Raw genomic sequence first — 72,089 nt, forward strand, 5'->3', positions numbered from 1 at the left:
CCAGAAATTTGATAGAGTGTCTATGCATTGATTTTGTCATACTAGAAATCAATTCAACGTTAACTTTCCATGTATTATTCTTGGCTCTAGCATTTCAGCATTGTTTTCATTACATTGTGATATATTGAATATCTACTTTATCTCTTGTTTGTTGAATGTTGTCTCTTGTGTAAATTATCATTGGTAATTAATCTAAGCAAAGATTAGAATTATCTGCTACTTTCTACAACCCTAATTGATCATCTTATTAATCAAGAATTGGTTGTTAATGCAAAAATACTTCACCTTGCTTGTTCTTTTTAAGACAATATTATTGCACAGATGTTGTATGCAACTAGTTGTAGTAAAGACCTTTTATATTGTAGTAAGACAGAATATTTTTTTGGTAGATGAGTTTGCTTCACTTGTAATAAGACAAGCTTGTGTAACCTACTTACCAATCAGCAATTTCATGCTGTAAACGTAATAGTTTCTATGGATATGTGGATAGCATCTTCAATCAGAAATTTGGTAGGTAATCTATGCAGGGATTCCTGGCGCTGGCATTTACATTTGTTTTTGTTGTATTGAGACATATTCAATATCTATTTTATTTTTTGGTTATTTTATTTTTATTTTCTAATCATTTTTGTTTAGCTGTGATGATGAGGCAACCTAGCAGATTATTGATGATGAGCCAACTTAGCAAGTATTATTCTATTATCTTATACATCCAACAAAGACATTTTAAAGATTCTAACATTTCTTTAATCGCAAACGTTTGAATATTTGTTCACCATATATATTTTATTATATCTTTAACTTGATCACCGGATATATTTATAAAATAATTTTTTTTTTAATTTACTTTAAGTTTTCATTACGATTTGCATTTATATTCAAAGGGTTTTTTTTGCATTATGGTTGCTAACTATTTCATTACAACTTTGTCTTCAACAGATTGTTTGACATTTTATTCTTAGGATTTTTTATTAGTTGCTCAAGATGTTTTTTGATTGTCATTTATAATCATTCTTTAGCTTCTAATATTTTGCTATTTTTCGTGTACAGCTCTAATCAGGCATAATCATTTGAGAGTTTTTTGTAGGTTTGTTCCATATTACAATGTGTGGCTTAATGGATTTGTCTATTACGTATCTGCGTGCCTGGATGACTTTGTCACAGAACACTACCACCTTTGCATTTTTTTATTTTAAATTGGTTTGTTTTAAGAGATCAAGGGTTTCATCCAAAAACTAACATTAGATTTCATATTTCACTATGATTTGAATTTATATTCGAGCCTCTTTTAAGAATAGAATGTGTTCCTTTTATGGCTGATATCTGTATTTCCTTACAGCTCAGTCTACCAAGGATTGCCTTTATTTCTGAAGATTCTTTTTTATTAGGTCAGTTGCTCTCATCACAATCGGTATATTTCTTTCTTTCAAAGACCATGACTTTTTTAGATCCTTTTTTAAGTCTTGCTATTTTGTTATATTTTTGCATTCAGACCTTTTAAGGCCAAAGACTTTTGGGACTGTGCCATTGATAATGAGTGCAGTTCTTTCAGACTTGTCCCATATTACAATGTCTGACTTTACGAACTTTCATGTATCTGCCTGCTTGGATTTCTTTGTCATAGAACACTGTCATTTTTGTTTGATGTTATTGGTGGTAGTTCATGTTCCCAGCTGTTTGACAATCTTTCAAGATGCATCTCTCCACAGATCTTCAAATCGAGGTATTTAATACTTTGTTGAGGCATAAAGTTTAAAAAGCATCTGCCAATAAGATTGGGCATCCAGATATTAGGTGTGAGTTTTCATGTGTTTCACTAAATGCGATTTTTGAGAAAAAGAATATCCACACACTTTACAAGAATATGGCTTTTCCCCAGTATGAGTTCTCATATGTTTCACTAACGTTGATTTTTCAGAACAAGTATATTCACAGACTTGACAAGAATGTGGTTTTTCTCCAGTATGAGTTTTCATATGTCTCACTAACGTTGACTTCTCAGAACAAGAATATTCACAAAATTCACAAGAATGCGGCTTTTCCCCAGTGTGAGTTCTCATATGTGTCACTAAGTCTGACTTTCGAGAACAAGAATATCCACAAACTTCACAAGAATGTGGTTTTTCCCCAGTGTGAGTTTTCATATGTCTCATTAAGTCTGATTTTGTAGAAAAACAATATTGACAAACTGGACAAGAATGTGGCTTTTCCCCAGTATGAGTTCTTATATGTCTCACTAAGTCTGATTTCGTAGAAAAAGAATATTTACAAACTTGACAAGAATGTGGCTTTTCTCCAGTATGACTTCTTATATGTTGCACTAAATTTGATTTTTTAGAACAGGAATATCCACACACTTTACAAGTATGTGGCTTTTCCCCAGTGTGAATTTTCTTATGTGTGACTAACTTTGATATTGCAGAGCAGGAATATCCACACACTTCACAGGAATGTGGCATTTCTTCAGAGTGTGTTCTCTTATAATTCATTAAATATGAGTTTTAGAACAAGTATATTCACACATTTGTCAAGAATGTGACTTTTCTCCAGCGTGAGTTATCACTAAAGTTTATTTACAAAAACAAGAATATCCACAAACTTAACAAAGTGTGCCTTTTCCCCAGTATGAGTTCTCATATTATTCACTAAAGTTTAATTATTAAAACAAGAATATCAACACACTTTACAAGAATGTGTCTTTTTTTTTTAGTGTGAGTACCTATATGTTTTACTCAATCGTATCTGACAAAACGATTTTATCGACACACAATGTTCTTTTTATTTCAATTATCTTATTAGTTTGTTCAAGCTGAGGATGCGGTACTATACAGATGAAAAATATCTACTTAATATATTTTAACCAAGATATCTTTTTAAAATGCTATTTCAGAGAGTTTAGCGTTTATAAGTAGTTACTTTTCTATAAGATATTTTTAGTTGTATGGTTTCCAATATTTTCGTATCTATAGTTTCCGGCATTAAAGAAGATATGTCACATACTTTTGTGATTCCTTATATTTGAACATTACACACATTTTAACAAACATTTATATTATCTTCATGGTGTGTTATGTTTTCACCACTGTTTATCAAAATTCATTAAATAGTATTGTCCAGTATAATAAATTTTCTCACAGATGTCGCCGTAGTGTTCCAAATAAGGTAATAACTGTTTACAACTTAATATTCAGAAATCATGATCCTCCATTAAAATTGAAATAGGGTTCAATCAGGAACATCTGTAAAAAATAATGAAGTTCAACATTTTTAGTATTTGTATTCACATATTAGTATTTTGTTTATTTATTGTTGCCAATATTATTAGATTGAACACACAACATCTAGATTTATTTCATCTAAAAACATTCTCATCACAAACATGACACAAAGTCGATACAAGTGTTACTAAAGTTATTATCTAGTTGGAATAATATTGTTTTGATATGATTTTCATCACAGTGAGAAGTGATACATATATATATTTATATATACACTACTACAATATATATACATGTATATTAATGTAACAACTAAAGAAAATTACAATATGTTCATCCAAAAAGTATTTATTGCATACAGTTTTGCTTTCTTCAATCATGTACGTATAACTGATATATAAATATGAAAAATTATCAAAAATATTGAAATATTTTCTTAACAAGTAGCCCCTTTGCAGCCAGATGGCTGCATATCGTGAAAGAAAAGCGAGTAAGTACAGTGTATTTACACAATTTTTATTTAGATGAAAAAAACAACAGTGGAAACAATAACAGCAAGGAAGTGTGGTGCCTCCTGTCGCCTCGTATCAGCTGTGGCCTCCCGATTTCTTTGAAGCTTTTCGTCCCTGGTGTGTGGTGCCTCCTGTCGCCTCGTATCAGCTGTGGCCTCCCGATTTCTTTGAAGCTTTTCGTCCCTGGTGTGTGGTGTCTCCTGTCGCCTCGTATCAGCTGTGGCCTCCCGATTTCTTTGAAGCTTTTCGTCCCTGGTGTGTGGTGTCTCCTGTCGCCTCGTATAAGCTGCGGCCTCCCGATTTCTTTGAAGCCTTTCGTCCCTGGTGTGTGGTGCCTCCTGTCGCCTCGTATCAGCTGTGGCCTCCCGATTTCTTTGAAGCCTTTCGTCCCTGGTGTGTGGTGCCTCCTGTCGCCTCGTATCAGCTGTGGCCTCCCGATTTCTTTGAAGCTTTTCGTCCCTGGTGTGTGGTGCCTCCTGTCGCCTCGTATCAGCTGTGGCCTCCCGATTTCTTTGAAGCTTTTCGTCCCATGTGTGTGGTGCCTCCTGTCGCCTCGTATCGGCTGTGGCCTCCCGATTTCTTTGAAGCCTTTTGTCCCTGGTGTGTGGTGCCTCCTGTCGCCTCGTATCAGCTGTAGCCTCCCAATTTCTTGTAAGCCTGTCATCCCTGGTGTGTGGTGTCTCCTGTCACCTCATATCAGCTGTGGCTTGCCAATTTCTTTGAAGCCTTTCATCCCTGGTGTGTGATGACTCCTGTTGCCTCGCAACAGCTGTGGCTTGCCGATTTCTCTCAAGCCTTTTTTTTTGTACTCTAGAGACATTTGTCGTCTTCCCCTTGAGATTTCACAGCTTGATTCATTTTCCGACCCAACCAACTTTTCTGTCTTTTAGGCATAGTGTTTGTTGGAACAATGATACTATAGAATAAAATGATGTTGGTGTAATTGAATATTAGACATGGACAGATAGACAGACATACATAGACACATAGACACACAAAGATACATAAGACATTATAGGCATATAGATATATAAGACATTATAGGCATATAGATACATAAGACATTATAGGCATATAGATACATAAGACATTATAGGCATATAGATACATAAGACATTATAGGCATATAGATATATAGATACACAGAAAGGTATATAGACATAGACACAGATATATATAGCCTAGATATATAGACACATCGACACATATATATAAATATATAGGTATATAGATACACAAAGTTATACAGACACTTAGATACATAGGATATTATAAGCATATAGATATATAGATCACAGAAAGGTATATAGACATAGACACAGATCTATATGGTCCTGGATATGACCTTAAACTATATCTGATGGTGAGGCCCCAGCTTGCAAGCTTTGGAGAGTGTGGAGCCACCCTGTAATTGCCATTGCTCCCAGATCCACTCTGACCCGGACCTATTAGGGTCCCAACTATGGGTTAAATAGAAACCGACTTAAAAAAAGAAAAAATATATATATATATATATATATATATATATATATATATATATATATATATATATATATATATATATATATATATATATACTCTATTAAAAAATTGTTCTTCAAAATCACTGGATTCAGCATTAAATAACGTGAAGAGTTGCTATGCCGTAAAACAAAAACAACCAACCAACAGATTTATAGAAATATAGGCCTACCATATAGATACACAGAAAGTTCTGTTAGATACATATAGACACAGATATATAGATATATAGATACAGGATTGAAAACACACTAAAAATGTGACTTTTTTGCATTTTTGCATGCATTTCTTTTGCATTTCCCTACACCAAACATAGATATAAATATCAATAAAACATCCGCTGGGTCATAAGCTTCATTTCGGTACTTAACTTCCTGGGTGGATTGCCTGTAGGCTGAGATAAACCGCGTCACACACAGTAGGAAAATTTATATATAGATGTTTGGTTGTTTTGTACCCCAAAAGACAATAATTCAGTTGAAAAAAAGCTACAGTGATATTCTATATATTTCTAGTTTTATTCATTCATATGTTTTTCTTATATTTGTCAATCCTATTATTCCATCTACATTCGTTTGAGGAAATATAACCACTCACCTCTAATTCATCTGAACATAAAAATTATTTGTAACTACAATCGTTTAACTTATAAGTGTGTTAATGTTTCATCTGTGTTTAAATATTGGTATGGACAAATTTTTAGTTTACTAATTGTAGAATTCATTAGCAAATAATTTCAGAACATTAGAAAGACTTTTGAAAAGAATATGAGTTTTCGCAACCTTGCTGGAAAATTACTTTAAACTGAATGAGGGTTTTCTCAAATTTCTCCTGGGCGTCTACATTTGCATATGCGTTGATTATTGAACAACATATAACATTGATTAATTAAATAGTAAATTGTTTATATAGAAGTCACTAGAGACTAGTCTAAATAAAGTCTACTTTATATAAGAAGTATAAACAAAAACTAAACATGATAGAAGCACAAGTCGTTAAAAAACAGATGAACCGGACAACAAGATACAAAGAGAAAATCTCTTTCTATCAATAACTGGTAAATATAGATTTTTCTGAATTATATTTGACCAAAGACATTTATACCTCAAAACATTATTATAAAAACAATTACTATAATCAAAAGGGAGATAACTAGAAAAAAGAGAGTTATTCCGCTTTGCACTGTTACGATTGTAAAAAGCTTGCTAGCAATAAGTTTTCTTTCTACTTTGTTTTTCTTTTTTTTTTTGTAATAAAATTTATTTTTCAAATTATCTTTTTTTCATTCTTTTTATTTTTATTTAATATGTTTGTGGCGTTCCGTTACCCCTAGACAAGGACACAAAAACCATAACAAGAGTATTAACTATGATAGAACACAAAGGCAGCAAAGTATCAGAAGTTTTGTAGGAATTTTTGACACCCCTAACACGAAACTGCGAATACAATATAAAAATCTCGGAATTTCTCTGTTAAAAGTGGGTTATTTATTTTCTTTATGGATTATACTTCCAAAATGAACTATTATAGTTGTTTTAAAAGTAATAGAAATATTTTTTTTTAAACAGTAATGAATTTTCCGAACTCAATATTTTTCAATCTTTAAACTTTAAAAATCTATCAAAATTTTTCTATTGATTCTATTTTTACGATATTTTCAGGGTCAGTGTGAAATTTTATGTTCTTTCCAATAAATCGAATATAATATTTTAGACAAACGTTTTTTTTTTAAATTCACGACCCCCCCATCCCAATTTTTAAGTGTCTATTAAAAAGTAAATACTTAATTTAGTAACCCGAAAGTAAATAATTAATTTACTCACAAATTGAAGAGAAAAGGTCAATACATAATATATTCAAATTTAAAAAAAAAAGACATCGTGTTCTTTTAGAATTTTACCTGTAAAGTTTGAAGTTTAAAACCTTTTTTTTTAACCACGTTATTTGTTTTTTCTTTTTTCTTTTTTTTTATGGAACCTTGGTCCTTGCTCCTTTAATTGAAAAAAAAATTAGGGCTTGAATTACATTTTTCGAGGAGTTATAAGCTTGGAAAGACAGGGGGTCGAATAATTCACGCCTCCCATTTTGTAAATGTCTAATAATAATTAATTTAGACCCGCATAAGTACGTAATTATTTACTCACAAATTGAAGAGAAAAGGTCAATACATAATATATTCAAATTTAAAACAAAAAGAACATATTGTTCTCGTAGAATTTTACCTGTAAAGTCCGAAGTTTAAAACCTTTTTAAAAAAAAACACGTTTTTTTTTGTTTTTGTTTTTTTTAATGAAATCTTGGTCCTTGCTCCTTTAATTGAAAAAAAAATTAGGGCTTGAATTGCATTTTTCGAGGAGTTATAAGCTTGGAAAGATGGGGTGGAATTATTCGCTATTTTCACGAAATTTCTGACACTGCTAAGGCAGCATATATTTATTTACCTTAATCTGGAAGAGAAATAGTAAAAATTGCCTATTGTTTAGAGATGATGATGTATTATAACAAGATAACAGAAGAGTGAATTGAGGAATACAATAAGATCAAAAATAATCCTAATCTGACAGGAATAGTTTTGACAACATGGTCTTTTGGGTCCCATCAACAATTGTTTAGGTGTTTTATTAAGACTATTGTATGAAGACTATTTCCTCTTCACGTAATAAGAATACACTATAAAGTGTGCATTAGATTAGACAAGGTTCCCTAACAGTTTTGAGCTGAAACAATTTTGTTTGTGATTTATGAGGCTTTGATAACTCTAATCTGACAGGAACAGTTTTGACAATTTGGTTTTTGTGTTCCATCAACGCTCGTTTAGGCCTTGTGTCAAGACTGTTTTCTTCATGTAATAAGAATACACTATGAAGCGTCCATTAGATTAGACAAGTTGACTTAAAAACAGAAAAAGAAAAATATGGACAGATTCGACTCTTTCTTAATACCCTACTTTTATGAACCACCTGTCATCGAATGGGTTGAAAAGGCTGAGAAAATCTGTAAACTGTGAAAACTTAAAGAACTAGCCACAGTCATTCCTTTGAGGTTTACCATAGGGGCCTATGCAATCTCCCACCAACTCGAGGATAAACCAGACTGTGGTGAAATCAAGTAGAGCCTGTATACAGCGTTTGGTACGGATCCATGTGTTGCATGACAACAGTTCACGAGCCGGCGACTTTACCCCAAGGAAACGGTTGACATCTACCTAGCCGATTTACGGAAGTTATCTCTACCATTTAGTAGGGTCAATGACCAGATATTAAGCTGTGCCTTTTTAGTAGGCTTATCTAAGGATATCAGTAAATTATTGCGGGCATTGTTACGAATTGATGAATTGACAAGAAACGAGTTATTGGCCCGAGCTCAAAACGTCTGTAAGGAAGATGAAGCAATTGCAACTAGTTTTTGACATGCAGCATTTAAACAGCTTGGAGGTAATGTGGATTCTCTCCCAAGTAGAGCCTGTATACAGCGTTTGGTACGGATCTATGTGTTGCATGACAACAGTTCACGAGCCGGCGACTTCACCCCAAGGAAACGTTTGTGATTTATAAGGCTTCGTAGGTATGAACAGAATTCTACAAGTTTTGAAAAAGAAGGTACTAGACTATTATGATGTCTTATAATGAGATAACTGAACTAGTCCTGACAGGAACAGTTTCGACATAAACAAATGTTTAGGTGTTGTATCAAAGCTATTCATTATGTTTTTTCCTTTTATATATTCCTGCATATCTGCTCCTGTTTACAATTTATTTACTTCTGTGATGTTACTTAACCGTTGATTGTTTAACTATGAATTAAAAATATGCATCAATTTTATACTGCTTTAAAACTTGCAAACAGGTTTGTCCTAATCTATGAAAAACATTTTTAGTCTGAAGCTTCAATTCTCTATCATTATGACCAAACTAATTATTTACGTGCTGTTCTAAAAGTATTTTAGAATTTTAGAAATTAAAAAAAAACAGTTGTCGATACGTCACTATAAAAAGTAATACCAGCATAAAATTATACCAAATAAAAATTGTTCATTAAAAATACGCCTTTCCCACATACATGAAATGTTTCCGTTATACAAAAATCGAAAAAAAACAACAATATCTTGATAAAGCATTATTATCTAATCCAGCATAGTTAAAAATGTTTTGTTTTTTTTTCAAGCTTTTATATTTTAACAGCCTTAAAATATATGTAATGACTGAATTAAAAAATAATAAATATTTTAGATTTTAGAGTAGGAGATCACTTAGCGGTCAACCTGACACGTAATTAGTCAGTTTCCAATTTTTGTAGCAATTACTGAGGAGAGGGCTAATATATTTTTCTGCTTTCTTATATTTCTTAAGGGATGAAAGCACACGTGTTGTTAACTATTCCTGTCTGGAGTGTTCCTTTAAACAGATTCCAGCTTCCCCAAGGATGATTAAAAAAGCTCCCAGAAACAAACAGCAGAAAGAGGTATGTTGTCATGTATATGCTACGTGTATTATGTCCTGACATGCACACATATACACCTAGACGAGTCAAGGGTCAAAAGATAGATATTAAGGATATGAGGACAACAGTCCGTTATACAAAACAATGTACAAGATACATTTTTATGACTCATAAAGTAACAGGAAAATGTAAGCATGACATAGATCACAACAAGACAACATATTTTCTTTTACATAGGCATCACCACTTACCAAGGCCAAGAGGCCACTCGAGGATAAGAGTTAAAGAGTCTACAGTAGAAATTGGACAATATAGTAATCGTTAGTAATGGAAATTCGGTAAATTTGTTAACTTATATGGAACGACTCATAAAAAACTTGTTTATGTTAGACTTGAATGCAACCATATTCTAGTCAGCTGGAAAGCAGGTAAACAGAAGACAATTCAATGGGCGTGCAGTTCTAAGAAAGAAGCTTTGTTCATGGAATCTTTGTTTAGGTTTAGGCACAGATAAAGTGTAGGGGAAATTAGTGATAGTGTTTTCTGCTAGACCGGTGTTTCTTGTGAAAGTTTGGCGAGGGGGGACCATAGATTGGAGCTCAGCCAAGCACTTGCCATGAAAATAACGATAAAGCAGAGACAAACTCGCAACATCTCTTCTGTGAGAAAGAGGTTGCAGGGAAGAGAAAAGGGCATCCCCTACGAGGCTACGGTCTATTTTGAACTCTATCAAGGCAGGATAAGTCCTTTCTAGCAGTTCCTGCCCAAATGTGGCAACAGTACTCAATCCTTGGACTACCTGGCTCTTATATAGATAGAGAATTGCATCAGCAGTGAGATATCTACTGATCAATAGAAGGATCCCACCATTTTTCCGCCGGCCTTGGCAACGGATATCATGTATGTGCTCCATTTAAGATCAGGAGTAAAGGTCAAGACCAGAAGCTTGTCAAAACATGAGGCCTCCCCAAGACGAGATGCGAGATGGGGATCAGAGCGTTGATGATGTAAAGATAAAAGCTTGGTTTTAGATGCATTAAAAGTAACAAGCCACCTCTTTCCCCATTGAACCACTTGCTCAAGATCAGAGAAGAGAGAATCAGAGAATTTGGTCGTTTATGGTCTTAGATGTGCTACCATAGATAGTAGTGTCATCAGCATAAATGTCTACAAATGATGTAAGGATGTGATTTGAAAGATCATTAATGTAGATCAGGAAGAGAGTTGGGCCCAGAATGGACCCCTGAGAGACTCCAGCATTAATACTAACAAATTTAATTCGGTGCTGTTCAACAATGCAAATACATCACAAACACAAATGTACTATTTAGGCTTTTATATTTCAACAGTCCTTAAAATGTACGTAATAAAGGAATTTAAAAAATAAATATGAATATGTTAGACTGTAGAAGATGGCTTTCCTATGTAAATTAAACATAAATAAGCACCTACTTCATGGCTAGTTAGTGATCAACCTGGCATGTAATTGGTTGTAATTTCCAAGTTTTGAAAAAACTAGTATGGGAGGGGGGGGCTAAAATATATTTCTGCTTTCTTACTTTTCTTAAAGAGTCATAAAAGTCGACGCGTTGTTAACTATTCGACATTTTCAGCAACTAATTTAATAAACAAAATATACCATAAAAATAGTGTTGATGGCTTTCTTAAATGTTTATATTCAAATTGATTTTTTTATATTTTCAAAAAGGTGCCACCCTATTCGTTTATCTTTTTTTACATTTTAAATTCAGAGAGGAGACATTTTTTTTACTTACACATTCTAATTTTTAAGGACACCTCCACTTATTAAAAATAATTATATTATTAAGAAAGCTAATCTTAACATGAGAAAGGGGGTCCTTGATAACTACTTTGTACTTTCAGCTAACAATTCAAAAAATTAAATGGCCATTTTAGACAAGAAAAAACGCAAAAGTGGTAAAAAATCAAATATATAACAAATGATTAAAGTTAACATAAGTAACTCTTCTACCTACTTGGAAAAACTTGGTTTGTGTTTTAACTTATTTTGAAGCGTTTATTTACTTTAAAAAATTAGTACCAAGCCTTATGTTAGAATTAGAAAAAATTAGCTGATACAAAACAGTCATATAGGAAGTCCCAATAATCATTCAAAAATTAAACAAAAAACTGTTAGAAAACAACCAAATAAATGTAACGATGATACTTTTTGCAGTTTTGTTATGCCCAACGATTTTTTACAGTATCTTTGGTTTATAAAATTGTTAAGTGGAAGTACAGAATAGTTAATAACACATAGGATCTAATCCCATCGGGGGGAAAAAAAACGAAGAAAACAAAAATTGATATGAAAATTTTTTTTGTTTTTAATTTAAATGTCAGATTAAAAAATATATAATTTTAGGAGATTTTTGGTGCTTGCTTAAGATAGAGTCGATAGATCGATTTTTAAAGATATGTCGTTTTATGCAAAAACATTACGAACTTAACTGTAATCTCGAAAATAGTAATATTTTTTTTTTAATTATGAAAATTCATTAAGTAGTAAGTTATTTATAGGTAAAAGTAACTTTTTCAGAAAATTGGGTAAAATTGCATTTTTCTTAGATGTCATAGGGTAAACAATGTAGATTTAACACTAGGTACGGACAAAGATGGGCAGCCAGAAATAGGGGCACCTAGTTTTGAAAGCGGAGTTCTCATAATTGTTTTGTATGTTTCCGACTACTTTTCTTGGCCTTCGGAACAAGATCAAAGTGTAGTATCTGTTCTTCAGATTCTGCACTTCTATTTCTTGTTCTCTTTCGGTGGAGGAGAAATCCTTCACGACTGAGACAATTTTTATTTTTGTACCTTTTCTCCACGTTAAAAAACGACCCTGGTGTCTAACTCTTCCCGTGGGGAGGCATAGTAAATAGGTACTTTTTGATTGTATTTGAAAGATTAGAGACTAAAGTGTAGTTCCTAAAGGAAAAAAAAAATTGTACACGTGAAAAAAAAGTCATGAAAAATGTTTTCATGGCGAGCTAACGAATTCAGCTAAATTTTGAAGTTAAATAAATTCATTGTAAAAATCCTTTAAAAGATAAATATTAGTTTTCTGGGCCTATTTCAGAGATAATTAGTAAAGTAAAGTCCTAAGATATTGAATTAAATGTAAAAAAAAAAAAAAAAAAACACCTTGTTAGTGCAAAAAAAACAACTTAATTTGCCCTCAAAAAGCAAGTAATTTGCTGTTCGCCAAAAACGTAACAAACTAAAAAAAATGTAAACACGATTATAAGGAGACCCAAAATTTCAGCCAATCGAACCCGTTTCAAAATGAAGTCGTGATAGTAAAAGGAGGTAGGGGTGTCAGATTTCTTCTTTTTCCCCCCAGACGTGCATCCATACATTTCTATTCTGAACGTTTGTATCAATTTTTATCATTTTTTAATTTAATTATTTTTTATGTTCCTGTTTTTAAATTAATTATTTTTTTAATTATTGTTCGAGATTATATAAAAATTATGTTACGCCGAAAGTTTTACATTCTTGCGAGCAAGGAAATTAAAATCTTGCATATAAAAATTATGCCAAATCTGTAATTTAAAAAAAAAGTAGAAATATTTTTGCTATTTCTTTTTTTTTTTTTGGTGTGAAAATATTAAATAAATAATGCTTAATTCAACGGTAATATCGGTAGTTCGAGAAATTCATTTTTTTTTTTTTTCGAGTTATATCGATTTTATTAATACAGATTTTAGGGGATATTTTTTTTTTTTTTTTTTGTAATGTTCCTGTAAAAATTATTTGATTTTTATTTTATTGTTACAAATTACGATACTTTATTTATAAAAAAAAAAAGCAAAAATAAATTCTTGCGTTTTTTATTTACTACTGAAAATTATAACTTTAGTAAAGGTATTTTTTGTTTAAACAAAACAATACATTTGCACTAAGATTTAAATAAAAAATAATTAGTTCATTATATTCCGCGATCATTATTTGATAAATGCTGAAAATTTCATTAAAATTGGTTGATTTCCTGATTTTTGGTGAATTTTTAAGTAAAGGGTTTATAGATTTGGAGCATCGGTATTCATTTTGCCCGTACCGATTTAACACACTCAGAACGCAAAGTTTAGATTGTGCCAATATTTGTAGTCTATAGTGATAAATACTACTTTTTTTTCTCTCTTTTTTACACTAAAAATACAACAACAGTTGTTCAATTCGATGAGTGATCGTAATTTTCGAATATTTTTTATTGGATTGCAATAAAAATAATTGTTTTAATGTTTAAAATTATGGTGCTAAGGCAGAGAGTGATCCGCGCTATTTTTTTAATTGTATTTCCACGTTTAATCAAAGTTTTATGACATGTTTTTTTATTCAATTGTAAGATTAAAGTACAGAATAGGTACAAAACACTCTCCCCTCCTCATGTTAAGAATGGCTTTTTAAATAATAACGTTATTATTTCAGCACGGATCACTCTCTGCATGAGTATCAAAATTACTTTAAAAGTTGTTGAATTTTTAAATTGTTAAAAAGTAAACGAAAAAAAAAACTTACCTTTTATTCCAGGAATACAAAAATAAAAAATAAATAAAACTCGAGATTAATTCATTTTTTTTTTTTTTTTTTTTTTTTTTGTGTTCTTTTGTGAAAATTTCGTTTTGTTTGTTAGGATTTCTTTAGTAAATTGATACAACTTTTTTTTTTGTGTGTCAAATTCATTAAGAAATAAAATATATGAAAATATAAAAGAATCAAAATTAAAAGATGAAAAACACGATTTAAACGTGAAATTATTTAAATCTTTTACAGAGAAAATCAAATGCTGAATTTAAGTCGTCGTAAAACGGTGTAATAATTATTTCGTTCCTCGGGTAAAAAAATATCCGTTCATTAGCTTAAGTGTAACGAATTGTTTTCCTATCTGTAGGGAAACGCGTGACTTCCCTAACGAGCACGTGTGCATAATTCAACGGGTCGGTCGTGGAACGAAATGAATAAAGAAGAAACAAACAAAAATGGCTGCCTTATCTCTTTATATGCCTGCAATGTTACCACCTGATATGTAGATGAGATGCTCTTGGTTGGAGATAAAAGAGGGTTGATTTTTTTTTTTTTTTTTAGAGGACACATCATTTTGAAGTTGGATTTCGAAGAAATAAATTGAATCAGCAGAAGTGCGTTTGGAGTTGAGAGAAGGTGCATTACGTATACAGAAGTTTGGAAGTCGGAAGTTTGGACAACAGTGTCAAACCTACCCAGGAAATTATTGGTGTGAAGGGGCAAGGGCAGAAGAAATAACACTCAAGTTATTGAATTATGAGCTATTTCGGCTCTCGGTGTGTGGTGACTCGAAAAGCAGAAAATGGACAGATTTGACTTTTGCTTGATACCTGAGATTGACGGACCTGCCACTGGACCGTCTGTCATCGAATGGGTTGAAAAGGCTGAGAAGATCTGTAAACTGTGCAGAATTAAAGAACCAGCCACAGTCATTCCTCTGAGGTTAACCAGACTGGGATGAAATCAAGGAAAGCCTGTATACAGCATTTGGTATGGATCTGTTTGTTGCATGGCAACAGTTCACGAGCCAGCAATTTCACACCAATGAAATGGTTAACGTGCACCTAGCCGACCTACGAAAGTTATTGGTACCATTTGATGGTGTCAATGACAAGATATTAAGCTGTGCCTTTTCAGTAGGCTTACCTGAGGAGATCAGCAAACTGTTGCGGGCATCATCACGAATTGATGAATTGACAACAGACGAGTTATTGGCCCGAGCTCGAAATATCTGTAAGGAACAGGAGCCAATCTCAGCAGCAGCTAGTTTTCGACATGCAGCAGTTGAACCGCATGGAAGCAATGTAGATTCTCTCCCAGGTAGTAATAAGCGTGTAGGCCCAGTGTGCTATAAATGTGGGGAGGCCAATCATTTTGCTAAGGAGTGCCAGAGTGATAGGTGTGTATATCCACAAGCACAGAAAACAGTACAATGCTATCGTTGCAATAAGTTTGGGCACATATCTCGCAAGTGTTCGGGAAACGACATTGGCGCCACCCTTGCCAACCAATAAACACAGGATTACTAGTCATTGGCATTAAAATTGACAATGTGCAGTGTTCAGCACTCATAGACACTGGATGTTCCCAGTCTATAGTTAGTGCACATCACTGTCAGATGTGGCAGGAGCAACCAGTCGGTATTATGATGATCAATGGCTTGTCCCGGGCATGTTGTGGTGAAGGGACAGTCACGATCTGTACTGAGAAAGGGGACACAGCCAAAGTTGACATTCTGGTGATGCAAGAAAAACCCCTTGGCTATGATATGTTGATTGGAATTGATGCAATACAAGCACTAGGAGGTGTCATAATCACAGCGACTGGAGGTGTAATGCTTGGAGAAGGGAAAGGAAGTCTGTGCAGCCATGTCTATTGAAGAAAAGGACTTCTGTGCTACGTTTGACGACAACGAAAAGGCGTGGACTGCAAAGTGGAAATGGACTATGAGCCAGGCACCAGATCGGCTGTGCAACACTATTCCAGAGTATGCAGTTTCTACAAAGAATAGGGCCGCATATGAAGAAGAACTTCAGCTGTGGATGGCTGGTTAATACCGTACCCACAGGAACGTCTGGGACCACTCAAAAGATTAATTCCACTCATGGCTGTTGAACAACCTACTAAAGACAAAATTTGGCCCGTAATGGATTACCGAGAATTGAATCAACATGTTGATGCTTTCACTGGAAACGCAGATGTGTGCGCTGCTAAACTAAGAGAGTGGCGTCAGAAAAGGAGTAATGTAGCACTGCTGGATTTGAAGAGAGCCTACCTGTAGATATGTGTCCATGAGTCATTATGGCCATTTCAGACAGTGATAATCAAGGGAAAACGATATTGTTTGACACGTTTAGGTTTAGGCCTAAACGTAGCACCCTTAATGACAACTATTATTAAAACTGTTTTGATGCAGGATGAGACCACAACAAAAGCTGCTTCAGCTTACATTGACGACATCTACGTTAATGAGGATGTAATGTCTGCAGGTGCGGTTCGAATAAAACTGGAATCATTTGGGTTAATAAGCAAAGACCCTAAGCACCTAAAGAATAGGGTGCCTGTGTTAGGCTTAGAGGTCTGGGAGGAGGGCATACTTTGCGATGAAAGCAAGGGAGCGCGATTCCAGAGTTACCCAGTGTATTGACAAGATGCACTGTGTTTTCTATTTGCGGTAAATTAGTAGGACATCTACTTGTCTGTGGATGGCTCCGATTAGCAACAGGAGTGTTAAAAAGACAAATAACTGCAGTAACCAAAGGATGGGACGACATAGTGGATGATGATTCTCTCCAGCAAATGATGGTTGAAACGTTGTCCAGAGTACATAGGAACAACTCTGCCCGGGGTGAGTGGCAAGTATCTGGAAACGAACTGAATGCATGGTTTGACGCAAGTTCACTGGCTACAGGTGTCGTGTTGGAACAATTGGGTGCTGTTGTGGAAGATGCATGCTTGCTTTATCCGAAAAATGATGCCCAGCATATAAATGTGTCAGAATTTGATGCCATGTTAAAAGGGCTTAATCTTGTATTGCAATGGCAGGCTAAGGTTGTGCATCTCCACACTGACCCATTATGTCTTTACCACTGGTTGACCGACACCTTGACTGGAAAGGCTCGAGTTAAGACTAGAGCTGCAAGTGAGATGTTAATACGAAGGAGACTGGCATTAATAAAGCGTATAGTTGACGAATACAGTTTGCAGGTGGACATTACCTTAGTTTTGCCGATGCAGAATTTTGCTGATAGCTTGACTAGAGTACCAAAGAGGTGGATTGATGTAATGGGGGCAGGGATCTGATCCTCCACAACAGACATGCGCGACCGTAACAGATCAATTAACACTTGACCAGATCCGTACAATACATCAGCAAAGTAGACATCCCGGAATTCAGAGGACAACATATTTTGTCCGAAGAGTGTGTCCTTCAACTACAAGAGCATCAATCAAGGCAGCTATATGCTCGTGTGAAGAGTGTCAGCGAATTGATCCGGCACCATCCCAATGGCAAAAAAAGGAAGCTTGAGGTGGAGGACAACTGGTATCGAGTAGGAATGGATGTAACGCATTATGAGGGCAAGCATTTTTTTACCTTGACAGATTGTGGTCCGACACGTTTCATGATATGGCACCTGTTGACACGACAGGATGCATCTAGCATTATACGACAGTTGAGAGCTTTCCTTTTTTAACGTGGTACCCCGCTTGAAATTCTGACTGATAACGCCACTATGTGTCGATGTCAAGAATTTCAGAAATTCACACAGGAATGGGGGATTAGAATGCATTACTGATGTGCATATTTTCCTGAAGGTAATGGTATAACGGAGCGGTGTCACCGCACCATTAAAAGAATTGCAGCCAGGACACAATGTTCTATTCCAGAAGCTGTGTACCGGTATAATGCGACACTAAAGGACGATGCAACACCAGAAACTGCACCAGCTAATGGGATTTACCGCTATGAGCAGCGTGTAAAAGGAATTGATGTCACACCATCAGTGGTTAGCGTTGTCAATACACCATATCAAGTAGAAGACCGTGTTTGGATAAAATCCCCAAATGCTGGGTGCACTATAAAATTTTGCAGAGGAAAAATAGATAAAATCATAAGTCCTCAGACCATGTTGATTGATAGTGTAACACGTCATGTAAAAGAAATCCACTCCTGTTATACCTTTTCTGATTCTGAGGACGATGAGGGAGATCACATACAGTTCAGGGATGATCCTGATCGCCTACTGCCCCTTCAAGTGAGCATAGAAACACTACCTATGGAACCAGATGAGGGAATGATGGAACATACTGGTGGCAATAGTGATGAGAACGATGGACACGAGGAAGTAATACCACCAGTTCCTCATTGAAGTACCCGAGAAAGACGAATACTGCCCACCCGCCGTGATTGTGAAACACCGCCTATAGCACTACGAGAGGGGATGATAGAACATACTGAGGAAGATGGAACTGAGGAAGTGATGCCTCTGATTCTTCGAAGGAGTACTCGACAAAGACAGATACTGCTACCTTGCCCTGATTGTGAAACACCACATATGGAACCACGAGAGGAGATAATGGAACAGACTGGTGGCAATAACGGTGGTAATGAGGAAGATGGCAATGAGAGAGTGCTGCCCCGATTCTTCGAAGAAGTACCCGACAAAGACGACTGCCCCCTGCGCTGTGTGTGATCATGAGATCAAGGGGAAGTGTAGGGAAACGCGTGACTTCCCTAACTAGCATGTGTGCATAATTCAACGGGTCGGTCGTAGAACGAAATGAATGAAGAAGAAAGAAACAAATATGGCTGCCTTATCTCTTTATATGCCTGCAATGTTACCACCTGATATGCAGATGAGATGCTCTTGGTTGGAGATAAAAGAAGGTTGATTTTTTAGAGGGCACGTTCATTTAGAAATTGGATTTCGAAGAAATAAGTTGAATCAGCAGAAGTGCATTTGGAGTTGAGAGACGGTGTGTTACGTATACAGAAGTCTGGAAGTTGGAAGTTTGGACAGGTGTCAAACCTAACCAGGAAATTATTGGTGTGAAGGGCAGAAGAAATAACACTCAAGTTATTGAATTATACTATCAAGTTTATGTCAATGTTTAAGGCTTGTTTGGATTTCTTTACTATATTTATATTTTACATTCAAAACTAAAATACACGAAAATATAAAAATAAGGTTTATTTTTTAAGATCGAACATTTCATTATTTGAATTGGTCGAACTCATGTTAACATCCCAAAGTCCGAATACTCCAAATAATCGTTTAATAAAAAATAAAAACTGCAAATAAGAGAAAGAAATTGCGCAAAAACACAAAGTCAGTTAAATTATTTAAAAAATTTGGGTAATGGTGAAGAAAGAGAGAGCCTGTTTCCTCCATTTGACTATAGGTGGCGTTACTGTCTGTCCATCCAGTTACGGAGAAGCACAAAATGTATATAATGCCACCCTTGAAATAAAAAATAAATGTTTTGTTATATTTTAATTCTAAACATGTTTTTTTGTTTTTGTTCTTTTTTGCAAACATATTTAAGTTTTTTGTTTTTTTTTCAAACATATTTACGTTTTTTTTTTTTTGCAAACATATTCAAGTTTTATTTTTCCAAACATTTACGTGTTGTTGCTTGTTTATTTTCAAACATTTACGTTTTTTGGGTTTTTTTGTTTTTGTTTTTGTAAGCATAAACTAAATATTTTTGAAATATTTTTCTTTTTGAAAAGTTTGCTTATGCACTTATTGTACCGCACTATTTTTTTATTAGTAGTTTCAAGTAAGATTCGGATTTTACAATATCCTTTTTCAAATATATATATAAATACTTGCGGAAAAGATAAAATAAGTGCAGAAAAATTAAGAAAAAAAGTGGGAGTCCATAAAAAAGATAAAAGAAAAAAACGTTGATTTTTTTTTCATTATAAGAGCATAAAAAATACTCGCGGAAAAACGGTTGTACCCATAAATATGTTTAAAAGAAAAATATAGCAAAAACATTTAGTTTGTAGTGGACCAGGGTATAATACCCTAGCTCGCCACAAGGAAATAATGAAACGAATGGAATTGAAAGAAACAAAGACTCAATTGATGGATAAGATAAACGTGTCGTTTATTTACTGTTGAAAGAATGAACGTTTTAGTTATAACATGTGTTCATGTCTGCGCGAGTGTAACCAATGTTCGCTGCAGGACTGGTGTTGTAGCAAGAATAGGAAATGTGTTTTCATCTCAAATTCGGGTCACTATCGCTTGTTCGCGCGTGGGAAAAGAAATGAGTGTTGCAGTGGAAATGAGAACTATAGTCCAGCGTGTAGACAAAGAAGAAGATATGAGAGTTGACGTCAGTTAGCAGTCAGCTACGCAAAGGTGTTCTCAGGGACCAGTAGTAGATAGAGAGAGAAAGAGTGTGAATGTGTACATACGGTCTGTTAGCTCGTGCCCCATACATAGTAGTAAGTGGGCGTGAACGCGCGCGAGCGTGCGCCTCCTGAAAGGGAGGCGACTGGTTAGCCAAACCCCTCTGGTCGAGAGTTGGTTCTAAAAAGGGTAGAAACAGCTTGTCTCTTTGTTTTATACTCGTTTCCGGTGGTCATTTGTGCATGTGTATAATTCCTTAGAAAGCAGAAGTGACGCCGTCCATGTGTGCGCGTGTGTGAGTACATATGTGTGCGTTAGCGTGTGTGTCTATACACATGAATGTGAGTGTATATACGCGAACGTGAATATGTGTACATGTGTGGACGTGGGCGCGTATGTTTGTGTGTGCGTATGTATATGACATAGCTTGAAATGTGAATGTGTGTTTTTGTGTGAGACTTGAAAAAGGCTCGTACAATACTCCCCTTCCTAGGGAAAAAAAATATACGCAGTGTATACATATTTATATATATATAGTTTTTGTCAGTAATGTTTTCGGCAATTGATTTTTCGTCTTGTTTTGTTTTGCTGTTGATGTGGTTGTTTGAAAAACGTCAAAAAGAACGGAATGTAAAAACGGAGTGTGTTCGTAAAAAAAAAGTATTTACTTACGCGTGGAAAATGCGTTTACTCTTTTTTAGGCTGACATTTGTTTGTTTGGTTTTTTTGTTGAGTTGACATGTGCAAAGAGTTGCTTGGACAGAGAAGTGAATCGTTCATTTGGAAGGAAAATTTTTTTGTTTCGTGGTGACGTCGTGTGTGTGCCCAGTTGACAGTATCTTCACAAGTGAGTCTGTGGAATGTGTGGATCGTTTGGACTGGCGCTAGTCGCGCATTCGTTCTTGTTGAATGGGGTTTGGTTGCCATTGTCTTCGCATGTGCGTCTGCGGTAGTGTGTGTACATTGTCTGTACGGGCGTTTGTTGTGCATTCATTCATGGTTGCCAGCTGTCAACGAAACTTCCAAGTTTTGAGTTTATCAGCGTTCGTGGTGCATCTCAACTCGTATTATTGATTCAACTTCTTCCTATGTGTTGATAGGGATGTCCTGTTTCTTTGTTGTTGTGTCTGCTGTGCGGGAGAGAATTGCATAGGCCTATGTGATTTGCTCCTCGCGTTTGTTGCAGGGTAATGCCAGGAAACTGTGAAGAATGTTTGTCGAGCTCGAATTTTTCTTTTAAATTCGGTATGAAAGTCGACAGGTCCGTGTTCGTTTTTTTGCCGAGTCTGACGAGGGGTTTCGTCATTGTTGTTCATTGAGGTCCTTGTCGGTATGTTTGCAAAATAAAAAAAAACTTGAATATGTTTGCAAAAAAAAAAAAAAAGTTTAAAATTAAAATATAACAAAAACATTTATTTTTATTTCAAGAGTGGCATTATATACATTTTGTGGTTCCGTAACTGAGTGGACGGACAGTAACGCCACCTATAGTCAAACGAAGGAAACAGGCTCTCTCTTTCTTTACGATTACCAAAATTTGAACCAAGGAATAAACAAAACGATTAAAGTGTATGTGGGGTATATGCGAAAGAGGAGGGGGGAGGTATCGTTAAAGGCTAGGTTATGGTTAGAAAAAACAAAAAAAAGTCGTGAACATCATCTCTTGAAAAGTATTTTGTGTTGCTGATGTTCAGATTGTGCGGTGTGAAATTGGTGGCGAGAGGCCAGGTGTGGTCGACTGGTCCACTGGAAAAGAAGAGGACAGAAACCTGCTGTTGTCGAGTGATCGTAACGTTGGCGTGTAGAAATAAACAAAACAATTACAGTGTAGTAGCTGTTTCTGTTTCTCTCATACCAACTATGCTTTGCGTTATCATCATTCTGGAAAGTTAGAGGCAAGTCTTGTTGGAAGGAGATAACTTTCATCATCCCAGGCATTAACTCCTCCTTTCAGAATGAGGTAGCTAATAGTGAATAAATGAGGAGCTGCTACTTGAGAATGCCAATGGATTTTTCTGTGATTTTTTTTTTTTTTTTTCGAATCTTGCTTTCCGGGCTGTTGGAAAACTGCTTCTGTGGTACCAGTATTCAAGAATTCTGGCGAAAGGACTTACCCATTAAATTATCGCCCCATTAGCCTCCTCCCACTTTTTGCCAAAATATTTGAGACCATAATTAACCATGCTCTAGTCCATCACCTTACAGATGCTAAACTTCTGACTGACAAACAATATGGATTTAGACAAGCCCGTTCCACAGCAGACATCCTAACTGTAATCTCTGAACGTATATACCATTCACTGAACAAAACGGGGGAGGGCAGAGCGGTAGTTCTAGATATATCTAAGGCTTTTGACAGGGTATGGCGTGAGGGTCTCCTCAGGAAGATTAGATTATACGGTATCATTGATAGAATACTTAACATAATTAAATCCTTCTTAGATAAGAGAAAAATCCAGGTGGTCCTCAATGGTCGTACATCTAAACAATATGATATAAATGCGGGAGTGCCCCAAGGGTCTATCCTTGGACCTCTATTGTTCCTGATAGTCATAAATGACCTCCCTGACAAAATTTCCTCTGAGATGGGTATATATGCTGATGACACCACACGCTATAACAGGCATGACAGGAAAACAAATGAACACATATCTAAAGAAATGGCAAAAACACTAGAGGATGACCTCCAATCTGTAGTGGAATGGGGACAAAAATGGATGGTCACGTTCAATGCCACCAAGACTAAACTAGTTTCATTCAATAATTACAAGAAACCTTCTCTACCACCTATAGCAATGGCCAACGACTATTTATCTGAGAGTACGTCTTTCAAGCTCCTTGGCCTAACGTTAACAGGAAACATGAGTTGGAACAATTACATCGAGGGCATTGCCAGGGCCGCTGCAAGGAAGGTGGGCTCTCTCTACCATGCTAGAAAACTACTAACACCCAATAGTATCCTGTACCTCTATCAGCTACCATTCGCCCATGTATGGAGTATTGCTGTCATATTTGGGCTGGTGCATCGGCTACTAGTCTCTCACTCCTTGACAAGGTTCAAAAGAGAGTCGCAAATCTGATAGGCCCTGAACTGGCATCTAAGCTTCAGCCTCTGTCCCATCGATGAAACATTGCATCCCTCTGCCTGTTCTACAAGTATTTTAATGGTGAATGCTCTGACGAACTGCAAGCACTTGTGCCTCCACAACGTGAACACCCTTAACAGACCCGACAGGCTGCAAAATCCCACCCCCACACTGTAGAGATCCCTAGATGTAAAAGATCTTTCTACTCCAGTAGTTTCTTCCCCAGAACCGCTAGACTTTGGAATTCCATTCCAGGTCCCTGCTTCCCCAACTGTACTGACATGCAGAAGTTCAAGTGCAACGTGAACCAACATCTTGCTGCCCCAAATCCCTACATAGTACCCCAGTAGTTGTTGACCCTGACAGTAGCCCCCTACACCAAAGTGGCAATGGGCCTTGTTTGGGGTGAAAATGTGATAAAAAAAAAAATAAATAAATAATTTTTTTTACGTCAGCTGACCTCCTTGTATTAATTTTCGGTGCTAATGCACTTATTGATCCGCGATATTTTTTAAATAGTATTTTCAAGTTCGATAAAGGTTTTATTATGTCCGTTTAATCGTGCAGTTAAAGTACAGAATAGCTACAAAACACGCTGCTCCATTCCCCATGTTAAAAATAGCTTACTAAATAATAACATTATTATTTCAGCACGGATTAATAAGTGCCCCCTGCTGCGTGCTGTGCTGCTGAGTGCTGCGCCACTGCACTTGCATAGTACCTAATTTTCTAAGGAAGCAAAATATATGAGATAATCTAGTATATTAACTGAGGTAATGATGTAGATTGGCCTTCCTTTGTTTACAAAGCCATTTGACGGAAGTGACGTCAGACATATTTTATCTACGGATGGGCAAAACCGTATAGAATGAACCTTTTTTGTTTTGTTTTATAAGTTTTATTCAACCAGTCTTTATTTGAACTTAATGGACAGTTTGTTTTTTGTTTTTGTTTTTTTGTTGTTGTTTTGTATTTATTAACTGTTTTATTCTTTTTATCAAACAAAAATAGAACTTTTATAATGAAATGGACTGTTTTTCAAACATCGAAATTTTAAAATTAAAGTTTGTTTTATTTAATAAAAAGAAAAAGACGAAGTGGGTTTTTTTCATAAGAATAAAACAGTTAATAAATACAAAAAAAAAACGCCCATTAAGTTCAAATAAAGACTTTGAATAAAACTTATTAAAAAAAAAAAAAAAAAAAAAAAAGGTACATTCTATACGGTATTTGCCATCCGTAGATAAAAATATGTCTGACGTCACTTTCGTCAAATGGCTTTGTAAACAAAGGAAGGCCAATCTACACACCATTACTTTAACGGATTGTTAACAGCACGAAGACTGGATTGAACGGACGTTGTTGATTGATGCAGTTTTGGTTGAAAAAAGATAAGAAACGAGCTGTAATTCGAAGGGGGAAATTTGAACACGTGTTGACGAATTGAGAGAAGAAATCTTGGTGTTAATGCACTGACTGATCCGAGCTATTTTTTAAATCGTATTTCCAAGTTGAATTAAAGATTTTTTTTTTTTTATTTAATTGTAAGGTTAAAGTACAGAATAGGTACAAGCCACCCTCCCCCTCCCCATGTTAAGAATGGCTTTTTAAATAATAACGTTATTATTTCAGCACGGATCAATAAGTGCATGATTCATGAATGAGTACAAAATCTTTAATGAAGCGCAAAGAAAAAACGGAGTGTGATATTTTTTACAATCAAAGGGAGATAATCATAAAATAAGTTATTGGAATTCAATACGAAAAAAAACATTGTGATTAATTCGTTTTTTTTTTAATTTTTTTTTTTTTTTTTTTTTGTGTTCAAAACAGAAAATGTGTTTTATTTGTGGGGATTTCCTTAGTAAATTGATATAACTTTTGTTTTGTTGGTTCCAATTCATTCAGAAATAAGAAAATTAAAAAAAAAATCAAAATTAAAAAAAATGAAAAACACGATTTAAACGGGAATTATTTTTTTTTTTAATTACTGCTAAAGAACAAGCTTGTCAACTTTTATGCAAGGTTCCTTGTTTACTTGCGGTTGTAACGATGTAAGATTCCGTTGTACGGAAGACCAAATCGGCCATAATTTAAATATTTAAATTTATTTACTGAATTTAAATATTTAAATTGATATACTGTTTAAATGATAATATACGTCTACGATGTTTTTATTGGCGCTTTTCTTCGTATTTTTTAATAACATTTTTTTGCACCATTTACAAGGTTTTTTTTACAAATATTTTTTTTTAATACTATAATAGTAAAATTATTTTAGTAACATTCTATATTGGATACGTTTTTTTTTATGAAGTTTAAGTAAAAAAAGTTCACTTTTTTATTATTAAAAATACATTTCATGAAAACACTCATTATGTTCACGTTGTTTAATTAAAAGTTCTCAATTTTAATCTAATAGTTTTATAATTTTGTTATTTTGTTACAAATTTCTAATAAAGATTATTTTAATTTTAACGGTAATTTGGTTTTCATTATAAACTCCGTCATGTTAAAGGCTTTGAAATCACTTTAAATAGTAAATCAATTTTAATATTTAAAAAAAAAAGAGAAATCAACAGGAAAAAAATCTCGTGTGAAAACATTACGAGATACTTTTTCCGTATAATTAATAAATGTATCTTTATTTTACTATTACAGTATTAAAAACTTATTTGTAAAAAGAACTTGTAAATGGTGCAAAAAAATGTTATTAAAAATACGAAGAAAAGCGCCAATAAAACATCATAGACATTTTGGCCGATTTGGTCTTCCGTACAACGGAATCTTACATCGTTAAAACCGCAAGTAAACAATGAACCTTGCATCTGAAAGATAACCAAGTTTTTTTATTATTTATTTTGAAATTTCACTTTTGTTTATTAAAAAAAATCTGAAGACATAAAAATCAAGTTTATTTTTAAGACTGAACATTATTATTATTTGGATTAGTCGAACTAAATCAAAGATGAGAAAAGTAGTCCGAATAATAATATAAAAAAAAATAACGAAATATTTAACATAATCAAATTAAAGCATAACATTTTTTTTTCTAAAAATAAACATTATAAACAAAACTTTTATTACTTCCAGAAACAGAAAAAAATGATCCATGAAAAACTTTCCCGTTCTCATTAATTAAATCGAAACATTTCCAATTAAACAATTTTTTTTTTTTTTGTTATTTATTTGCGTGAAAAAAATTTATTATTTCCCTTTCCAGAAGTAATCGTTCGGCCAGATAATGATATATCCCTTAAATTTTACCAGCAAGTGCGTGGAAAAAATGGCGTCTTCAATTTCGGCAATAAACTGAAGAAGCACCCTTTTTTTTTTTTTAAATAAACATTTTATTTATTTAAAATAATATATACAGGAGTTATTTTTGTTCTTAATTTTAAACAATATACTTCGGACTAGTGTCCTCATCTTTCATGTTAACAGTAGGTGTGTCAAAATTTGAGGGGAATTTTTGACACCCCTCCCCTAACACAAAACTGAGAATAAAATATTAAAAAAAAAACTCGTAATTTCTCTTTTAAAAGTGGGTTGTTTATTTTCCGTATGGAATATACTTCCAAAATAAACTATTAAAGTCGTTAGAAAAATAATAGAAATATATATTTTTTTATTTAAAAAGAAAACAGTGTTTACAAAGTGCCGGCGCGCCTTCGTGCAGTTTACGTAATGAAATCAATTGAATTTTACGAGTTAATTATTTTTCAATTTTTTCACTTTAAAAATCTATCAAAATTTTTCTATTGGTTCAATTTTTACGATATTTTCAGGTTCAATGTGAAATTTTATGCTCTTTGCAATAAACGATTATACTATTCAAGACAAGGGTTTTTTTAATTCACCCCCCCCATTTTGAAATGTCTATTAAAATGAAAATAATTCATTTTCTCACCTCAAATTTATATATAATAAATTGAAGATAAAAGATCAATAAATAAAATAAGTTAATTTAAAACAAAAAAAATACAGTTATTTGCAAATTTACCTGTAAAGTCCAAAGTTTAAAACCTTTTTTTTTTTAAACAGGTTGAATTTTTCTTTCTTTTTAATCTTATAATCTTGTAGGGTTTGTGCTTTTAGAGCACAACCTAAGAAAATAAATAATTCAACACAAGCTTCTGAAATGACGAACACAACAACTTCATAAAATGTAACAAAGAAAATATTTATTCAGGCAAATGGACTCTGGCTACCTGGAGGTAGTTATTCCCAGATGAAATAACACAGAGGTGGAGAGAGCGATGAAAGAGGGTCCGAACCGCTTAGTATCTCTCTCGGTAAGAAAGTTTTTTCCTTCCACCCGGAAGCTGTCCGATTTCCTAAGGGAGAGAAGAGATCAATGCGCGTACCCCTGATTGGTCAGTATGTGGCCAAATGGCACAGGGGAGAGGCATTGATTCAAAAAAGAAACAGTTCCGTTTATTTCTGCTACATAACCCCCTGCTTAGGCTGAAATCCGACAGAGAAAAAGGTAGCATAACAAATAGCGAAAAATAAAAATGTCAGTTTATTTTTTTTATTTTTACGAGAAAAAAAATGTTCTTACTTTTCTATGAAAAGTTGGGGAATATTTGCATCTTTTTTTTTTTTTGTAATAGAACCTTTCTTTCTTTTTTTTTGGAAAGAAGGAAAAACAAAGAAAAAAATTTGTTTTTCTGAACAGAAATACAAAGTTTTACACAGTCTCTTAGGCCAACGTACCTGTCGACCACTACGTGTAGTGGTGACATGATTGTCTTCATTTGGAGCATTTACTTCAGGTGTATGCATATTTTGATGCTGTGTGTAAGTAGGTGAATGTGTGGCTCGTGTGTTTTTGTGTCAAGAAAGGCTTTTTTTTACTCTTGATAGACAGTTTCTCTTTTACCACTGATATCTAAGGTAAAAAGTTTATCAGTATGCGAAAGCATGTGATAAGGGCCAGTATAGGGTGAAGTTAGAGGGGCTTTCACAGCGTCCTTTCTAAGAAAAACTTGAGTCCAAGATGAAATGTCCTTTGGGACTGAAGATCTAATGGTCTGTTTCCTAGTGTGCACGATGGGGGCTTGCTAAAATAAGCTCGCAGTCTGTCGACATACAGAGCTGAATCGGTTGTTGTTAACTCTATCGGGCTCAACATTTGGTCTGGCAACGATAGAAGTACTCCATAGACAAATTCGGCTGAAGAGTATACCAGGTCCTCTTTGATAGCAGAATGACAGCCAAGAAGGACAACCGGTACATATTCGCTCCATCACTGTTGGTCAGGGTAAGCACGTAATGCTGTTTTCAATTAGCGATGGAAGCGTTCAATCATCCCGTTAGAAGCAGGGTGATAACTTGTAGTTCAAATATGCTGGATCCCTAGAATCCTGGAGAGTTCCTGGAAGAGGTGGGATTCAAACTGTACGCCACGATCAGTGGTGATGGTTGTGGGAACTCCATAGCATGATATCCAGCCTGATATAAGGGCTCGCACTACGGACTCAGCCAAAATGTCTGTGAGAGGAATGGCTTCAGGCCACCGTGTGAAGCGGTCTATACAGGTCAGGAGATAAGTAAATCTATGACTGACTGGCCAGGGTCCAACCAGGTCGATGTGAACATGGCTAAACCGAGCGTCTCGAGTGGTGAATGTTCCAAGGGGTGCACGGATATGCTTGTGCATCTTTGACTTTTGGCAGAATGCACAGGAACGTGTCCAGGCAGTGATATCACGCCTCATATTTTTCCAGAAAAATGTAGCTGTAATCAGCTCCACTGTGGCTCTGCATCCGGGGTGTGCCAGATTGTGTAGGGTGTCAAAAACAACTCTACAATGAGTCAGTGGAACAAATGGTAGAGATGAATCCGTTGAAGTGTCACAAATGATCTGCGTGTCCGAGGTAGGCACGGGCATGTATGCAAATTTGCAAATTCAGGTGACGACGGATTCAATGTGTCCAGACTTGGCTAGTCTAAGGCCGTCTGCTGTAAGCGTCTGCCGTAGCATTCTGCTCGCCTGAATTATTTCGGATATCGCTGGTAAATTGCGAAACAAAATCCAAGTGGCGTGTTTCACGGGGAGAATATTTGTCCGGCTTAGAATGCAGTGTGTATGTGAGTGGACACTGATCAGTGTAGATCACAAATTGACGGCCCTCGAGTGAATGTTGGAAATGTTTCACTGCGAGGTACATTGCCAGCAGTTCATGGCTAAACATGCTGTAACGTTGTGCTGCCGGTTTCAGCTGTCTCGAAAAGTATGCAAGAGGTTGTAACTGTTGTTGGTGCTGCTGTTGCAACACTGCTGTGCCTGATGCGTCAACAACAAGTGAAAACTGGGCATCAGCTACAGGATGTGCAAGTAAAGACGTCGCCAGTTTTGTTTTCACTTCATTAAAAGCTTTAAGCTCAATCTCATTAAGTGAGATTTGCTCATTTTTCTTCTTCCTGTTACATAAGAGGTCGGAAAGAGGAGCTAGGAGATATGCACAATGTGGGATAAAGTGTCTGTAATAGTTTAACAGACTGAGGAAGTGCCTTAGTTGGCGAAGTGAAGTGGGTGGTTGAAGGTCTTGTAGAGCCTTCACTTTTTTCCTGTAATGGAGATATACCGTCTGGGCTGATAATGTGGCCCAGGAAAACTAGTGATGAAGCACCGAAAACACATTTACCAGGGTTAATCCTCACCTGGTATCGCTGAAACCGTTCGAATAGTAGGCAGAGGTGAGTGACATGTTCTTCAGGTGAGGCACTTGCCATGAGAATGTCGTCTATATAGTTATAGACTAAGTCTATGTCACGCACTACTTCATCCATGAAGTGCTGGAAGGTACTAGCTGCGTTTCTTAAACCGAAAGGCATACTTAAAAATTCAAACGCTCCAAAAATCTTGGGTATATCGACCGGATTTACTGGGATCTGATGGTAAGCTTTAACTAGGTCTAATTTGGAGAAGGCCTTACAACCATGCAGAGAGGAAGCAAAGTCTTGTATATGTGGGATTAGGTAATGATCAGGTACCATTATGGCATTGAGGCGTCGGTAGTCCCCAGTCGGACGACAATCTCAATCTCGTTTCGGGACCATATGCAAAGGGGAAGCCCATGGACTGGTCGAGGGGTGTATTATTCCTAGCTGAAGCATATGGTTGAATTCTGCCTCCACTGCCTTAAGTTTATCAGCAGAGAGGAGGCAAGGGTGTGAGAAAACAGGAGCACCTTTGGTCTCGATGTGGTGTTTTGTGGTGTGCGCGGGTGCACTTAACACAAAATTTAAATTTGTCAACTCTGGGTAGGAGTGTAAAACAGTCTGATACAGGTTATTGGAAGAATACTGGGCTGATAGAGGGGGTGTTTGTTTTCACACCAGAGACGGAAAATTCCATATTTGCATCTATCAGCCGACGTCTGCACATATCAACTATCAGGTTGAAGTGGTGCAGGAAGTCCACGCCTATTATGGGGTAGGGTAAATCCGCTATGGTAAAGACCCCTGTAAAGTCTCTCCGTAATTCCAAGTCCAAAGAACGAGAAATTTGACCGTACGTGGGGATGGGGGAGAGATTTACCGCTTGCAATGTAATGGACGACACTGGAGGCTTCTCAGTGAAAAGTTTCAGTGGCCAGATACTGCAAGCAGCTCCGGTATCAAACAAGCAATGTGCTTGGGATAGGGAGTCTATGATAAAATAGGCACGGTTGTTGTAAATATCCCGTGGAGGGTCTGCTGTGCTCAATTCCCCAGACCTTAGTTTCCTTAGTACGAGCAGGGCTTTTTGCATTTTTGTTCCTCAGCGCCATAGCGACTATGGTAAAAACATAGTCCTGGCGTGTTTGAACGGCGACAGTAGTGTGGAGAAGGCGAACGCCTTTTGTAGCGGAATCTGGGCGAATAAGACCTACCTACATTCAGCTTCATAACCTCTTTTGTGAGGTGCTTAATAGCATCAAGTATAGCCACAGACGTGGGGTCTCGACTTGCATCCCTGGAACGTTGACTCAATTAGAAAGATAATGTCTCTAATCAGTATTAATTTCAAAAAGAAAGCATTCACTGAGGTTTCAAAGGAAACCATGACGCAGTTGTTGGGAGAGCTTAATATCCCAGCAACTTATATTTGCAGGGGGAGTGACGCCATGTTGGACCTTCTGCTGCGCACCGACAAGGACACAGAAAGGTTGTCCAGGTCCAACTTGGGGTGGAATAACTGTTATATAGAATCGAAGCAGTTGGGGTTGTGATGAACCAATATGGAGACGTTGAAGCCGTGCAACTAGTCCGTAGTCTCCAGGGGACTATAACATTAAAATGCATTTGGATCGGTCCAACTTCTAGAAAATCCATGCCCTGCTAAGGTATGATACCTGGACGATGAGTTTTATCATCCACACTGTTGGCATTACCAGCAGCAGGTGCATATGGCAAAGGAGTGTCCGAAAAAGATTCACCAAGAGCTCCTGCTGCCATAACTTCCAAACCAGCGGCTCCAGGAGGAAAATCAGATGGAGTGGCATCAGCAGCTCCTGAAAAGCCAGCCAGAGGGAGCACTTAATAACAACATCACAAGGGCTGGAGCATGGTTGCCAAGAAACTGGCAAAACAGGCAAAGAATCCTTCCAAATCGACAGAGCAGCCCCCAGAAGTATGTCAGCAGGCTCCTGCAGGGTTGTCACGTGGCTCCTCCACCAAAAACAAAGAGCTGCAGCCATCTACTGAAAACAGGGATCTGCAGTCATTGTTGAAAAGAAAGAATCCGGTCTCCTCATCAGATTTGAAAGGTGAGCAGCTTCTCATCAACAATCCGGCATTAGTGATAGTGCCAGGTTTGGAAGCAAGACCAGAAGAAAGCAAAAAAGTCAAAGGAGACTGGGTTCCGTTCCCTATCGCCCATGCAACTGGAGAATACTGCCTCTACGATTCAGCCTGTTCTCTATCTAGGGAGAGACCAAAGATTGTGAAACTCTCTTCTGTTCGCCTGTTTCCCACCTGACTACAACTTGGATGTCTTCAAATCCAACATAAACAAATTCCTGACAAACCGCCTCCTTAAGTAAGACACTATCAAACTCCAATACTAATGATTACTACAATACTATCTCATTGATTATTGTACACGAAATAACCCTTATCCCTGAGTGGCCTCCGGGCCTTGATAAGTGATGACCCCCCCCCCTCCATGTAAAAAAAAAAAGAGACCAGCTACAACAACCATCCACAGAGTGGCGTCAGCCTCTCAAGTGAGGAGAGAAAAGACAAGAAAGCTTCCCTTTCTACCAGGAGATCGAGGTACAGTGATAACAAATGCAACAAATGTATGTTATTTTTACGTTATGTAATTGTTAGGCGAAGAGTTTGTTTGTTTTTTTATATGAAACAATTATGAAAAAATCTTAAATAGAAACCAGACTCAGAAACACTATATATGTGTTATGTTTATTTTGTTATTTGTTTTGCATTGGTCACATTAAAAATTTAGAGTTATTTCCCTTACGTATGATTGCGTTTCCTTTCATATTATAGAAACAAGATGGCGGCAAAATTTCACCTGCAAACACGATTAAAGTTGTTGTTGTTGTTTTTTTTTTTTTTTTTAATAATTCAGTAATATTTGGGTAATTTCAACTGTATAATTTGGAAGCTGCCATTGTAATTTATTAGAATTGACAAAAAAAATCAGTTGAAACCATTGTTTTTTTTTTTGTTGTTTTGTTTTTTTTTTTGTTTTTTTTAATCTGAGAACTCAATTTATCGACTACAAAATATCGTCCCAATAGTGTTGAAGCACCTTATTTGGTTAATCGAACTAATGTTTGAATACAAGATGAGAACAATAGTCCGAATAGGCAATGTCCTAAATTAGCCTCGCAAAGAATTTTTTCAATTTTACGAAGGGCAGATAACTCTGTAATAAATTAGGTTCGGTTCAAATTCAAGCAAAGAAAATTTGAAACACTATAGTAAAAGACAATATGAAATCTCAGACGATCTGTTCCAATCTTACATAATTGAGTTTTTGTGGCGAAATATGTATAAAAATGATAACATTCTTGGACATCTTATTTGTCGTATTAAACAATCCTATCCCGTTTAATATTTTTGATTTTTTTTTTTAAATTAATGTTTGTATTCAACTTTTTGCTTGAATTTGTTGCAAGCTTGTTCAAACGTTTTTGATGGATTTTTATAGAAATAAAAGTCTGTATTCAATACTTAAAACTTCTGTTTAAATATTAGATATAAAACATTTTTTAATACAAATATTTCATAAATGGGAAAGAAAAAAAGTTGCATAAGTTGCCCAAAATTGTTTATAGATAATTTCTGAATTATATTTCCCTTTAAATAATTTGTTAGTAATAGTTATAATGATTACTGAAACGTTTAGTATTTTAAATAAAGTTTAACTTATATTTTGAACGAAAAGAAAAGGGAAATCAATTGCAATACTTAGTTTAAAATAACTTGAATTTGAACCGATTTACGACAGAGTTATCTGCCCTTCCTAAAATTAAAAAATTCTTAGCAATGCTAATTTAGGACATTACCTCAGAATAATCCAAATAATACTCATAAAAAAAAAAAAATAGCGAAACTGTTTCACACGTCTTATTAGACGGGTGTAACGGAACAATAGGCGACCAAAACCGGTGTCATTTGAAAATCGTTTACTAATGTAAAATTGTTTTGCTTCCCAGACCGAAGTTCCTGTGGCAAGATTGAAGATTGAGTGAAAAAATACTCTCAATTCTTATATCGCATAAAAAGAATAAAATTCCTCCTAATCACCGATATGTTACTACGTAAACAATACGTAAACAACAATATCGGTATTTCAGAAGTTAACAGTTTTAAATAAGCAGAGCTATCTTTCAAAAGTAAACATTACAAACAGAACTTTTTAAAAATAGTTTTTATTTAAAATAATATATACAGAAGTTTTGTTTTTTTAAATTTTTGACAATATACTTAGGACTACTGTTCTCATCTTGGATGTGTTATATTCTATATATTGTGGTCGAGAAAATGCACATGGTTGCAAAAACAAGAATACGATAACTGAGTAAGTTAAACATATATTTATTTACCACAAATCAGATGAGGTATTGTTTGGATCATTTCCCGGCATCCGTAATAGTCACAATAAAGTCTTGTCGGGTTGTAAGGGTCGTCTACAGGCGAGAGCAAGGTTTAGAGACGGCTCGTCTGTTAAGACGTGGTTGTTTCGATGATGCGGGGTATAGGCGTGTCTCGTCTGATCGTAACGTTGTGGAGATATGACACGTGACAGTAAATATGGAATTAAAAAAAATAATGAAATGTTGGCCCTCTTGCAGTTTAAGGGGTACTTGTACAATTTAATCAATACATAAAAAAATGAAAATATCGAAAAAAAAAAAAAAGAAGGTTATATTGTAGGTATCCGTTTTGAACTGAAGATCTCCGGAAAAAAATTTAACTTAATTTGATCGAGTAGTTTTGGCTCTAGGCCTAACATGGGCACCCCGTCCTTTAGGCGCTTAGGGTCTTTGCTTATTAACCCAAACGATTCCAGTTTTGCTCGAACCACATCTGCAGACATTATATCCTCATTAACGTAGATGTCGTCAATGTAAGCTGAAGCAGCTTTTGCTGTGGTCTCATCCTGCATCAAAACAGTTTTAATAATAGTTGTCATTATTAAGGGTGCTACGTTTAGACCAAAACCTAAACGTGTCAAACAATATCGTTTTCCCTTGATTATCACTGTCTGAAATGGCCATAATGACTCATGGACACGTATCTGCAGGTAGGCTCTCTTTAAATCTAGCAGTGCTACATTACTCCCTTTCTGACGCCACTTTCTTAGTTTAGCAGCGCACATATCTGCGTTTCCAGTGAAAGCATCAACATGTTGATTCAATTCTCGGTAATCCATTACGGGCCAAATTTTGTCTTTAGTAGGTTGTTCAACAGTCATGAGCGGAATTAATCCTTTGGGTGATCCCAGACGTTCCTGTGGATACGGTATTAACCATCCGTTATCAATCCACATCTGAAGTTCTTCTTCATATGCGGCCCTATTCTTTGTGGAAACTGCATACTCTGGAATGGTGTTGCACAGCCGATCTGGTGCCTGGCTCATAGTCCATTTCCACTTTGCAGTCCACGCCTTTTCGTTGTCGTCAAACGTAGCACAGAAGTCCTTTTCTTCAATAGACATGGCTGCACAGACTTCCTTTCCCTTCTCCAAGCATTACACCTCCAGTCGCTGTGATTATGACACCTCCTAGTGCTTGTATTGCATCAATTCCAATCAACATGTCACAGCCAAGGGGTTTTTCTTGCATCACCAGAACATCAACTTTGGCTGTGTCACCCTTCTCAGTACAGATCGTAATCATCCCTTCACCACAATATGCTCGGGATAAACCATTGATCGTCATAATAGCGACTGGTTGCCCCCCCCCCACATCTGACAGTAATGTGCACTAACTATAGACCGGGAACACCCCGTGTCTATGAGTGCTGAACACTGCACATCATTAATTTTAACGCCAATGACAGGTAATCCTGTGTTTATTGGTTGGCAAGGGGCAAGGGTGGCGATAGTACCTTGCCCCCAACGTCGTTTCCCGAACAGTTGCAAGATATGTGCCCATACTTATTGCAGCGATAGCATTGTACTGTTCTCTGTGCTCGTGGATATACACACCTCCTATCACTCCGGCAATCCTTAGCAAAATGATTGGCCTCCCCACATTTATAGCACACTGGGCCTACACGCTTATTACTACCTGAGAGAGAATCTACATTGCTTCCATGCGGTTCGACTGTTGCATGTTGAATGCTAGTTGCTACTACAATTAGCTCCTGTTCCTTACAGATGTTTCAAGCTCGGGCTAATAATTCGTCTGTTGTCACTTCATCAATTCGTGACGATGCCCGCAACAGTTTGCTAACCTCCTCAGGTAAGTCTACTAAAAAGGCACATCTTAATATCTTATCATTAACCCCACCAAATGGTACCGACAACTTTCGTAAGTCGGTTTCCTTGGGGTGAAGTCGCCGGCTCGTGAACTGTTGCCATGCAACAAACGGATCTGTACCAAACGCTGTATACAGGCTGTGTTTGATTGTATCCCAGTCTGGTTCATCTCCAAGTTGCTGGTAGACTGCATAGGCCCCTCCGGTTAACCTCATAGGAATGACTGTGGCTGGTTCTTTAATTCTGCACAGTGTATAGATCTTTTCAGCCTTTTCCACCCATGTGGTTCGACTGTTGCATGTTGAATGCTAGTTGCTATTGCAATTGACTCCTGTTCCTTACAGATGTTTCGAGCTTGGGCTGTTGTCAATTCATCAATTCGTGACGATGCCCGCAACAGTTTGCTGACCTCCTCAGGTAAGCCTATTAAAAAGGCACATCTTAATATCTTATCATTAACCCAACCAAATGGTACCGACAACTTTCGTAGGCCGGCTAAGTACACATCAACGGTTTCCTTGGGGTGAAGTCGCCGGCTCGTGAACTGTTGCCATGTGCCAAATGCTGTATACAGGCTGTGTTTGATTGTATCCCAGTCTGGTTCACCTCAGAGTTGCTGGTAAACTGCATAGGCCCCTCCGGTTAACCTCAAAGGAATGACTGTGGCTGGTTCTTTAATTCTGCACAGTGTATAGATCTTCTCAGCCTTTTCCACCCATTTGACGATAGATGGTCCAGTGGTAGATCCATCAAACTCGGGTATCAAGCGAAAGTCGAATCTGTCCATTTTCTGCCTTTCGAGTCACCGCACACCGAGAGCCGAAATAGCTTATAACTCAATAACGAGTTTTATTTCTTCCGCCCGTCACACCAATAATTTCCTGGGTAAGGTTAACACTTTTGTCCAAACTTCCAACTTCTGTACACGTAACGCAAACGCACCTTCTCTCAACTCCCAACGTACTTCTGCTAATTCAACTTATTGCTTTGAAATCCAACTTCAAAGTGAACGACCCTCTCAAAAATCAACCCTCTTTTATCTCCAACCAGGAACATCTCATTTGCATATCGGGTGGTCACATTGCAGGCATATAAAGAGATAAGGCAACCATTTTTGTTTCTTTCTTCTTCATTCATTTCATTCCACGACCAACCCATTGAATTATGCACACGTGCTAATTAGGTAAGTCGCACGTTTCCCAACAGATTGGATAAGTAAATTGGCGTCATTTCATAAATAAAGTGAAATATTAAAATTGACAATATTAGAAAACAGATTTTTTTTATTAAATAGTTTTTATTAAATACAGGATTTTAAAAAAAATTATTTTTAGCAGTTTAGATGTTTTTTTTTTATTGAATCATTTCCGCATAATTTTTATAAATAAAATGACAAACAAGTAAAGTTAAGTAGAAATGACTATGGAAATTGACAACAGTAGAAAATAGATTTTTTTTTTTTTTTTACAAACAAATAAAGATTAATGAAACGATATTTAAACTGACAATAGTAAACAGTTGGGTTTTTTTTTTCGTGTTTTTACGACCTGCCCCAGCGTAGTATAAACACCCTCAACCACCCGATGTTAAGAACGGCTTTCAGAACAAACACCACTAAACCTCCCCACGTTAAGAAAGGCTTCCGAGGTTAGGGCGTGTTTATTCTTAACATGGGGAGGTTGGGGTGTTTATAAGACGCTGGGGCACGTCGTAATTTTTTTTTTTTTTTTTTTTTTTTGACAAACAAATTTCATTTTACGTCATTATGTTTATTGCCTGCAGCGTTAGTTGTATTTATTTGCTTCCCCACGAAAGCAAATTAGACACAAGGTCGTTTTTAATATGGGGTTAACCCAGCTTCCCTAAAACAAGGGTAAAAAAGCGGAACTCTGGCAGTATCCCAAAAAATAGTAATTGTCTCACTATGAAGGGTTTCCCCTATGAAATGATAAGTAGAGATAAAAGACGAGTAAACAGGAATGCCTTTCGTAAAGGTTTTATCAACTTAAAAATATACACGTGTTTTCGAGAAATCAATATGGCGGAATCCTTCATTCCAGCCAAGGGGAATAACTACGATCCTTTATTTCCGGAAGAGTCAAAGCAATTTATTCTAACATTTTCCCCTTCAACAATAATTAAGTATGGAATTACAGAAGTTAAATTTAGTCTGTTCAGTACTAGGTTAAGAAGTCCTTATATTTACTTGGAAATCGTCACACTGACTCACAGGGATTTTGGTCCTCAGCGTCCACATCTTGGAGAGCATCGATATTTTCAGGATCAGGTAAGGGATTCTTCTTCTTCACGTAGGTATTGTTTTCGTCAGGTGGCGGTTCTTTAGGGGCTTCAGGGCTTGCAGAATTGTTTTCATTGTGTTGATCTTCTTGATTTGAGGAGTTAAGAGGCAGGTAGTTTCCCCACCAGATGGTAGTCGTACATGAGCATAGTAGGGGTTGATGTCTAATAGGGTAGCAGAGGTTACTGGATGGTCGAGCTTATTAGACTTAGTATGGTTTCTGACATATATTGGGCCAGGGTTCGCCCAAGTGGGAACAGAAGTTCCGGGGGAAGATTTATGACTATATTTGAATATTCTGTCATGAGGGGTCATATTAGTGGCAGTGCATAGTAACGACCTAATTGAATGGAGAGCATTTGGTAATATATCTTTGCAATGGGGCAGTTTTATGTTGCTAGAGTGTAAGGTCGTTTGGATAACCTTCCATAAAATTCTATTGAGTTTCTCAACTTGCCCATTGCCCTCAAGCTGGTGTCTACTTGTTTTAGAGGTGAAGTAATCTTTGATTTCTCCTGCAAGGAAGTCGGCAGCCCGGTCAGTGTGTATCATATTGGGCATACCAAAAATTGAAAATAGTTGGTTTAGGCAGTGGATCACAGTTTTGCTAGTCATATCCTTACAAGGGAAGGCAAAGGGAAAGTGAGTATATTCATCAATTATAGTGGGTAAATATTTCTTACCACGCACAGAAGTAGGTAAAGGGCCTTTAAAGTCGATGTTTAGTCGCTGGAAGGGTAGTATAGCCTGTATGAGTGTTCCTTTGTTACAACTGGCAAATTTAGGTTTCAGATACTGATAGGAGGATCACGAGTCTGTTATATATTTTAATTTGTTCTAAAGAGAAAGGAAGGTTTCTTGTTCTGATGAAGTGGCCGAGTCGCGTGACACCAGAATGGCATATTGTAACATGCAAGTCGTGGAGGTCTTGCAAAGTATGCGTTAATGCAGAGATGCGAGAAATTGTGTCAGCAGCTGTATTTTCCGTTCCTGGGCAGTAAACAATACTGAATTTGAATTGTGACAGTTCGATCCGCCAACGACATATCTTATAATTTTTAATTTTAGATTTCCTCTTTATTATCAAACATAAAACTGATGCTTTTTTGATCTGTAATAACTTTGAAATGTCTCCTGAGTAGGAAATGTCGCCACTTTCGGAGAGCTTCGACAATTGCAGCAGCTTCTTTTTCGACAGCATGATGCCTAATCTCATTCGGGTTTAGTGTCCGAGAAAAGAATACAACAGGTCTACCCTGTTGGTTTTGAGTAGCAGCAATGCAGTAATTACTGGCATCAGTTTCTACTACAAATTCTTTATCCGGGTCAACAGTTATAAGGGTAGCATTTCTTAAGTCGGTCTTCAGCATCTGAAAAAAAATTATAAATAGACGGGGGCAGTGGACACTCCTTGTTATGGTTGAGAGGCAGTATCTTATCAGAAAAGTTTCAAATTGTATAATTATGAGGGAAGGACTTCACTCATAAGGGAAAGACAACAAGACACAGTAGTTAGCCTCGATAAGCGACGTACATGTGTACCTTTATTGGGTCCGCCATGACAGTTCCTTTTCTCTCTCCTTCCTGGAGAGCTCGGGTTAAGGGTACATAACTCAGTGTTATGTTTACATGTTATTTTTATTTATTTATTTTTTTATTATTTAAAGTCTTTTTTTTATTATTATCATTATTATTATTACCACTATTATTATTATTATTATCATCCAAGCTGGAAGTCCTTAAATCTAGACGGTAATCGTCTGTTACGGATAGGTCTAGACCTAGCTTCAGATCTTTCATTCTGCCCTGTATCTGTCATTTTCAGGGGTTCATTCTTTATTTGAGTACCTGGTGTGGAAGGTGGGGTTGGTATTATTTGTATTTGAGGGTGTTGTTTGCTGTCTGGGCGTACTGGGTTTGAGTTTGTAGGTAACTGTGGGGAATGGATCCTGATTCTGTTTGGTAGGTCATCTGGTAGGGTGTCATCATGAGCCAGGTTGCGGCTATCCGTGCTTATTTTGCGAAAGTAACGGCGGTTTCGGAGTGTGGTTCTTCTGCTGCCATCAACTAATACACGGTATTGTCTGTGGGGGAGAGTTTCAACAATCGTGCCGGTGTTATCCCAGCGCAGTGGTTTGTGTCCATGTTGGTTTTGAATTGACACATGTTCCCCAATTCTTAGTGGGTTGAGTTGTTGCCTGTTTTCAGTGTGTTTCATGTTGTGGAGGAAACGCTGGTTAATGGCCCTCTCGCGCATGTCGGCGAGTTCTAACCATTCACGGCGAAATTTTGTGGGGTTTGGTAAGTGGTCATTCAGGGGACGAGCGAATAGAAGTTCTGATGGTGACGCACCTATGTCAGGTGGTGGTGTGTTGCGATGGAGTAGCAGTGCTTTTGCCACTTCATCCGTATCCAGTGAACCATTGGGGCTAACATTTGTTGTTAATATCCTCTTCATATGCTTGACAGCTGCCTCAGCTCTGCCATTGCTTTGTGGATAATATGCCGACGAGACTCGGAGGGATATGCCCCATGTTTTGAGAAATGTCCTCCACGCATCAGAGTTGTATGGGGGTCCACCGTCACAAGCAATTTCCTCCGGCACACCATAATTCACAAAATACCTGCGTAAGATGTTGCATACTGTGAAGATCCTGGCGTCTTGTTGCATTGAAGATACCTCTGTCCAACCTGAATATCTGTCAGCATATATCATATATTTCCGTCCCGCCATGTTGAAAATATCTGTTACTGTCGACTGGAAAGGGTATTCTGGGTGGACAGGCTCCATTGCAGGTTTTTTATGGTTTGATGGGGCAATTTCGTTACAGCGCTTGCACTGATTGCGCTTTTCCTGCAATTGTGCTCCCATACCAGGCCAAAAAAACGTTGTCTGGCGTTGCTTCTCATACTGTTGACCCCCTGGTGGCCAACATGGAGTTGGTCGATGAGTTCGCGACGTAGGTTTTTTTGGAATTAATATGCGGCCTTCCTTGAATACTAGAGACTGAACTGTGTATAGGTCGCTTCGCATATTCCAAAACTCTTTAATATTTGGCTGTAGAAGATCCTTGTGTTCAGGGAATCCTTGTTCTATTGTTTCCACGAGGTTCATGTATTGGTGATCCATCGCGGCTTCTTGCTGTATGCGCACCATCTTGATAGGAGATGTTTCTTGGTTGTATCGGGATTCTATTCCAGCTTGCAACGCTTCTTCCATGCTATCCAATTCCGCTGCTGCGACCTTGGTGGTATGTGTAGGGATACGGGACATGGCATTTGCTCCACCATTGGCGTCGCCTGGTATTGATATGGCCCTGAACTGGTACATCAGGGTCTGCTCTCTGATATCTAAAATCCTGGGATTTTTTATTTCGTCCAAGCTGCGATCATTGAATATCGGCACAAGGGGTTTGTGATCAATAGCAAGTATCAGGTGGGGGCAGCCTAAAACAAACATTTTGCAGCTTTCCAATCCAAACTTTATAGCTAAAGCTTCCCCTTCAATTGGTGCATACCGGTTCTCAGCAGGTCTAGTGAATCGGGAGCCAGCATATACAACTTTCCAATGTCCTGGCCCACAACGGTGGTCCATTGTGGACGGGCATGCACAATGTTTTTGGAGTAGGGTAAATCCTATTCCTGTTCGACTCCAGTCTGTAGTCAGACATGTTGGGCGATTTATTTCGAATGTTCGAACGTCATCCCGGATGTTTTCTAGGATTGTTTCCTTGGATTGCTGGAAGAGTTGTTCCAATGTATCGTCCCAGTAAAACCTGCTGTTATGTTTCAGTAGTTCTCTGAAGGGTGACATGATGGGTGCTTGGGCAAACGCATATGAAACTTGGTTAATCAAACCAAAGAAAGATTTAACTCCTGTAATGTTTGTCGGTGATGGGAAGTTTCTGATGCCCTCAAGTAATTTTTTAGATAGTTTGTACCCTGTTAAGCTGATGTCGAAGCCAGCAAACTCTACATTGTCTTTTGCGAATTGGAATTTTTCTGAGTTAAATACTATTCCATTTTCAGCATATAGTATGATGTATCTAACGGTGTGCCAAAAGGATAGTGCCATATCATCATCCCACAAGATAGAGTCGTCCACACAGCGAGCAACACGAGGGAAACCTTCTGTAATGGTGTCGAATCTCTTTGTGTAACCATCATTGGACGCTTGGAAACCTTGGGGGGCTCGCAAATACCTGTATCTGCCCCATTCTGTTATGAAAGTGGTGGCATCCCGTGCCTTTACAGCCAGAGGAACACTGTGATATCCGTTCCAGGCATCCAGAATAGTTTTCTTTTTTCCTGAGGGTATCGTATTGACAAGATTGAATGGGGAGGGTGTGTGGTGTATTTCTCGTCTTGTCATTGCATTTAAATTTTGGAGGTCGACCGTTCTACGTGGGCTGCCATCTTTTTTGGGTACGGTGATCATTCTCAAACACCATGTCGTTGGTGTCCCTGCTGGCACTGGTTCAATGATGTTCAGTGCTACGTCTGCATCAAGCTGGGATTTGACAGCTTCTTTCCAGTGGTGAGGGACAGGGATTGGTTTGTGAACAGCCTTAGGTTGGTGGTTGTCGAGGAATGTGATAGTAAGCGGTTCTCCGGTCATGGTCTGCAATTTCTGGTGTGTACATGTATTAAATGCACTGCTAGCAAAATAGCATTTGATCCAGCTCTCTATCTCTCCTCGATATTCCGGTGTGGCAGGAAACGGGAGCTTGTCTGGCAGTGGTGGGCGGGGTGATCTGTATGGGCATCCGCATGGGGCTAACATTCGGTCAGTTGGTTTGTGGTCCATCTTCGTTGTAGCTACCAGACTATTTATTTGTGCTGGAAAATCGTCGTTGATAATTTTGAGTTTTTTCAGGGCCGTTTGTGATATATACAGGCCCTTAACCCTTGGGCTGATGTATATCACCTCCGAACATGTTGCCTTACCAAGTGACATCGTGGCAATTAAGGTCCCCTTAATGGGCAGGTTGTCATCATTAACGGCACGTAACCAATGTCTGGTGCGCAGCAGATGTTCAGAAGTGCACCCCAGATTGTTCAATAAGTCCACACCAGCTGTACTTGTCTGAGCTCCTGTGTCTGCCAAAGCGAGCAATTGGACGGGTTGGTGTTTCATATTTATATGTCTGAATCGTCCGAGATGTTGGTGGGCCTTTGTATCTAATGTGATAGTAACATTGAAAAATGGAGGTGGCTCTGGTCGGCTTGGTGTGAACTTGTTGTTGGTCCATGACCCATGCGGGATCCCCTCTTCTTCCTCTAGTCATTTAGGTTGCACAGTCATTGTCGATATGAACGAAGAATCTTCATCTTGGCTGTCATTTGGGTAGTCTCCCATTATGGCATTTGACGATGCTGTGCCATGGCATGTGGTTGAGAAGTGGTTCTCTTTGCCACATTTGTGGCATGATTTGCCCCAAGCGGGGCATTGTCTTCGTCCTTTTGGGTGTGCCTTGTGTCCACAACCTTTGCATTTGCCATTATCATTTTTGGTCTTGTCTGGTGGTGGAAACTTTCTTGATGACGCAGATTTAAATTGGGCCACTTGTGTGATCTCTGCTGGTCGGAAGTGATTTGATGCTCTGCCGGTAGATTCTAGAGTCAAGAGACGTCTAGTTAAGTCATTTAGAGTTGGCAGGGACGTAATCTCTGCTAAAATTTTGCTCTGGTGGGAGGTGTCCCGTAATCCGGCAATGATTTGAGATTTGATCATGCCTTCGGAAAATGACATTGTACATTGCTGGTTGCCACAATTGAAAGCGCAGAGCATCGCTTGTGATTTCAACCGGGAAATAAAGGATGTGATAGTCTCCCCATCACTTTGCCTCATTACAAAGAACTGCTGACAGTATACTCGGGACGGACGGTTTTCACGGCAACGGATTTAATATATTCCAGCAGCTGCTCCTCTGTAGCATTATGCAGAGCATCCGGACCAATAAAATTAAATAACATCTCATTGACAGATAAATTGCATGCAGATCGTAACTCATTCCGGATTTCTGTGGGGTCGTTAAGTTGTGTCATCTCCTTATAACAAATCCATGCATCCTTAAAAATGATCCATTTATTGTCTGACGAGTCAGGTTCTATTACTGGTCGCTCGGGCTTCACCCGTGAATGGCGCGACAATGGGGTGGGGGCGTGTTGCCCAGTGGGCAGAAGGCGTGCCATGAGGTTTGTCATCTGTTCTTACATGGTGAGTTGCTGTTGTTGCATTTGTAACATGAAAGAAATTGGGTCGATTTCGGTATGTTTTGGTGAAGCTTCGTTTGGGTTGGACATACTTGTGTTAAACTAGAGTGTCAAAAAGTATTGAATATGTATACTGACTGGATATTAAAAACAAAACAAACAAAGAAACGAAAAAAGTTTACCACGTGGTAAGGGTGCGTCCTTCATCGTTCATACGTATTTTCATGTTTTATTTTTAGGATGGGTCGTTGTATTTTTCCTTTGTTTCGTTATTTTTGTTTTTATCCGACTCCTGACACCATGTATAATTATGAGGGAAGGACTTCACTCATAAGGGAAAGACAACAAGACACAGTAGTTAGCCTCGATAAGCGACGTACATGTGTACCTTTATTGGGTCCGCCGTGACAGTTCCTTTTCTCTCTCCTTCCTGGAGAGCTCGGGTTAAGGGTACATAACTCAGTGTTATGTTTACACAAATGAATTTATTATAGTAAGGGAACATACCAATTATTTGTTTTTGAGATCGGAAATTTAGAGGCGGTTGCATTTCAAGGAGTGGTTTTAGCTTCAGGTAATCAGGAGCAATTTGGTTGTTCTGGATTGTGTAACCAAGAAGTGTGATAGAAATAGCAGAAATGATGCTCTTACTTTGGTTAAGCATGATGTTGTATCTTTTCGCTACATTATAAAACCTTTGAAGATTGTAGTCATGCTCTTTTTTATCCTTTCTGCATATTGTGACATCTACATACACAAAAGTGTCTGTTAATTTTTCTCTTTCTACAATGCTATCGATGCATCTTTGAAAGACACTTACTCCATTAGTGACGCCAAAAGGGATACAAATAAATTGGTAAGGTTTTCCATTTACTTCATGTTCTGGAACTCGCGGCAGTTATTCCTCAGAATCTTGCTTTCAGGTACCTACAATACCGTCTAGCAGTCAACTTTAGAAAGCGTGCGTTGGGCAGACAGATAAACTCAAATTAACATAACGAAAACAACTATTATGTTGAAAACGCTTTATTAATTAGGTAAAAAATCTGAAACAAAAACAAATAGTTAAAAGGAGAAAACATAATTAAACAAAGGAAAATAATACATGAAAATAATTATGTTTTGGACAGGCTTCCAAAGTAACAGATTCTGGGATATCTTATCTTTTTCAATCAACTGTTAGGTGAAAGTCCGTAACAGTTAGAAAAGTGTCTTTTCTCCATTAAATTGTTAGGTGAAAGTCTGGAGCGGCTAAAAAGTGTCCTTTCTCTTTTTTATTATTATTAAATCGTTAGGTGAAAGTATGGAGTGGTTAGAAAATGTCTTTTCTTTTTTATTAAATCGTTAGGTGAAAGTATGGAGCGGTTATGTCTATTATTCTAGTGTGGCGCATAAACTGCCCAAGCCCCCATGAAATAAAAATAATAGAAGTCTGAGAAAAGATATAAGTTCTGTGCGCGTGAAGGAAAGAATAAATTAGAATTTCTACAAATTAAATATAGAAGTCATACACTAGATTAAATAAACAGAAACAGGGTTTCGAGTTCTTCATAGAAGGAATAGCCAGGTAAAGGAATAATAGGGTGTTCCGAACATACCTCATGGCTTAAACGGGGAAAGCCCAATTCATGGAGTCGAGTAAAGTCCGTCCGTGTCATTTCAAATTCTGCGGTGAAAAGGAGGAAGGAGGGACAGAATCGCAGAACGAGACTAGAACGAGATCGCGTGGGAATTCGAAGAACACCAATATGAAACTTTTCCTTTTTTTTTTATTTGGAATGCCTAAATGGCTAAGTTTTCCATTAAAGAAAGATCAGGAAGGGAAGAAATAAGAAAGAAAACTATATAAGAAAAAACTCACACAGAGATGAATGAGAACGAGGCACGAGGCACCGGTGCTCTTAAAGCATTTGTCCCTGTTAAAAAGGAGCCCGGTCTGAAGACGGAACACTTCAAATGCTGTGTATTTCCAATCAGCATGACTAATTGGGATTTGATGGTAAGCAGACTTCAGGTCGAGTGTTGTAAAAACGTATCGAGCTATATCATCAATCATTTTATTAATGTTCAGCATGGGATAGGTATCTAGTTTTGTAAATCTATTTATGGTGTTGCTGTAGTCGCCCACCATTCTTTTTTTTAATCTCGTTAGAGGTCACTAAAACTTGGGCTCGCCAAGGAGATATAGAGGGCTCTATTATGCCTTCCCTCAACATTCTATCAGTTTTGTCTCCAATAAATATGTTGTCAGTGAATGAGTGACGACGAGATTTGGTGGTCGTCCGTGTAGAAAGATGAGAGAAAAGGGGAGGAGGAGAAATTTTGATACATGGAAAACTGTCCCTCTTACCCATTGGCTAATGGGGCGATAATTTAGTTGCTCAGTTCTTTAAGCAGAATTCTTGAAGACTGGTACCACAGAAGCGGTTTTCCAGCAGTCGGGAAAGCAAGATTCGTTAAGGCATTTATTATAAAATTTGGAGAGAACTGGAGCAACCTCAGCAGAGCATTTTTTTAATAGCACAGCCGGGATGAGATCTGGTCCACATGCTTTTGAGGTGTCTGGGTTTTTTATAATACCATGCACCTGAGAAGGGGTGATTTTCAAATCGTCTAGTGTGGCGTCTGTCCGCAAAGGAAAGTCGGGCAGGGAGTGGTGTGCCAAGTCCAGCGTGGAGTTTCAGGTAAACTGACTGGCAAGCAGATCAGCCTTGTCGGTTGCCATACAAGCAACCTTATGATTGTTTGATAGTGGGGAAATCGTTGACTGCCCATTATTTACTACACTGTTGAAGATTTTCAAAAAATCACCAGTTCCTAATTTCTGTGCTTCAATGCGTTTTTTGGTGGTTTAAGAGTAACCTGTCTAACTGTCTTAACTATCACTCTCTTACAATTATTTCTAGCTTCTATATACTGCTGTCTGTTTGAACTTGACTTCTGTCAGTTGAATCTGCAAAACGTGTGCTGCCTTTAAGCAATGGCAGCTTCATAAGCGGAAGTAAACCATTGGGGAGAGTGGGGCTTGCTATAGAATTTCCATGTGGAAACATGTGCTTCAATTGCAGTTTTGAACCATTCAATGGTCTCATTTACACACTGTTCAGCTGGACGAGAAAAGATATTTCGCCATGGGGCATATCTGATGAGTTCCCTGATGGCTTCCCAGTCAGCCTTTTTGTAATACCTCATTGTTTTGAGTAGTGGGTCTTCAGTTTTAGGGTGAGAATTGGGTGATTTCTACCATTATCACAGCGTGATCAGCATTCCTGAGTGGGCTTTAATCAGAACTGTCTGATAAGGCCATAGTGACTGGTGTACATGCACTAGAATGTACACCTTTTGAAGATAGAGCACACACACACTAGACCCTGCTTGCCGCCATTCCCGTAATTTATCAGTGCACACATCTACGCAGGCCGTAAAGGGGCCTATGTGTTTGTTTAACTCCCTATAATCAAGCACCAGCCTCACTTTTTGTTTGTTTGGCTGGACGACCGCCATTAGTGCAATTAAACCCTTTGGAGGTGTTACAATATTTTGGAGTTATAATGGGGTATTTTTTTTAAATGCTGCCCACATCAGCATTATGTGGCACAAGGCCGGAAAGTAGGCTCCCCTAAAGGAGGGGCACTCCTGCAATTTTAAAAATTGCCTGAGTAACCCCGTCAGCATTCCCCGGTCGGGGCGTCTCAGGCAGCAAGCAATAAACTTGCCCCACCGGAAAGCCCGGTCTCAAGGCCTGGGAGGGTGGACCTCCTAGGTATTACCCAGGCGGTGTACCTCAGTTCAACAGGTGCTGGGCCGGTTCCTGGGCCCTCACCTGTTGGGCTAAGTGTCAAGTGACGAATCCTTGACTTGTACTACCCTGTCTCCCTGCAGCCGAAGCCACTAGGAGACATCCCATCACAACAGTGTTATAATGGGGTAGTTATTTAATTGCCGCCCACATCGGCAATATTTGGCACAAGGCCTGGAAAGTGGGAACCCTGCAGGCTCCTCTAAAGGAGGGGCACTCCTGCAATTTTAAAAATTGCCTGAGCAACCCCGTCGGCATTCCCCGGTCGGGGCGCCTCAGGCAGCAAGCAATAAACTTGCCCCACCGGAAAGCCCGGTGGCAAGGCCTAGGAGGGTGGACCTCCTAGGTATTACCCAGGTGGTGTACCTCAGTCCAACAGGTGCTGGGCCGGTTCCCGGGCTCTCACCTGTTGGGCTAAGTGTCAAGTGACGAACCCTTGACTTGTACTACCCTGTCTCCCTGCAGCCGAAGCCGCTAGGAGACATCCCATCACAACAGTGTTATAATGGGGTATGATCCCACACAGTCGGACGATTCTATTTATAAACGATGCTGCTAGGAACTGACGAATCGAATTAATTCACGTTCTGCTACCAACCAATCAGAAACCAGAATTGCTCCATAAATATTAAACCTTTTCCGTAGCAATTTCACATGTTTTTTTCGTCTCGACACTGTAAGAATATTTTGCTCTGTGGAACTGTCTACTGCAAACAAGTCACCTCTCAGGACTTGTGTGTAACAGCGAACCATTGGAAATTGTTCTGTCTACTGCAAACCAGTCATCTCTCAAAACTTGTTTAGAACAACGAATCATCTGAAACTGTTCTGAAACTAAACATGGCTTACACTTCTAGAGGAGGCCCCAATGCCTTCTTAGGATAAGGAACCAGCTATCCATTGTCGATCCAGGTCTGTAGTTTCCTATCATACTCTATGCGAGCTCCGAGGGAAATCTTGTACTCTGCCACTCTATTGAACAAATTCTCTGGCGGTTGTTCGCCTGACTACTTCCAAGCCACAGTCCAGGACTTCATGCACTGGTTGAACTCCGTATGAAAATCAAGCGTATCTAGGGTGAGTGCTGTGCAAACGCACTCTTCACATTGGGAGAATGCCACGTTCCCGGCTCCATCTACTACGACTCTGCCCAGCTGCACAATTGCGTCCATTCCTAAGAGTAGATCATACCCAAGTAGCTCCTTGTCCATAATCAGAGCTTGTACGGCTACTTCAGGCTACTGATGCTTATGTGGATAACTTCTTCTCCGCAAGAGGACAATGAGCTTCCGCCTACAGTCAGCACTGGAGTTCTTGTCGTTTTCCAAGTGTCGCAACCTGTGTCCACAAGCGTGTGGCACTCACGCCTGTTAACGCGTACACTCACCACAGATAGCATTTTGTTTAATGACGATCTGGGGAGAAGATTGGCATTGTAACTTCTTTCCCTAGCCCGTTTACCGGACAGGCGCGAGGTAGGTGTCCCCGGTTTTTGCATGACACCGTAGTCTGCTAGGCTTCTGGGTCATTGACCATGATAAAAGGCAATCACGGGCCCAATGGTTTGGGCCCCTGCATCTAAAGCAGTTAACACTTCTGGTGTTCTCGCTAGCTGTAGACAGTAGTGTAGGTGCATATGCTGCCTCTCGAGGTTGCACCACGGCGACGACCTCCTCATCTCTGGTATCTATCAGCATGGTACAAGCCCTCTCAAGCAGCTCTTTCCATGACAGCTTGTGTATTTGGGTTGAAGCTCACAAAAGTCCCTTTGCATGGCAATCCATTCACGAAGGCGCCCTTTATCCAACACTCTGGTGGCATTTCACCTACCAGGCATGCTAACTGCTGAAAATCCATCAAAAACTCATCCATGGTCTACCTTGGCCAAAGGTGGCAGGCAGTGAACTGTTCCAATGCCGTAAATGAATCCGTCTCATAAGCCTTTACAAGGGCATGCTTGATTTCCTCGAGGTCACTGTATTGGTCCTCTGAGAGTTGCCAATATGTCTCACTAGCTGCACCCTTCAGCCGCAATGGCAGTACTCGCTCCACCTTGGTTACTTCACATGACTCACACGTTAACTCGACATCATCTAGCCATTCTACTATTGGAACGTCTGTTACTGTGCAACTAAACTCGGGGATGAGTCAGAGGTCAAACTGTCTTAGAGTCATGATTAGAATACAGCCGAAATAGCTTGTATCAGAAGTCTTAGTCTAACGGAAAGCAACAAAACTGTTTGGTTAAAACGTCAAGCAGAAGTTCGCTAGTCACAAATTGAGTCGAGTAGAGTTGTTGTTCACAGCATGAGATACACGTTGATGTTCTCTATTCACATGTCTTAAGCGCTTCTCTCACTCCTCCCAGCGACTCGCCTTTTATAATGTTTCGGGCACACCCAATTTGCATATACCACAGGAGACTGCTCAAGATCTATGCGTGATCGGAGGGTTTAAAAGAGAACAGCCACCATCTTGGGCCTCTTTTTTTTTTTTTCTTTTTCTCGCCTGTTTCTGAGATAGGTCTTCTTTATGTCTATCACAATTGTCAATTTCAATATTTCATTTTATTTAAAAAATGACGCCAATTTCACTATCCAATCAAGTGGCATTCTTGTTATCGGTGTCATACAACTTATGTCTCATATTTTTCTCAATATTTTTGTTTCCTTAAACTGTAAAAGGGTCGAAATGTTCTTCGAAAACAAACCTGGTTTTCGTATCTTCATATTTTTTATTTTTTTTTTTTACATAGGCATCACCACATTATCAAGACCAAGAGGCCACTCAAGGATAAGGGTTAAAGAGTGTACAGTAGAAATTGGACAATATAGTAATCATTAGTAATGAAAATTTGGTAAATTTGATAACTTATATAGAACGGCTCATCAAGAACTTATTTACGTTAGACTTGAAGACAACCATATTGTAGTCAGCCGGAAAGCAGGAAAACGGAAGACAATTCCACGGGCGTGCAGTTCTAAGAAAGAAGCTTTGTTCATGGAATCTACATTTAGGTTTAGGGACAGATAAAGAGCGGGGGGAATTATTGATAGTGTGTACAGCTAGACGAGTGTTTCTTGTGAAAGTTTGGCGAGGGGGGACCATAGATTGAAGCTCAGTCGAACACTTTCCATGAAAATAACGATACATCAGAGAAAAACTCGCAACATCTCTTCTGTGAGATAGAGGTTGCAAGGAAGAGAAAAGGACATCCCCTACGAGGCCTGAAGTCTATTTTGAACTCTATCAAGGCAGGCCAAGTCCTTTCTAGCAGCTCCTGCCCAGATGTGGCAACAGTATTCCATCCTTGGACGTACCTGGCTCTTATATAGATAGAGAATAGCATCAGCAGTGAGATATCTACCGGATCGATAGAAAGATCCCACCATTTTTCCAGCGGCCTTAGCAACAGATTTGATGTACGTGTATCTTCATATTTTTATTTTTTAATAAATTGTATTAAAAAAAATGAATTTTACAAAATAAATATCTTCATATTTTTTATTTTTTAATAAATTGTATATAAAAAAAACGTAATTTTACTAAACAAATTGAAATACACCTTAAGTATTGACAAATAAATTGTATTTAAAAAAATAAATTTTACGAAATAAATCTTCATATTTTTATTGTTTTTAATAAATGGTATTTAAAAAATAAATTTTACAAAATGAATTGCAACAAACTTTAAGTATTGACAAAAAATATCTCAACTAGATAGAAAAACAATTCGGCACACGTAACTAATAAATGGTCATTTGTACACGAGGAACGACATAATGATTACACCGTTTTATGATGACCTTAATCCATTGTTCCTTAGCAGTTGATTTTCTTTTTAAATAATTTCACGTTTAAATCGTGTGTTTCATCTTTTAATTTTGATTCATTTTATTTCTTAATGAATTGAACACACAAAACAAAAAATATATCAATTTACTAAAGAAATCATAGCAAATAAAACAAATGTTCTATTTTGAACACAAAAGAAAAAAACGAATTCATCCCATTTCTTTTTAATTAATTATTTATTGAATTGCTTGAATGGAAGGTAAGTGTTTTTCCTTTTACTTTTTAACAATTTAAAAATTCAATAGCTTTTAAAATAATTTTAAGCATGAAAAAAGTTATATTTATTGCAATCCAACTTTAATTACGAAAACTCATTGAGTTGAACAACTGTTATTTTATTTTTGGGTTTGTTTTACTGTACACATAGATTCGAAAAAGTTGTCAAAAAACAAATATATAACAAATAAATGTTATCAAAGGCAAGATAAGTTACTTTTCTGCCAAACTGGATATATTTTTCGTGTTTTTATTCAATGTAACATATTTATTCAGCTCGAAAACCATACAGTGTTTATCGATGTATTGGAAAATTCAAAATGGCGGCCGACTCTCTCTTTAACACGGGAAGTTTGGAAAAAGGTGTAATAAATAATAAACTAGACAAAATACTGTTAGAAATTCGCTCAATATATGTTACCGTGACATAACTTGACATATATTCGGTGGTTTTTAATAGTATTTTGTCTAGTTTATTATTTATAACAACTTTTCCCGAACTTACCGTGTTAAAGAGAGAGTCGGCCGCCATTTTGAATTTTTTAATACATCGGTAAACACTGCATGCTTTTCGAGCTGAATAAACATGTTAAATTGAATAAAAACACGAAAATTATATCCAGTTTGGTAGAAAAGTAACTTATTTTGCTTTTGATAACATTTATTTGCTGTATATTTGTTTTTTGACAACTTTGTCGAATCTATGTGTACAGTAATACAAACCCCGTATTTCCAAGTTTAATTGAAGTTTTATATGTTTTTTTTTATTATTCAATTGTAAGGTTAAAGTATAGAATATGTACAAAACGCCCTCCCCTCCCTATGTTAAGAATGGCTTTTTAAATAATAACGTTATTATTTCAGCACGGATCAATAAGTGCATGAGTACCAAAAAAATGTCTATTTCTATAGACTACAAATGTTGGTTTAATCTAAACTTTGCGTTCCGAGTGTGTTAAATCGTTATTGTCTACTCTATGACATCTAAGAAAAATGAAATTTTACCTTACTTTTCGAGAAGGTAACTTTTTCCTATAAATAATCGATGAATTTTCGTAATTTTATAAATATTACTATTTACAAAATTTCAGTTAAATATGTAATAATACTTTTGCTTAAAACGACATATTTTTAAAAATCGAACTATCGACTCTATTTTAAAAAAGGACCAAAAATCTTCTAAAATGACATTATTTAATCTGACCTTTACATTTTTATCCCCCAAAATATATATTTATGTATTTACATTATCCATTATGTTGCTGGAGAATTCCTTTTGATTTTTGATGTTTTCTCCAATATTTAAAATTTTAGAAGAGGGATCATTTTCTTATTTTTAATAAACAATTTTTATTTGATCTACTTCTATGATGGTACAATTTTTTTAGAGGGACATACAGACAACTCTTTTTCTAAATTCTGAACTACTTGTATACAGTTAGTTTGGTTACAATTCTGTAATGACAGAATTGCAGCTTAAAAAAAGTGGTTCAGCAATCAATAGTTTATTGCGAAAATCAATTCCTTGCATATTTAGTACATTAAAAAATCTGAACCAACACATAAGTTTTTTATGTGATTTCTCTTCGTCGAACTTTGAATTTTATTTTAATTACAAATATATTAATTATTACTTGAAATTGTTTCCTTTTTACAAACCTTCATAAAATATTTTTAACAAATCTCCTCCACATGTTCAGACACTTTTCTAAATAATGACGTTGTTATTATTGAGTAATTTATTTTAAATATAACAGTAGTGCAATGTACACTAGTTTATAGACATGATTTCATTTAACAATTAAACGGACAGAAGACACTTTTACCCAAAAATGAGAAAAGTTAAAACAGCCTTTGACTTGAACTTAATAGACTGTAATATGGATTGAACACAATAGAATGTTATGACTTGAACATAATAGAATGTAATATAATTTGAAGATAATAGCACATAATATGAATTGAACGTAATCAAAATTAATATTATTTTAACGTAATATAACTTGAAAGTAATGGAACATAATAGAAAAATATTACATAATAGAAAATAATATGACTAGAAAAATATTACTTGAATGTAATGATCGTAATATGATTTGAACATAATAGCAAATAACCTGACTTGAACGTAGTAGAAGGTAACCTGACTTGAACGTAATAGAAGGTAACCTGACTTGAACGTAATAGAAGGTAACCTGACTTGAACGTAATAGAAGGTAACCTGACTTGAACGTAATAGAAGGTAACCTGGCTTGAACGTAATAGAAGGTAACCTGACTTGAACGTAATAGAAGGTAACCTGACTTGAACATAATAGAAGGTAACATGACTTGAACGTAGTATGATTTGAACATGATACAACATGATATGATTTGAACATGATACAACATGATATGATTTGAACATGATACAACATAATATGACTTGAAGGTAACAGAACATAATATGGCTTGAACGTAACAGAATGTAATGTGAATTGAACATAACAGAACGTAATATGACTTTAACCGTAAGAGAACGTAATATGACTTGAAGGTAACAGAACATAATATGACTTGAAGGTAACAGAACGTAATATGACTTGAAGGTAACAGAACGTAATATGACTTGAAGGTAACAGAACGTAATATGACTTGAAGGTAACACAACGTAATGTGAATTGAACATAACCAAACATAATATGAATTGAAGGTAACAGAACGTAATATGATTTGAACGTAACAGAAGGTGACATGGCTCGAACATAACAAAAAGTGACATGAATCGAATGTAACAGAAGTTTACATGACCTGAACGTAACAGAAGTTGACATGACTCGAAGGTAACAGAAGGTGACATGACTCGAAGGTAACAGAAGGTGACGTGACTCAAAGGTAACAGAAGGTGACGTGACTCGAAGGTAACAGAACATGACATGACTCGAACGTAACAGAACATAATGATTTGAACACAATAGAATGTATTATGACTTGAACATAATAGGACATAATTTGACTTGAACGTAATAGGACATAATATGATTTGAATGTAATAGGACGTAATGATTTGAACATAATAGGACATAATGATTTGAACGTAATAGAATGTATTATAATTTGAACGTAATATAACATAAAATGACGAACTTAATAGAACATTATATGACTTGAACTTAATAGAACATTATATGACTTGACCCTTACAAAACATTATATGACTTGACCGTAATAAAACATGTGACTTGACTGTAATAAAACATTATGTGACTTGAACCTAATGGAACATTATGTGACTTGAACCTAATAGAATATTCTATGACTTGAACCTAATAGAATATTCTATGACTTGAACCTAATAGAATATTCTATGACTTGAACCTAATAGAATATGATATGACTTGAACCTAATAGAATATTCTATGACTTGAACCTAATAGAATATGATATGACTTGAACCTAATAGAATATGATATGACTTGAACCTAATAGAATATTTTATGACTTGAATTTAATAGAATATTCTATGACTTGAACCTAATAGAATATTCTATGACTTGAACCTAATAGAATATTCTATGACATGAACGTAATAGACAGTTATATGATTTGAACATAATACTACAAAATATGACTTGAATGAGATAGAATGTAATATGATTGAACATAATTTGACTTGAATGTGATAGAATGTAATATGATGTAACGTAATAGAACATAATTGGACTTGTACGTAACAGAACGTAATTTGACTTGAATATAATAGAACATAAGACTAACATAACGGCACCGAAAATGGTTATGTTATGTAGTACTCTATCACTATTCAGCGATATGCACTTGTGACAGAGAGTTTATCTTGATTTATGTATGTGTTGTTTGCTGTGTCACTAAATGTGTTACTAATGTCTATAGTGGTTCTTCAATTTCTGGACCCATGCTCCTCTATTTATGTTCCGTGATTGTCTAGGTGTGTGTTCTTACCATTTTCTTATTTCTTAATTAGTGTGTGTGGGTGTAAACATATAACATAAACACATGTATTCGAAGACATAGCTGGATTCTGTCAGCCTTTGGGAGATCCTTCTCTTGCGGGAACCTATTTTCTTGATAAAAAATGCGATTAACTCAAGATGAGGGGGGTTGGTTTTTATATTTCTTTATTTTCTCTCAGGCATTACTCTGAGCAGAGGAGCAATCGACGATCTTTACTGGGGAGGGGGGGCAGGTCTTTCACGTCACACATCTGAGACACTTCTCTAGCCCTCCTCGAGAGGAGACAATTTTCAGACGATTTTCCTCTGCTGATGTCCCCAAATCAGCTCTGTGTGATGTCCAGCTAACCTTAACCATATGACTCGCGTGCATATCTTCTCTGCTTTTGCTCTTCCAGGATACTTGTTTATGATATTGTTTTATTATATTTTGAAAGTTTTTATGAAACCATTCTTCATATCCATCCCATGTTTATCTCTCCAGTTAGATAACTAGATCGATAGATAGATAAATAGCTACAAAGTTAGATAACTATTGCATTCCACTTGCTCCATAACACATGGTTGTAGTTCCTAAACGAGAATACGTTTCCACCTGTAAACTAAACTGAACAAAAGTGTAAAGCGTGAGCTGCACATCTTAGCCATGCTTGACCACATTTTTGGCTCAACTCTACGAAGCAAAATGGGATACAAACGGTGACTCTCGCACTCTCACTATCTTCATCAGCTCGTTTGAGAGATACCAATTCAATCGCCTCCTCTTTGAGTTCAACAAGTTGATAGTGGCCAAAAGAGGTTTATTCCGTTTAATCCTCATTAAAAATCAATTACCAGCGTTGTAAGGGGGATAACGCTCAGAAAGTATTTAATTATATTTCACCAGTCCATCTTAAATTCTTATTTTCTCATATGGCATACTTCCAAAGACCTAAACACTTTCCCTATCACTTTGCCCATGAGTCACGTTATGCCACAATTCCACAGCCAGTTTAAACTTAAATAGCAACAATTCTCCAGAAATTCCAGCCTCTAGTTGAGAACATTAAACCAAACTTAAATAGCATTTCCTGTTATTCCCAAATATCCGTTTTATTTGTCTAATATTTTACAATATTTTTCATATAGAGAAATGTACTTTTAGTATAAATAAATAATTATGAATTTATATTGATTTTCACAAACTAAAATAAAAACTTCATACGTTTCAAGGAAAGAAACTTGTCTCTGTTTCACTTTCTCCGTGAACCAGAGGATTTTACATTTCTGCAGTTAAATGGGCTGGTAAACAGCAAAACAAAATAAAATAAATACAATAAGCAAAAGTTTAGCTAGAATTCATCACAAACAACTTTCTCTTTCAACTTCCAGCACGTGTTCTCCCCACCACCTCTGCCAACAGAAATTTTATTAGAAAACTGACCCCAATCCATTTGCATACGTGTTCAGTGGAAGATGAGATCTTGTGAGATTCCATGAGACTACACCTTATAAATCCATGGCTGCCATTTTTAATTTCTCTCTCTCTCAGATCCCATCTGAAGGTAAGTTGTATAATCGCACAATACACACACACACACGGGAGCTTTCTTCAATTCAGTTCTACATTTTTCTACAGATCAGCAGTAAAAATCAAACTCTGCCATTTATTTTAGTTGTTTTTAATTACTTGTTTGTTAACGAGAATTATGGATGTTTTTTTATTTGTTCGTTTATTTTTCGCCATTATCTTGGATTAAAAATAGTTGTAAATTACTTGTGTTATATTTCCGTTAAAGTAAAAGTTTCTATGGCACATGATTTTGCACACGTTCCTTTTCCTTTTTAAAAGGGCTGAGGTTTTTTTTTCTTCAACATTTCGTTACTAATACCTCTTGTGTTTACTGCTGCTACCTGCTCTTTACTATTTGCTCTTACGTTTATTATTGGCTGTGAAATTAGTTTGGTAAAGCCTAGTAAAGAGGTTTTGGTCTGTCTTCCGTTCTACAATAAAACACCACAACTCATTTGGGAAAGCTTAATTTAGTTTTGCAAAGGTTAATGTAGTTTGATATTTAAATGTTTACGCAAATAGAAATGAATAAGAGAGCGTAGATGAGAACAGGTAATCAGAAAATGGCAGAAACTGCAATTGTCATTTTTATATTTGATATTTTTTTATTTTCAAAAAAGTAATTTGTGACTTGAACGTCTAAAGAAAAGTTTCTATTTTTCAGTTAACAGATAAAAATAGTTTTAGAAATTGAATTTGATGGTTCCAAGATTTACGTCCACCATCAGTCCTTTAGAATTACTCCTTTTAAAAAAATAAAAATATTTTCTTGATTTACATGCCATGATGTAGCATTTCGAGTGTAATCTAAACATCTTCAAGGTAAATAATTAATAGCAATAATAGGCTGAACTACGAAACAATCAATTTACACAAAATATGAAAAGGAATAAGGCAGTGAGGTATTTTTCAGTTGAATGTTCGAAAAGGATAATTTATTCTTTTTTAGCAAACCAGTAATGCATAAAAATATGATTGCAATTGCATCAATAACGAATTTGTGAACTTTTACTTTTAATAATGAACATAAAATATTCAATTTTACTACATGAAAAATATAGGTAGTAATTGTCTGTATTTTTGAGATGAGGTGTTTTCATTGATTGAGATTGTCACTAGTGACATATGGCCGAGTGGTCCTAGACGTTGTATCAAAGTTTACAGTTAAGTTCAATCCTGAACGAAGGCAGTGAAAATTAACATTAAAAACAGTGAATCGGCAACTATGTCCCAGAGCCTAGCTGGAGTCCAAACATGGTACCCCTGTAATAATAATAAAGGGTTGGGTTCGAGACTCCTAACAAACGGTTCCCCGGTTCGATACAAAACACCTGATGAAAGCCGGAGGGCAAAACAGCTGAAACGTTGTGACAATAACAACCAAGATGAGGAAGTCAGTCCGACAATCTCAATCAATGAAAAATATTGTTTTAAATTTGTTTCATATTTGCAGAATTTGAAGCAATCAAAAGAAACCTATTATTGGATTTGAATGTTCTTGACTTAAAATGTTTGTACACATTTTTAAACATCTAGGAAACTGTTTATATATATTAACTCCCTTTGAAATTTCTGGAAACAGAAATCATAGTCTTCTAAATCAAAATAACAAGGTACTACAATAAGGTTGACTGGCATGCTATCAAAGATCACCCATGTGGAAATATATTTTTTACTTCCTGTGGAACGGTGCAAATGAGATCACTGAATTCTTCAAAGTGGCGATTTAAGCACATGTTCCCACAAGTTCTATAACAAACTCCACTCTCCCAATGGTTTACTTCTATTTGTGCAGCTTCCATTACTAACAGGCAGCATGCATACTGCAGATTTATTCAGCATCTGTTCAGCACAAAAGTTTATAGAAGCTACAATAAATGTAAGAAAAAATTAGGAGCTCATCAATTCTAGAAAATTTATAACGGTGTAGAAAATCATAGGTAATTAACAATTCCCCACTATCTAAAAATATTGGGTTGATTTTTCTTTGCAAACAGAAACCACACATATGATCTGAAAATAACCCCTTCTCAAGTACATGATATCATAAAAACCCACACACCTCAAAAACATTTGTACCTGATCTCATCCCGGTTGTGCTACTGATACGTTACCTGAAACTATGTTGTTCAAACTCCTTACCTTAACGTTCATAGAAAACATAAGCTGGAACAGATACATAGAGGGCATTGCCACATCTGCTGCAAGAAAGGTGGGCTGTCTGTACCGTACTAGAAAGTTACTTAAGCTGAAAGTATCCTATACCTCTACAAGCCCACCACTCACTCATGTATAGAGTATTGTTGTTACATTTAGGCTTGTTCATCTGCAGCCAGTTTCTCACTCCTGAATCCAAAGAAAGTCACCAACCTATCAGCTAGACTTCAACCGCTGTGTCATTGAAGAAATGTTTCATCCCTCTTTTATAAGTATTTTAATGGTAGATGCTCTGATGAATTACAAGCCCTTGTACCCTCTCGACATAAATACCTCTGACAAACCTGACAAGCAGCTAAATCCTACCCTTACACAGAAGAGATCCTCAGATGCAAGAAAGCCTTCTACTCTAATAGTTTCTAACCCAGAATTGTTGGACTTTGGCATTCCTTTTCAGATTCATGCATTCCCGACTGTACTGAATGCAGAAGTTAAAATGTAATGTAAACAGACATCTTGCTGCTCAATCCCCTACATAGTATCTCTGCAATTTATCGCTTAGTTTGTAGCCTCTACATCAAAGGAGCACTGTACCTTGTTTTGGATTAAAATGCAATACAAAATATTGCATCAGTTGTGTATCGTGGGTCAGTTGTGTATGTGTGTAGTGGTCCAATTGCATGTGGCAGTGTCGATTGGACCACTTGCATTGGATATTGTAGCGTGGGCCAGTTGTGGTCAGAAGGGTTAATATATGATGCCAATATTATGGAGCCAGATGATTTTTACAAGGCAGAAGTGGAAGCACATGCTCCCTAGGAAGCCCCACTTCTGCAACGGAGTACTCGAGAAAGATGACCATCACCAGGATGTCACCTATGTGACCATGAGATCAGGCAGGGTGTAATAACAGTGTGAGGAACCACATCAATAAATGCCAAAAAAGGTTGGAGCGTGTCCTCTGTAGAGATGTGCTGGCATTGAAACCTGAAATCTGTCAGATTCAAAGGTCGCTGTTTGGAAGAAGACAAAAAGCAAAGATTGGAAAAGAAATAGAATGCTGATTGTTAAGAAGAATTCCAAATCCGGCCCTCTCATTTTATTCTTCTTTGTTTAAAGAACAAGGAAACATTTTGTTGAGGATGAGCACAACTTTTACATCATATGAATTTACATGACTAAAAGAGTGCTTAATACCAGAGAAAAACTATGGACACTCTTTTAAATTGTCATAGATTAACCATATGAACCAGTCAGACATATTCGTCTTTGAAAAGATATCTCTAAAGATTCTTTAATCTTTATCAAAATAGATTACAAATTTTTAGTTGAACATCTGAAAAGAGAAAATGAATTTATTTTGTTTGCATACAAGTATTACATGGAGAAGTACTAATTATATTTTTTAACAATACCGAATTTGTTGCCTTTTTTATAAATATTACAAGAAGTACTAATTATATTTTTAACAATACCGAATTTGTTGCCTTTTTTATAAATATTACAAGAAGTACTAATTATATTTTTTAACAATACCGAATTTGTTGCCTTTTTTATAAATATTACAAGAAGTACTAATTATATTTTTTAACAATACCGAATTTGTTGCCTTTTTTATAAATATTACAAGAAGTACTAATTATATTTTTTAACAATACCGAATTTGTTGCCTTTTTTATAAATATTACAAGAAGTACTAATTATATTTTTTAACAATACCGAATTTGTTGCCTTTTTTATAAATATTACAAGAAGTACTAATTATATTTTTTAACAATACCGAATTTGTTGCCTTTTTTATAAATATTACAAGAAGTACTAATTATATTTTTTAACAATACCGAATTTGTTGCCTTTTTTATAAATATTACAAGAAGTACTAATTATATTTTTTAACAATACCGAATTTGTTGCCTTTTTTATAAATATTACAAGAAGTACTAATTATATTTTTAACAATACCGAATTTGTTGCCTTTTTTATAAATATTACAAGAAGTACTAATTATATTTTTTAACAATACCGAATTCGTTGCCTTTTTTATAAATATTACAAGAAGTACTAATTATATTTTTTAACAATACCGAATTTGTTGCCTTTTTTATAAATATTACAAGAAGTACTAATTATATTTTTTAACAATACCGAATTTGTTGCCTTTTTTATAAATATTACAAGAAGTACTAATTATATTTTTTAACAATACCGAATTTGTTGCCTTTTTTATAAATATTACAAGAAGTACTAATTATATTTTTTAACAATACCGAATTTGTTGCCTTTTTTATAAATATTACAAGAAGTACTAATTATATTTTTTAACAATACCGAATTTGTTGCCTTTTTTATAAATATTACAAGAAGTACTAATTATATTTTTTAACAATACCGAATTTGTTGCCTTTTTTATAAATATTACAAGAAGTACTAATTATATTTTTTAACAATACCGAATTTGTTGCCTTTTTTATAAATATTACAAGAAGTACTAATTATATTTTTTAACAATACCGAATTTGTTGCCTTTTTTATAAATATTACAAGAAGTACTAACAAATTTGTTGATTTTTTATAAGTATTACATGAAGAAGGCAACAGGGTGCTGCGACCGAAACGTTATGCTAATAACGTAAAGATAAGAATAGTAGTCCAATTAATCTAAAATTAATCCAATATTCAGAGCTAAAAGCTCATTTTGTTTACAAAGAAATATTACATGAAGAAATACTAATTATATATATTATTCCTTAATTGGAATTCATTTGTGAGATGAGCATTATATATATTAATTTATTTTTTTATTTCGGACTATTATTCTCATCTTTGTTGTTGTTTTTCATCTTTATTGGTTGTTACCATCTGACGAAGGCCAGAGGAATAGTTGGCCGAAACGTTCTGAAAAAGAACAACCAATAAACATGAAAAACAACAACTAACAAAGATGAGAATAATGGTCCGAAATAAAATAAATTAAGTACTAATTATATTTTGTTTTTTTTTAACAATAACCAATTTGTTGACATTTTTATAGGAATATGTTAAAAAAGTAAATAATATCGCATGAAATCTATTTTACATATTTAATTTATATTTTCAGAGTTTGCAGCAATTGACAGAAATCAATTATTTGATTAGAATGGATCTTCATTTTCCGTTGATGATATAAGAAACTCATACAATATTGTGAAATGTCCACATATAAATTCCGTGAAAATATCAGAAAGCAAAGAAGTCATAGACTTGTGAAACACGTGACATCAAATTTGATGAAAAGTAGTTCAAAGCATTGTTCTTGTTACGTGTATTAATTTCTTTTACATATAGCATTACTATCAATGTAACAAATGCATGGAAAATTTAAAAACGCAAAAAAACATCCTACAACTCTAATGTTTAAGAAAAATGCAAATTTTATTTAGTATCTTTACAGAATAAACATCCCGCTAAAACTAAAATCAGTACAAATGAGAGTTGATAAAATGAAAACATATTTTATTAACAAAGCACCATCTCTATAAAAACAAAACAATATGAAGGTACTCCTGCATAAATTTGACCCGAATTCTCAGGAATTCGCATCAAGCATGGATCGGGTGAGACCAGAATTATTGGTTTCAGCTGAGCATTGTAACGGACACAGTAATTTCAAAACAAACAAACCAGGAAAAAATACAAATACAAATAATCAAAAATAACAAAAAAGGACTGAAAAGTTTTTTTATATATTTTATTTGTTTTTTCTTTCAAAATATTTATCAACATTTTTTTTTTTCAAAATATTTATCAACAACATTTTTTTTCTTTCAAAATATTTATGAACATTTTTTTTCTTTCAAAATATTATCAACAACATTTTTTTCTTTCAAAATATTTATCAGCAACATTTTTTTTCTTTCAAAATATTTATCAATAACATTTTTTTTCTTTCAAAATATTTATCAACAACATTTTTTTTCTTTCAAAATATTTATCAACAACATTTTTTTTCTTTCAAAATATTTATCAACAACATTTGTTTTCTTTCAAAATATTTATCAACAACATTTTTTTTCTTTCAAAATATTTATGAATAACATTTTTTTCTTTCAAAATATTTATCAACATTTTTTCTTTCAAAATATTTATCAACATTTTTTCTTTCAAAATATTTATCAACATTTTTTTCACCAAGAAAAGATGAATGTCTTACTTTGTTTTAACCGTAAATTATTAGGTGTAAGTACAAGTTTTTTTTTACAATGCCTATGAGAGAGATAAGGTTTTTTTTTATCGAATCTGCATAAAGTTTTCAGATCGTCTATAAAGAGTAAATGATTTACTCTTTTATTTTCCACCTTCTGCCCATGCTGAGATAGTATCCAGCATTGGATCGTTTGGTAGCTTACTTAGTTGATCCATTGTAAGGCAGAAAAAGAAGTGGTGAAAGGCGGTCTCCTTGGAATATTCCTTGTTGAATCATGTTTTGTGTCTGTATCATTCCTTCCATATGCATAATTGATGTGCACCATTTGGTCATTTGCTTCTAAAGGTGTGAGGTAATATCGCTGTGCACATTGTACAGCTCCAAACAGCGAAGTATCCAGGAATGAGGTATACTGTCAAAGGCCTTATGTAATCAATCCAGGCCAGTGACGATTTCTTTATCTTTTTCTGCAGTCTTTTTCTTCAAGGAGTTGGTCTTTTGTGCCTAGCTTTTTCCTCGCACACCCCCTCTGCTCACTTTCGAGGTAATCACCAGCAATGAGATGGCCGTATGTTGCATCAGCAATTATCCCTGTGAGGAGCTTGTAGGTTGTGAGGCAGCAGATTGGTCGATATTTGCTAGCCATATGGGTGTCCTCATTTTAGGGATAAGAGATGTACTGCATTCAGTAAGCCACTCAGGCGACTCTTCATCACCACTGATGATTCTATTGAATACCTTGGCATAATGATGATAAAGTGCACTCATTTTTTTTGGGGGGGGGGCAGAAATTTGGTATGTGGTCTATTCCTGGGATCTTGAAATTACTGCATTGAACTATCTTCCTACAGACAGCTTCTGTGGTAACCTTTAAAGCTGGCATCTTTGTTTTCTCCTTGTTCTTTTTGATGGTATTTATCCAATTGTTTTCTTTATGTACTTTAGGGTCCTTATAGAGTGACCTCCAGAAGTTTTCCACTTCTTGAGTTAATGGGGAACTCAACTTTATTTCTTCTCTAACGAGGCTCTTATAAACAATTCTTGAGTTTGAAAACAAAAGGTTTATTTATCCTTTTTGCTTCAAAGTTTTTAGTTTTGTTTTTAATTTGTGCAGCTAATGTTTTTATTTTAGCCTGATGTTCTGACATCTTAGCACTTAGCTGCGCCGGGTATTGGAGGGAATAGTAAGTTTTCAACTTTTTCATCTTGTTATTTAGTTTTTTTGCCTGGAGTTTCATAGGACAGAAATGCAAATATCCGGGCAGTTTTTTTTTCAAAGTTTATCTATTTTTGTTGGAGTTTTCATTTCCAGACTGGGTTATATGATTTAGTCTTTGTTTCCTCTTTTACTCTCCTGGTGTTAGGGTAGGAGTGTTAACTGAATAAACCATGCTGCCCCTAATATTGTGGGATTTATTTCACTCAATGTTGCATTCATTGGAGTGATTCTTGCGAGGGCATCATTAACTTTTGAAATAAGCGTCTTGAAGGCTTTATTCATATTAATTTTTACCAGTCTGGATCTATCTTCAACAGCCAGACCTCGTGCCACTTCTATCATTTTTGCCAGCTCTTCTTATTCCAACTGGTCCGCATCCAATGGGACATACTGTTGGCATGTCTGCCCATATTTAAATTGTATTGGCACTGTGGGAGTGATTCCTGGGGAGATGCTGTATTATTTGATGGAGTGACACGTCTAATATATTTTCGGTTTACTGTCGGTGTGTTTTAACATATGTCTTTTTAAATTGCATTTCAGGGAAAATGTTGAATCGCAAACTTCACAGCATAGAGGCTTTTCACTTTTTTTTTATTCTACTTCAGTAAGTTTTAATAGATCAAGGGGCTCCCCCTGTAGCTAACACTTGATTATGTTATGATTTAAATTTATATCCAAGGGCTCTTTTAAGAATAGATACTGTTCCCTTTATGGCTGCTATTTGTGTTTCATTACAGCTTGGTCTTCCAGGGATTGCTTCTAAGTATTTATGAAGGTTCTTTTTTATTAAGCCAGTTGCCCCTATCACAGCCGGTATAATGTTTATTTCTTTCGGAGACCATGTCGTTTTTAGATAATTTTTTTAGATCCTGATATTTTGTTATCTTTTCCCGTTCGGCTCTATTAAGACCAGAATGATTTGGGACTGTGTCATCGATAATGAGCGCAGTTCTTTTGGGCTTGTTCCATATTACAATATCTGGTTTGATGGGCTTGTCTTTTATGTATCTGCCCGCTTGTATGCCTTTGTCATAGAACACGGTCACTTTTCCGTTTGATGTTACCGGTGGTGGTTCATGTTCCCAGATGTTCGTTGCTCTGTCAAGTTGCATCTCTCCACAGATCTTCCAATGGAGGTACTTACATACTTTGTTGTGACGGACAATGTAATGGTTATCTGCCAATAAGATTGGACATGCAGACATTAGATGGCTTGGACTTTCAATCGCTGAGTGAGAAACCTACACGGGTCATTTGTTTGTGGGTCAGCCATTTTTTTTAATCCATTTGTGAGTAAGCCCTGATCTTGGCCAGCCAGAATGAGTCTTTCTTCATCAAATGGAAGTCTCCCACTCTTGAGCCATTGGAGTGAAGCATCCTTGTCTATGTACTCCTGGTTCTGCTCCTCTATGAACTTCCCTACTCACTTATTTTGTTTCTATCGTTGTGTTCTTGTTTCTATCTCCGTTTTGGTGTATTTTTTCTTTTCATTCTTGCAATCTGTGTCACTGGTTTATCGTGTACATCGACATTGTACTTCGGTATAACTCCTCCAAAATTTTCAGCAAGCTTTGTGATTGAGGTTTGTTGAGAAAGATGATCATGATGGTCTTTCACCATTTCCATTGTCATGTCCGTTGAACTTTTAATATATTGGCCCATGCTTACTATAGTAGCTCGATATGCATGGTTGAATTCATTGAGGCCTAAGCCCCCTTCTTTTCGTGGTAAGTATATCCTGTCCATGCATTGGTTTCGGTATGTTATCTTATGTAGGGATAGCTGTTTCCTTGTCTTTGTATTGAGCCTGTTTATGTTATATTGAGGCCAGTCTATAATACCGAAACCATACGTAATCACAGGTATTGTAAGCTGCTTTATGGCCATAATTTTGTTTTTAGGCGTTGGTTCAGATTTGATGTTCTGCCCTACATCTCATTTTATCATGTTTCACATTTATGTTTTCCTCAATGCTGAGATATTTGTATGTTGAATCCCCTCCCAAATCTTCAATGAGGCTGTCATTGATCCGAAGATGTTCGGATGTTGTCTTTTTGCCCTTTGTTAATGTATATTTAGCACATTTGTCAAATTCAAACTCCATGCAGATATCCTCTGAGAACGTTTTCACAATTTCTATCAGGGAGACGAGGTGTTTTTCTGTCTCTGCATAGAATTTTAGATCGTTCATAAAGAGTAAATGCATCACTTTTATTTTCATCTTTTCTTCTGCCTCTTACTGAGATTGTACCCAGCATCACAAGTTTTAGAAGCTTGCAGAGTGGATCGATCGTGAGGCAAAATAGTAGTGGTGATAGGCTATCTCCTTGAAATATACCTCGCTGGATGCTAATATTTGAAGACTGTAATATCCTCCCATGTGGTGTAGGGAAATAGATGTTTGCCACATTGTCATTTGTTTTGTAATAAAAGATCTTATGTTCTCATGGACATTATACAGCTCCAGACACCACATTATCCAGGAATGAGGCACACTGTCAAATGCCTTTTTGTAGTCAATCCAGGCCATTGACAGGTTTCTTTGTCGCTTCCTACAGTCTTCCAGGATGGTTTTGTTCAGAAGTTGATCTTTTGTCCCAAGCTTGTATTTTGTGCACCATTTCTGCTCCCTCTCAAGGTATTCACCATCAGTCAAATGCTGATAAATTGCGTTGGCAATTTGTCTTGTAAGACATTTGTATGTAGTTGAAAGGCAAAAGATAGGTCTGTATTTATTTGGCAAATGTGTTTCTGGGCTCTTGGGTATAAGAGTCGCTTTGCCAATAGCCATTCTGGTGGTTCTTCTTTGCCATCAATAATTCGGTTGAATGTCAGGGCATACTGTTGGTGTAGTTCCGTCAGCTTTTTCCAACCAGAAATTTGGGATGTTATCAATTCCTGGGGTTTTTAAGTTGCTGTAATGGATTATTTTTTATTTACAACTGCTTTGGTAATTTCCAATGTTGCCATTCCTTGCCCTTGACAGCTCTTTTTATTGTACCTATCCACTCCCTCTCTCGATGTTGTTTTGGATCCTCATACAATGGCCTTCAGAATTTATTAATCTCTTGTGTTGGTGGTGATGTTACTTTGATATCATCTCTAATGAGATTTCAGTACACTATCCTTGGATTTCTGTCAGAAAACCTGTTTATGGATCTGGACTCAATTTTTTGTTGTTTATTTTTTATTTGTGCAGCATAGCCCTTTTGCCTATTTTCCTGTTATATGGCTTGTGGTTCGAAGGGAGTATCTAGATTTTAATGTTCTCACCTGAAGTTTTCTCCGGGATTTTCACTAAACAGAAAATTAAATATCTGGGATATTTCATTTATTCTCTTTTAGAGTTTGGTTTTCCAGACTGGTTCATTTGGTTTAGGCCTGCTGTCTGTTCCTTTTTGATGTTAGGGGAAGGAGTTTTGTTTGGATAAACCATGCTGCCCCATATGTAGCATGATTAATTTCTGTTAATAAAACATCTGTTGGTACTAACTTAGAAAGGGCATCGTCCACTTTTACAGCAAGGTTTTTGAAGGCCTTGGTCATCTTTATTTGGACCAGTCTGGGTCGGTCTTGTAATTGTAGATGCCTAGTTCTTTCAATTTGATTGGCCAGCAGGTTCTCTAGCTCAATCTGTCCTGCACCTATCAGTGGATTTTGAATATTTTTTTGGCTCTGTCGTCTCCTCAGAGTCTGGTGGGGGTTTTTATTGACGAGGAGTTTTTGGTGGGTGTTTTTTTTTTTTCGGTGGAGATTTTTCTATTGTGTCATGTGCTTGTGTCGCAGAGTTTTTTTCTGGGCTATATATATTGGTAGTTTGGTAGGATTCCTGCATGGAGACGGGGTTGTTGATTGGGCACTCCCTGTTTATAGCCATCTGGTTAGTGCAGCATTTTGATTCTATAATCTCATCCTGCGAGAATGTTCCACTCAACAAGAAGTTGGATTTCTGGCAAGTAAGTCTTCCTTTGGGATTTTATTTTTGTATGGGCAATGGTGGTAGAAAATTCTTTGCCATTCTGCCACTGTTCTATTAGCCCTGCATATTTGGCTTTGGCATACTCCATTGCCCATATAAGGGTCTACTTTTCCAGGCTCCACTGCGTTTGGTGGTGTTTTTTTCTGGTCTATTTAGGAGTTGAAGTAAATCTCAGCCATTTTTAGGGCTCTCTCCTTAATGTCATGTGCAGGTATATATTTATTAATTTGTGAGATTATTTTTTTAGACGAATTTCTGTCAGCTGTATGTGTTAACATATGTCACAACATGGCTTCCATGTAAAAGAAGAACCACATACTTCACAAGAATGTGGTCTGTCTCTTTTTTAGTTTTCTTCCTTTGAAGATTGCAACGTTGGGTATGGGACAGCCAAACCAGCTGCCAATATTCCCTTGCTTTTTATTGAAACCAGCCGAGAGCTCTTTTTAGTATCCTCGTTGTTCCCTTAAGTGCAATTGTCTGGATCTCTTCTGCACTTTCTTCACCAGAAATATTAGTTAGGTAGGACATCAGGTTTTTCTTTATAAGCTCTGTGGCACCTATAATAACTGGTATGATTGATATCTCATTAAGATTCCCGTTTCTTTTCATATGAACATGAGACCTTGATATTTGGTCTGTTTCTCTCTTTCAGCTCTGTTCAGACCTCCATCATTATGACACTAACTTCAAGGTCGCGATTCTCTGACTTATTCCATATGACTATGTCAGGTTTCATAGCAGCATTTCATGGTAGGTGGCTGTAGGGATTGCATAGTCGTAATGTATGGTATATAAGCCATTTCCAACTTCTTTCAGGTTGATGTTCCCAGGATTTTCTGCTACATTGGATGTTTAATTCTTTACAGATGGTCCAGTGGAGGTACTCACATACTCCATCATGTCTCACTGTGTAGAAATCATCTTTTAAAAGAACCTTGCAACTTGATAGCAGATGATTCACACTTTCCAATTCCATGTGGTATAATCTCTCTCTCCTGTATGTGTTCGCATATGTTGCAACAAATGTGACTTCTGTACAAAAAAAAACAACCACATTCTTCACAAGAATGTGGCTTTTCTCTCTTTGTTTTATTTTACTTCAGTCGAAGTTCTCAGAAATCACGGGGCCCACAACCAGGGGCTAACGCTTGAACTCTGTATGCAGTTGGATATGATTCAACAAATTTGACTTTGCTACGAAAGAAGAAACACATACTTCACAAGAATGTGGTTTGTCACCTGTATGTGTTAACAAACGTCGCAACAAAGATGACTTCCATGGAAAAGAACATACTTCACAAGAATGTGTTCTGTCTCCCGTATGCATTCGTATATGATTCAACAAATTTGACTTCTGTTTAAAAGAACTACATTTCGTATATGATTCAACCAAGTTGACTTGTTTGCAAAAGAACCACATACTTCACAAGACTGGTTTATTCCTCTATGTGTAAACAGATGCTGCGACAAATATGACTTCCATGTAAAGGAACCATATACTTCACAAGAATGTGGTTGGTCTCTTGCATGTGTTAACATATGTTGCAACAAAGATGATTTCCGTGTAAAAAGAACCATATATTTCACAAGAATGTGATTTCTTTCTTTTTTTTATTTAACTTCAGTAAGTTTTAAGATATAAAGGGGTTAATCCCTCCTGGAGCTAACACTTGATTATGTTATGATTTTAATTTATATCCGAGGGCTCTTTTAAGAATAGATGCTGTTCCCTTTATGGCTGCTATTTGTATTTCGTTACAGCTTGGTCTTCCAGGGATTGCTTCTAAGTATTTATGAAGATTCTTTTTTATTAACCCAGTTGCTCCTATCACAACCGGTATAATGTTTATTTCTTTCAGTGACAATGTGGTTTTAGATCCTTTTTTAGATCTCATATTTTGTTATCTTTTCCCGTTCGGCTCTATTAAGGCCAAAATCATTTGGGACTGTGACATCGATAATGAGCGCAGTTCTTTTGGGCTTGTTCCATATTACAATATCTGGT

The 72,089-nt window shown here is 36.5% G+C and overlaps 1 protein-coding gene across 1 annotated transcript; it reads left to right on the forward strand.

Moving 5' to 3' along the window:
• The first annotated feature begins 38,102 nt into the window (after positions 1–38,102).
• On the forward strand, positions 38,103–52,412 carry LOC145240178 (uncharacterized). Its single transcript, XM_080103764.1, has 2 exons — positions 38,103–38,920; positions 51,703–52,412. The coding sequence occupies exons 1-2, from the start codon at positions 38,558–38,560 to the stop codon at positions 51,742–51,744; spliced, it is 405 nt and encodes a 134-aa protein (XP_079959890.1). The 5' UTR covers positions 38,103–38,557; the 3' UTR covers positions 51,745–52,412.
• The last annotated feature ends 19,677 nt before the right edge of the window (positions 52,413–72,089 follow it).

The sequence above is a fragment of the Euprymna scolopes genome, chromosome 19 (genome assembly GCF_053919585.1).
Source record: "Euprymna scolopes isolate OS-2025 chromosome 19, ASM5391958v1, whole genome shotgun sequence".
Taxonomy (NCBI): Eukaryota; Metazoa; Mollusca; class Cephalopoda; order Sepiida; family Sepiolidae; genus Euprymna; species Euprymna scolopes.

Coding starts and splice junctions, on each gene's coding strand:
- LOC145240178 (XM_080103764.1), top strand. CDS start 38,558: ATGAAGGGTTTCCCCTATGAAATGATAAGTAGAGATAAAAGACGAGTA. Junction 38,921..51,702: donor ATCGATATTTTCAGGATCAG/GTAAGGGATTCT, acceptor TTTTTTACATAG/GCATCACCACATTATCAAGA.